The 72,089-nt window shown below is 32.9% G+C and overlaps 5 protein-coding genes across 5 annotated transcripts; 3 read left to right on the top strand and 2 right to left on the bottom strand.

The window, feature by feature from the left end:
* Nucleotides 1-6,980: 6,980 nt before the first annotated feature.
* LOC139866642 (uncharacterized) lies at nt 6,981-8,069 on the top strand. Its single transcript, XM_071854932.1, has 4 exons — nt 6,981-7,000; nt 7,085-7,374; nt 7,494-7,927; nt 8,019-8,069. Exons 1-4 carry the CDS (start codon nt 6,981-6,983, stop codon nt 8,067-8,069), a joined length of 795 nt encoding a protein of 264 aa, XP_071711033.1.
* Nucleotides 8,070-9,131: 1,062 nt separating this feature from the next.
* On the top strand, nt 9,132-10,710 carry LOC139866641 (uncharacterized). The gene is made up of 3 exons (XM_071854931.1): nt 9,132-9,345; nt 9,684-9,999; nt 10,101-10,710. The coding sequence occupies exons 1-3, from the start codon at nt 9,132-9,134 to the stop codon at nt 10,423-10,425; spliced, it is 855 nt and encodes a 284-aa protein (XP_071711032.1). The 3' UTR covers nt 10,426-10,710.
* An 8,629-nt stretch (nt 10,711-19,339) lies between these two features.
* Nucleotides 19,340-20,705, bottom strand: LOC139867545 (ubiquitin-like protein ATG12). The gene is made up of 5 exons (XM_071855911.1): nt 20,593-20,705; nt 20,372-20,430; nt 20,014-20,082; nt 19,872-19,934; nt 19,340-19,646 (listed from the first exon to the last, which is right to left on the bottom strand). The coding sequence occupies exons 1-5, from the start codon at nt 20,624-20,626 to the stop codon at nt 19,587-19,589; spliced, it is 285 nt and encodes a 94-aa protein (XP_071712012.1). The 5' UTR covers nt 20,627-20,705; the 3' UTR covers nt 19,340-19,586.
* A 1,382-nt stretch (nt 20,706-22,087) lies between these two features.
* On the bottom strand, nt 22,088-27,009 carry LOC139866073 (uncharacterized). Its single transcript, XM_071854203.1, has 8 exons — nt 26,924-27,009; nt 25,946-26,267; nt 25,132-25,329; nt 24,774-25,046; nt 24,593-24,695; nt 24,199-24,317; nt 23,937-24,113; nt 22,088-23,058 (listed from the first exon to the last, which is right to left on the bottom strand). The coding sequence occupies exons 2-8, from the start codon at nt 26,243-26,245 to the stop codon at nt 22,300-22,302; spliced, it is 1,929 nt and encodes a 642-aa protein (XP_071710304.1). The 5' UTR covers nt 26,246-26,267; nt 26,924-27,009; the 3' UTR covers nt 22,088-22,299.
* Nucleotides 27,010-35,301: 8,292 nt separating this feature from the next.
* On the top strand, nt 35,302-36,971 carry LOC139867437 (small ribosomal subunit protein uS14z/uS14y/uS14x). Its single transcript, XM_071855800.1, has 3 exons — nt 35,302-35,441; nt 36,413-36,512; nt 36,796-36,971. Exons 1-3 carry the CDS (start codon nt 35,380-35,382, stop codon nt 36,802-36,804), a joined length of 171 nt encoding a protein of 56 aa, XP_071711901.1. The 5' UTR covers nt 35,302-35,379; the 3' UTR covers nt 36,805-36,971.
* Nucleotides 36,972-72,089: the final 35,118 nt, after the last annotated feature.

Genomic DNA, 72,089 nt, shown 5'->3' with positions numbered 1-72,089 from the left:
TATGTATATATACATATTTATTTACAAATAATTATTCGTGAATCATCGGGATTAGTGAAAGGTCAAATGTATACATGAACACAGTTCAAAGGTTTTGAGACTTCAACATTATAGACTTTGCTTATCGTGTCGAAACCATATAAGATTCAAGTTTAAATTTGGTCAGAAATTCCCGGGTCATCACAGGCACACCATAACTGAATATCAAATTCCATGGTTTTTGACGTTTGATGATTTCTACATATAGACAATCACCGTAATTAATAGTTTACAATACTACATCCGTTGATAATGCAGTCAAACTAAGATACATAGTGATGATTTTGTGAATGCAACGTTTTCTCGAATAAAGCATGTATGACTCCATGCACATAGCTTGTATCACATATAAGCAAACAGCGGAAGATTTCTAGGAACCTGAGAATAAACATGCTTAAAAGTGTCAACACAATGGTTGGTGAGTTCATAGTTTTAATGTTGCGCATAATCCGTATATAAAGGTGGATCACAAATTTCAGTTGTTTCATCCAGAAACGTTTATCAAAATATTCTACAAGATTGAGCACCCTGGTAACTAAGCTTTAACGTTATAATAAATACCCCTGTTTTAACATACATGCAACCAACATGTACAATACACGCAATCCAACGTGTACTAACCTCAAATAGCATACGTCTCTTTTATAGTTCAGGCTAAGGTTTCTATACCTGGAACAGACGGGGATGTCAAGCCCTATGGATCTATAGACAACTACTCGTGCCCACCAGTTCTTATAACCAGCAGCTACTAGTTACCAAAGCTAAGGGATTTTTGGTTCAAACTCGATGTAGAATTTAGTATGTACTTGTATCCATTGCGTTTAAAATAAAGTGCATGTATTCTCAGCCCAAAAATATAGATTGCAAAAGCAATTAAAAAGGGAGCAAATGAAACTCACCTTAGCAGTACATAAATTCATTCATCGAAATGTGACCGAAACTCGGAATGCAAAGTAACCATAGATCTCAACCTAGAGAATATATGTTGGTCAATAGATGTTTATCAAGCTAGGTCAGGTCATAGTGTATCACAATCCTAATGCTCGAGACCGACATGCAGAAGTTAACAAAAGTCATCTCAAAAGTCAACCTGACCCAAAATGATCTTTAAATCTATACATGTTTATTAACATAGTATAAGTCTTGATAATTGAACGAATTTATAGTTTATCAAACTCAAAATATTATTTATTTCAGGAGCTATATTATATTTGAATTATCATGGCAATCGAACATGATTTTCATATAGTTTTCCAATACTTGAAAAATCAGATTATAGTGTTTATAAAGCTTTAAAACATGATAAGACAGTCAACTTTGACAATTGTTCAACAAGACGAGACGTGCCTTATATAGAAATTCATTTTCTCGATTAGTAATATTTGAAAATTCAATTTATCAATCTTATAAACAAGTTGTTTAAATATCAATTGCAGATTCAAAAGCAATTTCAATTAATGTTAATTATAATTTAGTTGACCATAACTTTTAATCCGTTCCTCGAAAACACACGATTTCTAAATGAAAAGTTATTAATTTTTTGACAGCTTTCCAACGACATGCATATTATATACCTTTTATCAGTAGCATACTGTCATGCCCGGAAATTTCGATCAAATTTAAACTATGATAATTCCGACAAGATAAGCAAATTGATGTGTTGCATTAAAATATTTTTTTCATACATTTAATTAACCATTGGACTTTACCCTACGATTCACGAACAACCTATAATTTAAAACTCGAACTCGTCATGATTTATATATGAAATGATAAAAATTTACTATTAAACGATGCTATTTCAAATTAAAAATTTTACACATTAAGTCGTTTTATTTTTATGATATAATTTTTATAATTTTTTTTAAGAAACGAAGTTAAATTAAAAATGTACAATTTGTAAAGCACAACGTACAACAACATGTAGCTTAAATAGTTGAATCGAAATTAATTCATTTACTATTCATATGAATAGTAAATGAAATGAAATTAATTAATTTACTATTCACATGAAAGTGACATAATAGAAATTATTAATTATAAGTTACATAATATACCCCTGAAGTATTTAATAAATATGACTTTTTAAGAGTTTACGATTCAAATTTGATTCTAAATTTATTATTATATTATTATATTTTATTTCAATATTATTATATTATTATATTTATTATATTATTATATTATTATATTAAAATTTATATTATATTATATATCTTTGTCCAGTCAAAAACTACAAAAACACATATTACGCTTATAAACTTTATAAATGAACCTTTTTACAACTAATTTCATATAGCTTAAGACCAAAACAGATATATATGTATTTCAAATATAAAAAGTGGAATTTTTACTCATACTTTTACCCGTCAATTATTAGCAACAAGAGTACGAAATACCGGTCTGTGAAAACTGTCGGCAGATATTATTGAATTCTAATTCACACGTTTGATTCCTTTTATTATTATATTATTTTAATATTATTATATTATTACTTTATTATAATATTATAATATTATTTTTTATTTCAATATTATTAAATTATTATATTTATACTATATATATGGAACGATTATGTTTCTGGTTCAATTGATTCACATAAATAGATATAGATATATTACTCCGTAGTACCAAATTCTTATTATTACTCTTAATATTATTATTAGTATTATTATTAAGTAGTATCATTAATATTAGTATTAGTAATATACATAAAATACTACGACGAGGTTATGTTCAGGTGATATCAAAATGGATTTTTCAAATGGGTTAAAGCTAAGGAATTCATGGGTATTAAAAAAGGAAGTTATGGGTATTGATCGGGGGTATTGTTCGTGAATTAAAGGTCAACCTTGCATTTATCATTTTCGATGTGTCTGCATACTTTTCCAGCAATATTGAACCACAATATTGATACGTGAGTTTTCATAGCTCCCTTTATATATATATTTTTAGGCTGAGAATACATGCGTATTTTATAACTGTTTTACGAAATGGACACAAGTACTAAAAACATATTCTACGTTGAGTTGTACCACTTTGCATATTTTTCCCTAATAGCTTGGTAACTAATATTTACATGTTGTAAGAGCATGTAAGCTCGAATCCTATTGATAGATCTATCGGGTTCGACAACCCCAACCGGGCTAGTCGCTCTAGTATCGTAAACGGTTGCATAGTACTTCATTTTTACTACACTTGGTACAGTGTAGGGAGATTTCATAATAAAGGGAATATGCCACATTAATTGTTAAGTATGGTTATCGAAGCGCTCAACAACTTATAGAATACTTTTATACACTTGCGAGTGTACGAATATTTATGGAAACTGAAATCTTGTGGTCTATTACTATTACGGAAATGATTGATTATGATAAACTATGAACTCACCAACCTTTTTGGTTGACACTTTTAAGCATGTTTATTCTCAGGTATATAGAAGCTTCCGCTGTTTAACTGCTATGTGCATGGAGTCTTACATGGCATATTTTTCAAGGAAACTTTGCATTCATACATTAATATGTATTATATTTTGACTGTTTAGTCAACTGATGTATTATTATGAACTATCATTTATTGAGATTGTCTATATGTAGAAATCACCATAGGTCGAAAACATTTATGTACATGCTTTAAAAATGTATAATGATTTAAAAACTTTCTTATATAGAAAGCGCGTCTTTTGAAATGAATGCAATGTTTGTAAAATGTATCATATAGAGGGCAAACCTCGCAATGGGACCGATGAATGATGTGCTGCGTCAATAGGAATTTTGGCGGGTCGTCACACATACATATCAAATTCGTGATTCATCATAAACTATCTAACGACAAAATTAAAGCATACAAGCATGCATAAACATATATACTCGAGCACTAGACATAGATACACTATTAATATATAAAAGATAAGATATGAATGCTCACGTATCAATATTGTGATTCAATATTGCAGGAAAGTACGTAGACACAACGGAGATGATAAACACTAGGTTTATCTTGCGAACAATACCCACGACCATTACTCATAACCTCCATAGCTATAACCCATAGTTTCCTTAGCTTAAACTCGTTTGAAAACTCGTTTTGAAATCGTTCGAGCATACTCCCGTCGTAATATTTTATGTATAATACTACTAATAATAATAAGATTAATAATATTAATAATAATAATAATAATAATAATAATAATAATAATAATAATAATAATAATAATAATATAAGTAATAAATATAATACAGTGTAATATATGTGTGTGTGTGAAGAACAGAATTCGATCGAGCTTTATAGAGTTTTCCTGATTCTGATGCCCATGCGATCGCACGGGCTTCCAGTGCAAATGCCATGCGATCGCATGGCCTGCCTGGACAGCTCACTTTCGTTTATTTTCTTGCTTGTCGACATATTATTATATATATATATATATATATATATATATTATATTAATTATATATATATATTATATTAAATTCATGTGCATAGTTGACTTGAAATTTTAAGCCCGATATCTTGTACGTTTACGTTCGACTTATGTCCCGGTTCCGGTTTTTCGAACGTTCTTTCGTATACTTAGAAAACTTGCACTTTACGTTTCGTGACTCATACCTTTGACAAAATATAAACTTAAATTATCAATAAACTATATTACTCGAAGTGTCACTTTAACGTTCGAGTGTTTTGGTCACTTGATTCTTAAAAACATCGTCTCGTTATCTATTAAAGTATATTAATAATATCAAAACGTTTTATATCTAAATTACTATTATATATTATCACATTGTAAAATAAAAATATAAATTTGTACACCTTAAATATAAACGAAATATTTATTTAAATATAAAGCCATAAACGAGTGTTATTATCAAACACAAAAATATTTTTTGAATCTACATATACACTATATATAAATCTATTTTAAATACACGTTGCAGGTTATTTTATATATCTAATTCCAAATATAATCAAAAGGGAAAGATTTTCTAAATCGAAGTGGACCTCACAACAGAGACCCGTAACAATCATATTAGGTGCTATTAAAATATCTTCTACTTCGATCATTTGATAATATCCTTTAATTCCGTCATATAAAACATATATTGAGACAAATACGTTTAATGTAAAGTATTATACATTTAATACTTTGTTAACGTTTTCCAATTAAAATAACTATATATATTATATACATATCTATACACATAAATGTTCGTGAATTGATTATATGAACACAGTTCGAAGTTTTTGAGATTTCAACATTACAGACTTTGCTTATCGTGTCGAAAACATATAAAGATTAGGTTTAAATTTGGTTGGAAATTTTCGGGTTGTCACAACTATGCACGTAAATATAATATAATATTTAAATAATTATAAAGATTATATATATATATATATATATATATATATATAATTAATTAATTAATTAATTTAATTATATGAGTGTCGGCAGAGTAAAATGAAAACTTGTGAGCTGGAATTGAGAGCCATGTGATCACATGGCCAATGGCCCTTCAATCCATGCGATCGCATGGGTGGTTGGTGGTTGGAACATCTATAAATCAAGCTCGATTTCATTCAATCAATTTGACTCCGTAAAAATTTTATTATATATATTATTATTATTTTTATTATTATTATTATTAGTATTATTATTAAGTATTTTACATAAAATATTACGACGGGGTTATGAGCGAGTTATTTTCAAAATTGGTTTTCGAGCGGGATAGAGCTAAGGAAATTATGAGTTATAGCTATGGAAGTTATGGGTATTGTTCGGGGGTATTGTTCGTGAATCAAAGGATAACCTTTCATTTGTCATCTCTGTTGCGTCTGCATACTTTTCCTACAATATTGAACCACAATATTGATACGTGAGTTTATAGATCCCTTTTTAAATGCTTTAAACATTTTTGGCTGAGAATACATACACTTTATTTTATACGCAATGGACACAAGTACATACTTAACTCTACACTGAGTTTAAACCAAAAATCTCTTAGCTTTGGTAGCTAGTAACTGCCGGTTATAAGAACTGGTGGGCGCGAGTAGTTGTATATGGATCCATAGGGCTTGCATCCCCGTCTGTTCCAGGTATAGAAACCCTAGTCTGTACTATAAAACAGACGTATGCTATTTGAGTTTAGTACACGTTGGTTTACATGTATTGTACATGTTGGTTGCATGTATGTTAAAACAGGGGTACTTATTATATATACGTTAAGTTTAGTTACCAGGGTGCTCAATTTCGTAGAATATTTTGATAAACGTTTTGGATGAAATAACTGAAATCTTGTGATCCACCTTTATATACAGAGTATGCGTAATATTAAAACTATGAACTCACCAACCTTTGTGCTGATACTTTTAAGCATGTTTATTCTCAGGTTCCTAGAAGTCTTCCGCTGTTTGCTTATACGTTATACAAGCTATGTGCATGGAGTCATACATGCTTTATTCGAGAAAACTTTGCATTCACAAAATCATCACCATGTATCTTATTTTGACTGCATTGTCAACGGATGTATTATTGTAAACTATTATTTACGGTGATTGTCTATATGTAGAAATCATCAGATGTCAAAAACCTTGGAATTAGATATTCATTTATGATGTTTCTTTTCAAAAGAATGCAATGTTTACAAAACGTATCATGTAGAGGTCAAAACCTCACTATGAAATCAATGAATAACGTACCGCGTCAATAGCGATTTTGGCGGGTCGTTACAGTTTCTATATAGGGTTTTCGTATTTTATATATATATATATATATATATATATATATATATATATATATATATATATATATATATATATATATATATATATATATATATATATATATATATATATATATATATCCATTAACATCTTCACAGTGGGAAAGCCTTCAGTAAAAATAATCGTACTGATAGAGAAGTCACATGTAGAACGCAAACTTCGTCAATATGACGAGATCTTATACAAAGTGAGTATCGATCATGATGTGTTTGGATCGTTGACATTGAACCTAAGATATAGATACTGACATTTTTACATTAGATAAGAGTAGGAGTTGTGTGTTTCATAAGATTGGTGATGGATTAAAAACTTCTGCTTGGCATGATAAGTGGAATGTTATTGGTCCTTTAAATGATATAGTTAGTGCAAGAGATCTTTATGATGCAAGGTTTTCAAAGGATTTAAAAGTGGCTGACTTGATTCAAGATAATAAGTGGGTGTGGCCTGATGATTGGTTGATAAGATTTCCTTGGTTGCAAATGCTACAAGTTCCAGTTTTTAATGCTAATATGAAAGATGAAGTGGTTTGGGTGACTAATGATGGGAGTAAAGTTAAATACAGTACTGCACAGGCATGGAGAGATTTGAAGGAAAATAATAATATTGTAAGGTGGCACCATGTGGTATGGTTTTCATGTAGTAACCCGAAAAGTCTTTTATCTTGTGGTTGGCAATTCTAGGCAAACTCATGACGCAAGATAGGATGCTGAAGTGGAATGCAACTGGTAACTATGCTTGTCCTCTTTGTGGTACATGCCCAGACTCTCACTCACATTTGTTCTTTGAATGTGTTTTTGCTAAAACGGTATGGATTAGTATGAAAAAGAAGAAGTTGTTTAGAGGGTTGAGTAATAATCTGGTAGATATTGTGCAAAATTTGGCAAATTATCATTTTAGAAAAGACATTTGGGGTGTTATTAATCGATTCACTGTTGCTGCTGTGGTGTACCATATTTGGCAAGAAAGAAATGGAAGAATTTTTAACAAGCCTCCAAGAAATGAAAATGATTTGGTGAAAATCATCAAAGACAATATTGAGATGCAGTTATTGACTCTAAAAGTCAAAGAGAATAATGCTGTGAAAGTTGCAGCTAAGGGGTGGGGTTTCATTTTGGTGAATGGAAAATTTCAGAAGAATTAAAGTGGGTTTGTCTTTTGCTGTTATGGCTGAGGCTATTTGTAGTTTGTTGCTTTTGATTTTGCAGTTTTCAATCTTTAGTGTTGCCTTTTTAGGTGTGCATGGGATATTTGTTTGATCCCTTGTATTTGTGTATGTTCTGTATCCTTGGTTTGATATAATATATATCTTTTTTGCCAAAAAAAAAAAAAAGAGTAGGAGTTGTGGGTTGGTGACATCTTTTTATTCCTCTGATACCATAAATGTTAAAAGAGATTAATACGTACATGTATAATTGTATAGACATTAAGGAGGACATGATATGCTTAGTCTCATTAAACCATAAGCTACGCTCTCACAACGAGAGCTTTTGTTGAACTACAACGACCACAACGATCCGTTGTACGGCCGTTGTAGTGGGCTACGTTGTCCAGTTGTGGCGGCAAACCACGAAGACTACAACGAATTATAGTGCCACGTGTCTTAATCTGATTGGTTGGTGCTATTTTCTTTTATTCCTTCATTCATTCATTACCAATTACGAAGTATATATTACCGTATCACCCACAACAATCCACAACACTAACTGCAATACAACAATTACTACAACACCCTCTCCATCCCACAACACTGTCACAACATTTACCATAACAAATTGTGTAAGGGCCCGTATATACATATATGTCCGCAAACAAAATTGAGGTCACCTAATACACTTTGAGTTGGTGTATGTTAGTTAAATATTAATACTACAGGGAATTACGTACCCAAAAAATTATATATAAAGATATAGATATAAATTAAATTTTATAACAAAAGTATTGTGTGTTGTACATGTGTTATACGGATTCATATAAAGGTGGCATAAATATGTAGTAAGCAAACAATGACATATCTGTTGTATTGTGTTGCTTGTCTAATGTACTGCACACCCCCTCAGCAACACAACAAATTTAGACAGTCCACTGCAGTGGACTCATTTGAGGTCTTACGTATGTATTATGTGTATGTATATAGTATGTATGTATGTAAAGAGAGATAGTGTTATATAGATAGAGAAACCCTTTCATAGGATTTATTCCCTAGCGCCTATAAACAAAGTTACTCCATAGGAACCCTATCTCCCCAACAACAAAAAAAGACTTGATTTTAAATGAGAGTGACTTAATTACTTTTTTTTAAAAAGACAGAGGAAAGTAAGATGATGATGGGTACAAGCAACAAAAGCAGCAGCAGCAGCAGCAGTAGTAATCTAAATCCTCCAAATGTATTCACAGCAACACAATGGGAAGAACTGGAACAACAAGCTTTAATTTATAAGTATATGATTTCAGGTGTTCCAGTCCCTTCTGATCTCATTTTATCTGTCAGAAGAAGTTTATACAATTCTACTTTTTCTTCTTCTTCTTCCTCCTCTTCTTCTTCACTGTCTCATCACCCCACCTGTAAGTCCTTTATTGTTTGTATTATTTATTAGATTAGAATTTTCTAGTTTATATACCCTAAGAGTAAACGTTAATTAAGAATCATTCAATGGCTTAATTTTCCATAAATAACATAGTAATTAATAATCGTATATTGGAAATTAATGAGTACTATATCAAATAATAAATTTTAAATTTTATGTTGAGATTAAACTATTAAATTTTTTTTTGTTAAGGTACTCTATATATTTTGGAAGAAAAAAAAAGGTACAGTAATTTTTTTTTTCTATGAAAGATTAAAGTGTTTATTATTATTATTGTTGTTGTAGTAGGAATGTGGGAAGGAAGTTTACAGTATAATCAGTTGTATGGATATGGAAGAAAAATAGATTTAGAACCAGGAAGGTGTAGAAGAACAGATGGTAAAAAATGGAGGTGTGCTAAAGAAGCTTATCCTGATTCTAAATACTGCGAAAAACACATGCACCGTGGTCGAAATCGTTCAAGAAAGCCTGTGGAATTTTCTTCATCATCTACTAGCATTACTACTGCAACAACTCTTAATGTTTCATCATCACCACCATCACTTACAATCTCCAATTCACTTGTTGATACCTCTAATCACACCAATATTATGGACTACAGGTTCTTAATTAATTTTTTCCTGTCTTTTTTTACTTATATTTTTATCTTTTTATTACTTTGTAATGTAAAATGTAAATATGTAATGTGGTGAATAAAAATAGGTACTTGCAAGGGATGAAGGATTTTGGGGATGATGGGAGATCAGCTGCAAACTACTTTCAACTAACTAATCATCAAATTAATTATTCTGATCAATTCAACTTTCAGAACCTCAATGAGCACCAAAACAAACAAGAGGAAGAACCCAAAAAATTAAATGAAACCAAACAACCATTTCACCACTTCCTTGCAACACCAAGAACCACACCTAACACTAACCATGAGCCTAATTGGGTTGATGTTGACCAACTCAATAACACACCAAAATTCTCTTTGTCCACCCAAGATCTTTTGGAATCCAAACCAACATCTTATTGGTACAAGTAGTAGTAGGATTAGTTATTAATGGAACTAGTGGTTTCGTAGGTCTTATTTTTCAAGAATGTGTGCTTATTGCATTGTTACAGAAGACTGCAAATGCAATTTAGTTTAGAGTTAGAATTAGAATTAGAATTTAGAATGGTGGGGGCAAGAAACAGAAGAAATAGATGTTGGGGGCCTGGGGGGTAAAATTGTTTGGAGTTCACTTGTCATTATCATAAAATTGTAACATGCCATGCCCCCCACAGATTTCACTTTTCAAATGTCTGAATGAATCTGAATCAATATAGTGTTACTACCACTGTGCATATCAATAGTGTATGGTATCCCACTGTGAATATCAATTTGAGTTCAAATTCAATTGAGGAATATGCCAATTCATTCAGTTTCAAAGTGGAATTTGTGTTATATTTGAACTGTGTTAAATAGTGCTGGCAGGCAGGTGGATATAGTTGAAAAGTACATTCAATGATATAGTGGGCACTCAGATATGAACTGTCTCCCTAATGCCTATTTCCCACAAAACTTTTTTTTATCTTCATGTATATCCATAATAATGTATAATGTATCCCTTTGATCCCCAAAAGGAAGTATATTACAAACTTATAAAAGGGCAATCATGAATAAAAAATTTAATATTGATTTATGTCAATACTTGTTGTAGGCCTCAAACTTAATGAGAAATAACAGTGATCACGTGACTAAGCAATTAGTACAAAAAAAGCATCATGTATGTTGGAGAAAGCTATCAAAGAACAAACAACATCCCATCCATTACAAGTCATGTGACCGATTCAAAACAAACAAACATGGAGTATAACAAATTTAAAGAGAAAAATTGACAAACAAAAATGACCCATTTACACCTTCCAAATGTGGAAACTAATAAAACAATGATATGATTTATGAAGTTGGTATCAACTGAAGAAATTAATTAACAAAATAAATACATACCCCAATAACATCTCTTTCCCAAGTAAGTAAACTGATTTAAGGGGAAAATCAAAAATTTTATTCCCAATTTTTTTGTTAATATCTATCATGTGCCTTGATCAATCTCCTCCTCTGAATTAACAAAAAAGTCAACACAAAAATTTGCAAGATCCCTGCCACACCGGTGAACATCAATCCAAGTTTCTTTCCGAAGTTGGATTTTTTTGGTGGTGGTGGTGGAGGTGGTGGGTGGCGTCTTTTATGATGTGATGTTAAGCCTGATGTGTTTCTTGAACCTGGAAAGTTATGTGTCTTTCTTGCCGGTGGTGGTGGTGGTGGTGATTGGATAGTTGCAGGTGGTGGTGGTTGAACTGGTGTTGGTGGTGGTGGAACTGGTGTTGGTGGTGGTGGTGGAAATGGTGTTGGTGTTGGTGGTGGTGGTGGTGGTGGAAATGGTGTTGGTGGTGGCTGGAAAGTTAGTTGTTGGGAATAAACTGAAAGCGCAAAAAATAAGAAAAAACCAAGAAAAGTCAACAAGGATTCCATGGTCTTCTACATAGGATATTTGATTAGATGTTTTTTTTTTTTTAAGAAATTGAGGAGGTTTTGGTAGCTGTGAAAGACTTGAATTACAATCAAAATGGGTCCAACTAAATGTTGACACCTTCATTTTTTCATTCAATGAGCATACAACCAGACAAACATGGCCAGTAAATCAATCACTTTTTAGTTTTAATATTTAATACGTGTTATAATTCAGTAGGCTTATAACTACTTTTAGTAGTTTAATTCTTGATGTTATAATTCAGTAGGCTTATAACTACCTTTAGTGATTTGATTCTTGATTTAGAATACTAATAATGAAATGTAAGAACAAAGATGATAATGGAGAGAAAGAAAGAAACACTTTGTAAGTGTGAGAAATGGTGCAAGTTTAATGCTTGCATTCATGGCTATTTATAGCAAAAATATCACAAGTTTAGGTAATACAATAATATTACTTTTGTGTATCAATAATTGACTATCCATTTATATATATATATTTATATATTATAACACTCCCCCTTGGATAGCAATTTTGTTTGTTGAAGATCAACTGTAAGTTACTGCCTCGTTAAAAACCTTACTAAAGAAAACCCAGTGGGAAAAACTTTAGCTAAGGGAAAAAGAGTGCAGCATGGAGTTGACTCCCCCTCAAGTAGACATCGCTTCAGTTGTTACATCTTTTGAACATGTCTCATGCCAATGTTATGAACGTGTGTTCTGAAAATAGCAGTTGGAAGTGCTTTCGTGAAAAGATCAGCAGAGTTTTTGCTGGATTGAACATATCTCATTTCAATCTCGTTGTCCTTAATGAGATTTTGAGTGTATGAGAAGAATCTAGGAGGTATGTGTTTGGTTCGGTCACTTTTGATATACCCTTCTTTCATCTGTGCTATGCAAGCTGCATTATCTTCATAGATAATTGTTGGACTTTTATCGCGTTCTAGTCCACAAGAATCAGTAATGATTTGTGTCATTTATCTCAACCAAAAACATTCCCGAGTAGCTTCATGTAATGCAATCACTTCGGCATGATTTGATGATGTAGCAACAAGTGTTTGTTTTTGAGAACGCCATGATATTGCAGTACCTCCATTTAGGAATACATATCCAGTTTGAGATTTAGCTTTATGTGGATCAGATAAATAACCTGCATCAGCATAACCAACCAAATCTTGTTTTGATTCGTTAGAATAAAATAATCCTAAATCAGTAGTTCCTCGAAGGTATCGAAATATGTGTTTGATCCCATTCCAGTGTCTTTTGGTAGGAGCAGAGATGAACCTTGCCAACAAATTAACTGCAAAAGAAATGTCAGGTCTTGTACAATTTGTAAGATACATAAGAGCTCCAATTGCACTAAGATATGGTACTTCTGGTCCAAGAATATCTTCATGATCTTCACATGGACGAAATGGATCAGTTTCAACATTGAGTGATCTAACAACCATAGGAGTACTTAATGGTTTTGCCTTGTCCATATTGAAACGTTTCAAAATCTTTTCAGTATATGTTGTTTGATGTACAAGTAAACCATTAGGCATATGCTCAATTTGTAAACCAAGGCAATACTTGGTTTTTCCGAGATCTTTCATTTCAAATTCTTTCTTTAGAAGTTGAATGGCTTCATAGATCTCTTTATTTGTACCTATGATGTTAAGATCATCAACATAAACAGCTATGATCACATATCCGGATGTTGTTTTCTTAATGAAAACACAAGGGCAAGTAAGGTTATTTGTATACCCTTTGCTTATCAAGTAATCACTTAATCGGTTATACCACATACGTCCCGATTGTTTTAACCCATATAAAGATCTTTGTAATTTAATCGAATACATTTCTTTGGGTTTTGCATTTGATGCTTCTGGTACCTTAAATCCTTCAGGTATCTTCATATATATATCACTATCAAGTGATCCATATAGGTAAGCAGTCACAACATCCATGAGATGCATTTCTAAATTTTTAGAAACTGCCAGACTGATTAAGTACCTAAAAGTAATTGCATCCATAACAGGGGAATAAGTTTCTTCATAATCAATTCCCGGTCTTTGAGAAAAACCTTGAGCTACAAGTCTAGCTTTATACCTTGTAACTTCATTTTTCTCATTTCTTTTTCGGACAAAAATCCATCTGTATCCTACAGGTTTCACATCTTTAGGAGTGAGAATGATGGATCCGAAAACTTTTTTTTTATTGAGTGATACTAATTCAGCTCGTATTGCTTCTTTCCATTGAGCCCAATCATGTCTATTTTGACATTCAACCATAGATGTTGGTTCTGGATCATCATCATTATTCATGATGTCATATGCAACATTAAATGAAAATTTCTCATCAAGATTTTTCATTTCATTTCGGTTCCATAATATTTTTGAATATGCATAATTGATTGCAATTTCTGTATTGACATCATCAATCTCCTCTGCAGTAGGAGTACTGATTTGTGGTTCTTCTTGAACACTTTCTTTTACTTCATTATCAGCTGATTTTCTTTTTCGAGGATTTTTATCCTTTGAACCAATTGGTCTTCCACGTTTCTGACGTGGCAAAGATTCATGAGTGACGTTATTGCCAGCTTTTGGAATTTCAATTCGAGCTGGAGTATTTACTGCTGGTATATATGATTTTGTCACCGTTTTTGTATCTGTAAATGCATCAGGCAATTGATTTGCAAGTTCTTGTATATGCATTATCTTTTGAACTTCTGTCTCGCATTCTTTTGTGCGAGGATCAAGATACTTTAATTGAGGTTCACACCATGAAACATCATTTTCTTTATTTTTCATTTCTCCCCCTAATCTAGGGAACAATGTTTCATTAAAATGACAATCAGCAAAACGTGCTGTAAAAACGTCACCTGTCATAGGTTCAATATACCTTAATATTGAAGATGTTTCATATCCAACATATATTCCCAACCTCCTTTGAGGACCCATTTTTGTACGTTGTGGTGTCGCAATTGGAACATACACTGCACAACCAAATGTTCTAAGATGGGAAATATTTGGCTCTTGACCAAAAGCAAGTTGTAGGGGGGAATATTTATGACTTGCACTTGGTCTGATGCGAATCAATGCAGCAGCATGTAAAATTGCATGACCCCATATAGATACAGGGAGTTTTGTTCTCATTATCAATGGTCTAGCGATTAACTGTAAACGTTTAATCAATGACTCGGCTAAACCATTTTGTGTATGCACATGAGCAACAGAATGTTCAACAACAATTCCTATAGACATGCAATAGTCATTAAATGCTTGAGATGTAAATTCACCAGCATTATCAAGTCTCACCCTTTTAATGGTGTAATCAGGAAAATGAGCTCTCAATTTAATAATTTGGGCAAGAAATTTTGCAAATGCCACATTACGGCTTGATAACAGACAAACATGAGACCATCTGCTAGATGCGTCTATTAGAACCATGAAATATCTAAATGGTCCACATGGTGGATGAATTGGTCCACATATATCACCTTGAATTCTTTCAAGAAACATTGGTGATTCTTTCTCAACCTTAAGTGGTGAGGGTCTAGTTATCAATTTTCCAAGAGAGCAAGATGTACATGGAACCATTGTATCATGATGGATTTTTCTATCCTTTAGTGGATGTCCATGAGTACATTCAATAATCCTTTTCATCATTGTTGATCCTGGATGGCCTAATCTGTTATGCCATAAACTGAATACACCAGGATCAATATATTTTTCGTTAACTACCATATGTATTTCTGGTACATTTATATGTGTATAATGTAATCCAGAACTAAGTCTTGGCAGTTTTTCAACCACATGACTCTTGTCAGTGATACTTAAATATTTCTCATTTTCTGTTGTCACTGACTGATAATCATACCCGTTAAGGTATATGTCGGAGAAACTCAATAAATTTCTGCTTGACTTGGGAGAAAATAAGGCATCATTTATTAAAAATTTTGTACCATTTGGTAGTATGAAATTTGCCTTTCCTATCCCTTTTATCAAGTTAGCAGGTCCTGATATTGTATGTATAGTTCCTTCCGTTGGTTTTAGATCAATAAAATATTTCTCGGATTTAAGTATAGTGTGTGTAGTTCCACTGTCTGCTATACAGAGATCTCCACCACTTGATTGATGTTGTATTCCAGCAAAATTCATATTGAACTTCATATATAAGAAATAAATAGTGAGTACATTAATATTACACAATATTTTAAACGCAAATAGATAGTACTGAAACATTTAGCAAACATAATGACAAAGACAGACGATATTAAATCGTTTATTTTTCGAAAGACACACAACTTAAACATTCAAGAAATCTTCATATAAATCAGATGGTTTCTCAGTGACTGTTGGATCGACGTTATCCACAAAGTTTACTTCCTTTTCTTTATCTTTCAGCGAATCCTGATACATCTTAACAAGATGTTTAGATGTTCGGCAAGTATTAGCCCAGTGGCCCATTCTACCACATCTGTAGCAAGATTCTTCAGAATTTTTAGAAGAATTTTCTTCAACATCTTGTTTAGTGGGCTTGTTTTGTGGTTGATATTTATATTTTCGTGGATTATTATTTCTTTGACCACCACGGCAACGACCACGACCACGTCCTCGCCCATTACCATTACCATAAGGATGGTTTCTACCATAGTTATGGCTTTTGGCATGATGATGGTGATGGTTATTATAACCACGACCTTGCCCGCGTCCTTGTCCCTGATTATAATTATTTGCAGTATTTGCTTCAGGGATTGCAAGTGTACCAGTAGGACGGGATTGCTGATTTTTCATTAATAGCTCATCATTTTGCTCTGCAACTAAGAGATATGAATTAAGTTCAGGATATGTTTTGAACTTTAGCATTCTCAAATTTCTTTGCACTGTGATGTTTGCAGCATTCATTGTGGAGAAAGTTTTCTCCATCATGTCTGCATCACTTATTTCATGTCCACAGAATTTAAGTTGTGAACATGTATTATACAGAGCTGAGCTATATTCATTTACTTTCTTAAAGTCTTGGAACCTTAATGTTCTCCATTGTTCCATAGCAGCTGGAAGTAAAATTTCTCTTTGATTATTGAATCTGCTTTTGAGACCTTCCCATAAAACATGGGGATCTTCTACAGTCACATAATTATTTTGTAAGCATTCATCAATATGTTGATGAATAAAGCAACATGCCGTTGCTTGTTCTTTTTCAGAACAAGTGTTGTTTTCATTTATGGATTCAAGAATACCCATTGATTTAAGATGCATTTTTACTTTTATAACCCATGGCATGTAGTTGTTTCCGGTTGATTCTAAAGGAGTAAATTTAAGCTTTTCCAGATTCGACATTTTCTATTAAAACAAACAACATGATAAATTATAGTCACTTTATATTCATAAGTATATAAAAATTAAACATAAATTTAATATAACATAAATGATAAGTAGGTGACAGTGTCGACCATATGTAAGCAATCATTAATAAATGTTATATAACATAAATATAAATATTAGTAAACATAAATGATAATTAGGCGACAGTGTCGGCCATATAAATGTTAGATAATAGAAATATAAATGTTAGTAACATAAATGATAATTAGGCGACAGTGTCGGCCATATAAATGTTAGATAATTGAAATATAAATGTTAGTAACATAAATGATAATTAGGCGACAGTGTCGGCCATATAAATGTTAGATAATTGAAATATAAATGTTAGTAACATAAATGATAATTAGACGACAGTGTCGACCATATATTATTCAGGTGGTATAACCGACCATATATCATTTAGGTGGCAGAGCCAACCATAATTAGTATTAAGATTATCGTGCTGATAACGTGTTATAATTCAGTAGGCTTATAACTACCTTTAGTGGTTTGATTCTTGATGTTATAATTCAGTAGGCTTATAACTACCTTTAGTGATTTGATTCTTGATTTAGAATACTAATAATGAAGTGTAAGAACAAAGATGATAATGGAGAGAAAGAAAGAAACACTTTGTAAGTGTGAGAAATGGTGCAAGTTTAATGCTTGCATTCATGGCTATTTATAGCAAAAATATCACAAGTTTAGGTAATACAATAATATTACTTTTGTGTATCAATAATTGACTATCCATTTATATATATATATTTATATATTATAACAATACGTAGTATTTAATAAGACAGAAAGATAGTGTTTTGGACAAGATTTACTTGATCCACTCAACCAGGAGGATACAGCTAATAAATTAGAATAAAAAAACGAATAAATTGAGAATAAAATGGTTTTGGAAGGTTTTTTGTTACAGCAACAAATTAAAAGATATACTAGGATTCCTTTACCCTTTTGTAATTCAAGTATATAAAATATAAAAGGGAAAACTTGTATACATTGCTTTTGTTGGTATAATATTAAAGTTAAATTGGAGCTACTTACTATTGACAAAGACATGTTTATTGCTGAAATTGTGTATGATTAGGTTGCAAGTCAAAATATGTCTCATCCATATGCTTTTCCTGCACCAACAATAATAAATAAGATGGGCTGGATTAATTGGTGGTGCTATGGTATCTATGATTTTAGGAAAATGATATCCCCCGAGGAAGTAGGTGATTCTCTATAATTCAAACTTTTATTTTTATTTTTTTATTTTTTTTTTAAATCGAGAACTTAGATAATAAATAGAGTTAAATGAAGAAGCTCAAACAAGACAAACGAAACCAAAGGCTAAATGAAATCAAACCACAGCCAAACCAAAAGGAAAAAGAACATGAGACGGCAACCTAAAGACTAACGTTAAACAACCGACACCCGAAACAACTATAGACCTAACAAACATAAACACGACAAGCAAAATCTAAACTAGCACCTGAAGCAAAGTCGGCTAACATCTACTTGCTCGGTGGAATATCAACAACTTTTATACAGTTCATAAAAGGACGAACCAGTACACTTCCAACAAAGCTTTCTTTTTATTTGACATCGGCTTTAGCAACTTCCCCTCTCCTTTCAAGAACTTAGTAGACTTAGGCGAGTTCAATCCATCCATCAAAGCTAAACCCACATTAGACGACGAAGAGGCTTTCTTTGAAATCACACATGAACTGTCCTCCAACACCCCCACTATCCTCAACGATGTTAACATGATCACTTAAAAAGTAATCGTGTATGCCTTAAGCCCTCTTCTTTAAAAAAGATTTCGAAACCAAAGGCTAGTAGCATGACAAGACTCGGGCAACCAAACTAAGAAAAATGAGGTGAGCTAACAATAATTCATCTGATTTGTAATTATTGAAAGATTGAATGAACTCGGACGATATTGACCAACTAAAAACAGAACCTACAGATCAAGCTCAACTTTCACATTGTTGAAAGATGGAATAACTTGCACAATCAGAACTCAACGAAATCTAGCTAGGGGTATGAGCACAAGTTTTGAAACAATAATATACAACATACAGGGACTAAAATTATATCATGAAATTTAATAGAACAATGCTTCAAGTATCAATTACAAAGTCACCAAACAAGTGAACAGACTCCAATAGGAAGAAATAGATATCTAAGTCAGAGTATCCACAGCTTTAGAACTGAAATAAGTCTACAGAATTCAACTTGTTACTACATCTTTTAATGCATGGAAAGAAGATTAGCCAAATTTACCAAATGCAATTCGGAATAATGAGTATTTGCAGCTGTACAAGGTTTGCTAAATGATCGATATTAGCCCCAAGCCATAGAACATGCATAGTTAACCACCAATTTGCCATCCACTCCAAAATTCTACAGCAACAAAGCAAGAACAGTAAAATAGATGAATATGAGCATTTATCAATACGTAATGCATGATTTTATGTTACTAAGATTTCAGAAATCGGCAGCTAGCCACTACAAAATCCATTTCTAGATGAAATTTATAGTCTATTATACACAAGAACATATCCTGGTATCAGTCAACCTATATATAAGAAGAAGAAGAAAAAGAATCTATAGATGCACAAAACTTACATTAAACAAGTCATTCACTAGTTGATCTGGACTTGGAGAGAAGGCGCTATTCAAATAAACGAACTGAAAAAAAGGATGCAAACGAAAACATTTAATCATGTTATCAAAATTTCACACTTGCCCAAACAATAAACCTGCTTACCAGAGTATCCCTGTGTAATTGGCGGCATAGAAATTCAATCACCTTAGAAAATTTATCAGTTCCGGCAATCTGAAAATTCATTCGATTAAATCATTCACCTAACTAGCTATAACATCATCAATTTTTTTTTATTAAAAAAAAAAAAAACACACACACACACACACACACGATCAATATGTAACCATAGGCAGCATAACAAGTTAACAACACAGGCACATTTTCATAATGCTGTATTGTTATTAAAACAAGTGAGAATTTGATCAAGTGACCTAATTCTTAACAAGCAAACGGACTTTTAATAATATTTATGACTAATTCATATACGCAATTAATTAGGTTAAGTTGAGTGACAGAGTACCTTGAACTTGGCTTGTTTGAGAATCGGAGCATCACCGGTAGCTCTAAGATGTACAACAACTGTAAAATCAAAGTCATTATTATGTATTAATATATGATTACAAAAACCTAATCAGGTCGTAATTTAATACCAGCATAATTAACTGAGATAAAAATTAAAAACGGAAAAGGATAAAAGTAGTTGTTGTGCGAGCTTAATCGTGTGATGAAAACGGAACTAACCTTTACGCGAAGTAATCGGAGAGTCGGAAGCCATTGATTGAAACGGTTTGTTGTTCGACAGACGAAGACGAAACGTGACAACTTGGATGTTGGATTGGAGAATTTGATTTGGGCTCGTTATATCAACATTATTCATATCTTTTGGGCCTCGGAGCATATATTTTGTCTCTTTCTTCGCAAGATTATTTATTTTATTTTCAAATTTAGGACAACAATGATTAATTTAAATTTTAGGTTACAAATTAATTTTGGTACAAACTCGTGAAACAATCATGATATTTTTGTATCCAATTATTCATCAACAAAAAATTTATTTCAAACAACTAAAAATAACTATTGACATTTGTAATTGACCGGTAATATAATAGTACTAAATTATTAACCTACGACCAGAGGTGTCTTCGAAACATGTGCAAAGTGTACAGCCGAACAGCGCCTCAAATTTTTGAGGGGCCAAAGAAAAACATATATAATAATTCAATTATTTATATACCGTGACAAAATATCGTATTTGCGGTCTACCATGTCACAAAAAAAGACCTAATAGATTGATGTTTATAGGTACTGAAAACAATAAATTGAAAGTATTGACTATAAAGAGTTTTGAAAAGAACACCAATGGCGAAAGCACTCTGATGAGCTGACACTGACACTGAGAACGAAAGTTAGGGGAGCGAATGGATTAGACTGATAACTTCGCTACAAAAAATTTAAGATGACAATTTTATATAAAGAACGGTTTAATTATAACGAGTTGAACTATTTGAGAATAAGACTTTGTTACGGATGTTCTGAGAAATTTTAATTTTATTGATTATAAGGGGCTCATTTTATGTTTCGAACAGGGTCTCCGAAATTAGCGAGACGACCCTGCCTACGACTGTGCCAAATAATTTACAAATTTTCTTGACAATTGAGTCATATATATAATGGCACCTAAATTTTTATCAAGTTATTTAGTCATTTTAATTTTAACGAACTAATAATAGAAATAACATATTTTTAAATTACTTAGTTTTTTATATGTAATTATACTCAATTATATTAGGATTATTAAAAGCAAAAAAGATTGAAAAAAATCTTAAAATTATCTATATAATCGGATTTGAATTTTTATTCATACATGGAGATTGATTCTTATATGTGTGATCATTTTGAACATGTATTTTGATATTTTTAACTAGTATTTTTTCTAAACAATAGTACGGGATTACTCGGGAACTTAACCACCAAAGCATTCATCTCCTGCAGTCGCATAACCCGCCCCAGCCACATTAGCTACAACACAAAGTTTGAGATTTTTAACTCTTGTTAGTCAATAATATTAACATTATGCAACATTTATATATAATTCATTGTCTTTACATACATATATAAAACCTTATAATTCTCAAAACTCTCGCAGTTCTGTATAACGCTATGTATATAGTAATAATATTATTATTATCTATCATTTATCATTTACAAGAGAGATCGTTCCATCTGAAAACTTCCCTCAACATAAATTAGACCTTTATTTGATGATAAGTCTTGTTTACATGATATCAAAGAAAAAAAGGAACAAATTTTTGTTCCTTGGTAAAGACAGTCACAATTCACAAGTAACAAGTGTTGTCACAAATCAGCAAATCTAAATCTACACAGGTTATGAGTTGGTGTCTCAACCTCTATGTACAACAAGACTCAATCTGTCAGACCATAGTTTTGCTACAATACTACTTCAATTTCATCAGACCTACTATGACCTTTTACTGATGGATCTTCTTTCTCGAGTTCTCGTATCAGTTTCTCAATCTGTCTTCTATAAACAGGCATGAAATGATCTGCTATCATACTGTGCGATAATCTTATTTTACTGTACAATGATCGCGAAGTCAAAAAAATCCCTACTTTATCTTCTACCACCTCATCATCATCGTTCTCTGCGTCACTTGATGACGTGTCATCGTCGGTTTCACTCTCCGCCACTACTTGTGGGATTGTGACTATATGCATAATCTTTCCTGCTGGAAAAAATCTATGTGCTTCTTTCGATTCCGGTTCGTTGCTTTCTAACGGACTTTTACGACCCTCTGCAATGGCGGCTTCCTCTTCTTCCCTCATTTCCTTTGCCACGTCAGCCTCCTCCTCGTCTTCACTTTGATCATAGAGCTCGTGTTCGAGTTTCTGCCACAATTCAAATTCAGTCATTCTATCTTCTTCATGAGTACTTGCCACGTCAGCATTGCCTTCTTCATCGTGAAGCTCATCAGAATGCCATGTAGTTGTTTCATCTGAAGATGTTACGGGACGTTCAAGAGCTGTCGAAATGCTTTGGATATCGGGGTTGGAAGAAGAAGATTCTGGAGAATTGGCACTTGAAACGGCGGCTCGACGGCGGGGACCCATGCACGACCATGATGATATATTGATAGATGGACGTGTCCATGCAGCCTGGGCCATGGTCTGGGCTCTTCTCATTACAACCTGCAATAAACATCATCATATGAAACTTTTCACATGTCGTTCATTACCGTAGAGGGGAACAATTTCGACCCAATTACTCGTGAACTGGTCGAAATGAGTTACTCCGTACATTATTATCTCAAACCGCCATTTTCAGATTAAGCAAAACGGGTCAGGGTCAATAAGTTGAAACTCTCCCAAAGTTATCCTTCCTAGAATCCTAGACAAGGCTTTAGATTATTGGTATTTTTACATAATTAACATGCTGATTACGTTTTGGAAAACTGGAAAGTGGTGAAAAGGTGTAGGTTTAACCCGAACGTATTTTGGCCAGTTAGTGGACCCACCCATCAGCCACCTGTAATCAAGCTTGAAAAAGACGCGAGAATGACGGACAGGACCTTAAGGTCGAGTCGGTAGAGACGGGGGGTCGAGACGAACGTTGACCGGCGTTGAATTTTAAATTTTTTTACTAAATATAAATATATTTCTAACATAAATTTTTTAAAAATAAATGATTCACAAATAAGATGATGCGGTGTTAGTTTAAATAATATATAGGTTTCTTTATAATGTTTTCTATAATTATAGTGTACTTACTGTATTTAGTGTATTTATTAATATATCATTAAGGGATACGATGTAAGTCGGTGTTTTTCCTAGTTATTTTTAAACGGGCTTGGGACTTTCGTTTACACTAGAACTAGGCCAGGCAAAAAGTCAACTTTTGACCGACGTTGAACGGCTTTTCCCGACATTGACATGACCTTTAACGTTGACCGACTAATTAGGCGTTTTTGGGCGAAAAAGGACGGGCTACACCAAACAGCCGCAAGGCTGGTGCAACAGCCGTTAGCAACATACCTATATAATCATTAAAAAGATAGCACGAGATTAACCTGTGTGCCACTTGAAACGGGGCGGAGAATTTGCCCGGCTCCAGCAACTTTAGCTTTAGCGGTTGCGATTGATGGAAGTCGAGAACCCAAGGCTGATGCAGACCGGTAGAAAGTCCTAAGAATCCTTGTATGCTCAATCTGGGTCCTAAGATCGTTTAACCAAGCTGATGCTGTGACCTATATAAACAAATTAGCTCTAACTGTAATGTCCCTAAAAACATAACAATGACTAGATTTTGTAGGTTAAAATAATTGACTTTACCTCGGCACGTAAATCGTCCACCGAAGCTGCTGAAAACGTTGGGACCAGATCAGCCCCATTTATAACAGATGTGATAAATTCATTACCCGAATCAGCCAACTCCCATGTCATACAAGCACCTATAAAAAAATAAGTAGCTATTATATTATTTTAATGGCCAACAAATGCGATGAAACAATACGAGAAGATTAAGTAACACCTTATAAGAGTGAAGATTAAAAAAATACCTTTTTTAACTTATAAAGATGATTTACAATGAAAACGCCTTTTTAGCAGAAAAACCTGTAGAAGATTAAGAATAGCCCAACCCGACCCATTCAAGAGTGAAGGGTCCAAAAATGACCACCCATAAGGATGATAAATCAGAACACACAAGACACGACAGATTACAAACCTGGAGCGAATGTAACACACGTAGTTGAAGAAAGTTCCTTTTGCTCTCGCAACACATAAGTTAATAACGCAGCAGTTCCACCACCTAAAGAATGTCCGACAATCTGTACTCGAAATAAACTTTTAGATACAGACAAAAGTTAAAAATTTGATAACGATAATGAACCTAGAATATGATAAACCTGAAGCTTATAATCAGGATGATCTTGCAACGCTTTAAGAAGAATCGGAGTTGCAAGCTTTGCAATCCATCGAGCAGCTGCAACCATACCACAATGAGCGTAACCTAATACCAAATCACTAACTCCGCCTTCGTGTACAACCGTATGATGAAACGGTACAACGGCTCCCGTTGCAGCAGTTAAAGTATCTTTTATACTGTGAGTTCCACGTATCAATAAAAGCAAAGTTTTTGTTTTGTGGTTGACTAATATTGTAAAAGCCGGTTTCAAAATCTGCAAGTATAAAAAGGTATGAACAACTATTATATCGTATCAGATATACTGCATTGTCATATTTCAGAAAACAGATACAACATACACCAGCTTTGGGTTCCTGAATAAGAACGTCTTCAGGTGAAAAGCCGGTCTGCTCCAAAAATACGGGAAAGGGCTTTTTTGAGAAATGCCAACAAAGAGTCAACAAGTCAAGGAGATATCTAAGCTCGGAAACTATTTCGGGTCCTGTAAGTTGTCGGCTCTCGCTACCTCCAAATACACTACTAACGTGCAAATGCCCCTGCATAGACCAAGAAAAACGTTAAACAAAAACTTGAGTAACAAAAAAATTGCATAAACTGCATCCGAATCAAAAACTAACCGCCAATATTTGTAACAAAAAACATTGATTTACTAAGGTGTTGTTTGTTTTTCAGTTTACGGATCTTAGTATTTCTTATGTCTACACGCCCGCAAACGTTTTTACAGCAGACTGTTTGTTTTTCTGAAGAAATAAGATAAAATAATTACTTTTTCTATCTGCAATCTGCAGACTTACATATATGATCCATAGTGTTACAGAATTAAGTTATTTTGCAAACATAACAACAAACGGTCTTCAACATTCAAAGACCTTTCGACCACATCTTCTCTACAGGCATCATAGTCCACAGATCTTCAGACAAAGACATCTTAAAAAACAAACAACACCTTATTACCTTATTTAGTGCTTCCACTACACTATAGTAGTTGCATCATTTTAACTGTCAAAATTTCAAACATATTTTGTACTAAAACACTTGAATACTGTTTTCAATACTTTAAGCATTAATTTTGAGTATAAGCAAAATATAAGAGGATGAAGTTTCAACCACTAGCAAGATATATTAGACGATAACCACCAAGACAATACTAACCTGTCTTTTTAACAAGTAACTGATCCCAAAAGCCAAATCTCCAATAGGCCATTTCCCCAAAGTCTCTGAATAAGTAAACCGGAGAGTCTCAGACAACGTTGAAATAGTTTCCAACCATGTTGCAGGAGCCTGGATTAGCCTATGAGAAACTCGGTCAACTCTTGAAGGACTTTGACTTTGCACAAGACTATCACTTTCGCCACCGTCTTCGTTTGCAGTCGGTGTTTGCAGCTTTTTATTTAAAGTATAATACAACAGAGCAGCAGCACCTGCTGCAGTTGCCATAGTTGCTGTTGCCATGGTTTTATCAACCCACTAGTTTCTGTTGCAGAAGAAAAAACAATATATACTTTATGAACTGATATTTCATTTTACATCTTTAAGCTTGAGTTACTTACCAAAACACTCATATAAATACAATATCTAACTTGAATTATAAGTATCAGTTACACAGAATAGCAGAGCAAGTATACAAGTATTAGTAGCATAACAAAAATGCGTTCCTCGTCATTAATATGTTTGCTCGCGGCAATTGTGGCCTCTCGGGATTTATAAGTCCAGCTATCAGCTAGTTTGCCAAACACACACCTTATATAAGATCCTAAAGTCTTTAAGAAGTATCTTTAAAGACAGTTGATCCCAAATTTGTAAATTAAATTTACATTAACCAAAATTGTAGCAAAGAAATAAATTACATTACCTACAAGTAACAATTTGGTATATTACGTCATAAAGAAACGATTTTTATAATGATGAAGACAGGGATGAAACCCTAACCAGACAATTAAAGAGATGAAACAGTAAATAATTACCGATGTGTGAAAGGAAATAAACGATGATATAATTAACAAGATGAATTTTAGAAATATTTACAAAAACCGAAGGCCTAAAACCCTAAAAACCCAAACTTTTGGGTACGGGTTTATACGAAATAATCAATCGGAACACAACTGAATAAAAAGGGGTCTGATTACGTACCTGACGAAAGAAAACCCAGATGTTAATTAAGATGTATGGAAGGCATGCGATGATTAACCGAGCGATTAAAGAAATGTTTTTTATTTGATATGCACTAAATTTTCGAGGAGTAGTTAGCAAAGAAATTAGATTAGATAGATTAGATGAGATGGGATTTGTGTGTTTGATGAAAAGTTGGCAGAAAAACGAGGTTTTGGGAAAAATTATAACCGACCTGCTTTTTGGTTTTGTTGACTTCTGTCCTACTGTACCCACTGAACCATACGAGTACTAAGGAGTATTCGATTGATGTTATATTTCGGTAGGCTTATAACTACCTTTAGTGGCCTGGTTCAATATATTCAAATTGAAAGAACCAATAAAAGAGAGATGTGTTGTAGAAGATATAGGAGAGAAAGAGGTTGAAGAGGTGTGATGTATTTAATGTATATGTGTATTTTTGTAACTTACATTATGCACATATATATAGTACAAATTTTACTATCCATATTTGACTAATTACCATCCATATTTGACTACTAAATTTACAACACTCCCCCTTGGATGGTAATTTTTTTAAAGAGCAATTAATACTGCCTCGTTAAAAACCTTGTTAAAGAAAACCCAGTGGGATAAAACTTTAGCTAAGGGAAAAAGAGTGCAGCATAGAGTTGACTCCCCCTCAAGTAGACAACGCTGAGTCGTCACATCTTTTGAACTTGTCCCATGCCAATATTGTGAACGTATGTTTTGAAAACAGCGATTGACAGTGCTTTGGTATAAAGATCAGCAGAGTTGTTGATTGAACGTATCTCATTTTAATCTGGTTGTCTTTTACGAGATCTTGAGTATATGAGAAGAATCTGAGGTTTTCATCTGAAACTGTATCATCTAAATCTTTTATGTACAAGTTTGACCCTTGTGATTTGTCTACAGTCTCCTTCATGGTTTGCTCAAACTGTTGTTTCAATTCCTATTCCCTTTCAGTCTTTTTCTGAGCCTTACCAATATACCATTCTTTTCCATCAAACTTATGACCGTTAAGACCGTTTATAGCTTTAGCGCCTCGTCAGCATTTATGTTTTGTTCTGTCATTTTTGATACTCTTCTTTCATTTGTACTATGTAAGCTGTATTATCTTCATAGATAGTTGTTGGGCTTTTATAGCGTTCTAGTCCACAAGAATCAATAATGATTTGTATCATTGATCTTAACTAAAATCATTCCCGAGTAGCTTCATGTAATGCAATCACTTCGGCATGATTTGATGATGTTGCAACAAGTGTTTGTTTTGAGAACGTCATGATATTGCGGTGCCTCCATTTAGGAATACATATCCAGTTTGAGATTTAACTTTATGTAGATCAGATAAATAATCTGCATCTGTATAACCAAACAAATCTTGTTTCGAGTTGTTAGAATAAAATAATTATAAATCAGTAGTTCCCCGAAGGTATCAAACTATTTGTTTGATCCCATTCCAATGTCTTTTGGTAGGGGCTGAGCTGAACCTTGTCAACAAATTAACTGCAAAAGAAATATCAGATCTTGTATAATTTGTAAGATACATAAGAGCCCCAATTGCACTAAAATATGAAACTTCTGAACCAAGAAGATCTTCATGATCTTCTAGAGGATGAAATGGATTAGTATCAATATTAAGATCTAACAACCATATGAGTACTTAATGGTTTTTGTCTTGTCTATATTAAAATATTTTAAAATCTTTTCGGTATAAGTTGTTTGATGTATAAGTAAGTCATTAGTTATATGCTCAATATGTAAATCAACGTAATACTTGATTTTTATTTTATTTTAAAATCTTTCTTTAGAAGTTGAATGGCTTCATAGATTTCTTTATTTAAGATAATTGATATAAACAGCTATGATCACATATCCGAACATTGTTTTTATAAAACACACGTGCAAATAAGTTTATATGTATACCCTTTTCTTATCAAGTAGTAATTTAATCGATTATACCACATACGTCCCGATTGTATAAAGCCATTTAGAAATCTTTGTGATTTAATGGAATATATTCCCTTGGGTTTTGCATTAGATGCTTATGATACCTTAACCCTTCAGGTATATTCATATATATATATATCACTATTAAGTGATCCATACAGATAAGTAGTAACAACATCCATGAGATGCATTTAAATAACTACCAGGTTGATTAAGTATCTAATAAGTAATTGTATTCATTATAGGAGGATAAGTTTTTCTCCTAATTCATTTCTGGTCTTTGTGGGAAATCTTGAGTTACAAGTCAAGTTTTGTCTTGTAACTTCATTTGCACATTTCTTTTCGGATAAAAATTCATTTGTATCCCATTGTTTCACATCTTTAAAAGTGATAACGATTTATCCAAAAACTTTTCTTTTATTGAGCGATTCTAATTCAGCTCGTATTGCTCCTTTTCGTTGAGTTCAATCACGTCTATTTTGATATTCAATGACAGATTTTGGTTCCAGATTATCATCTTTATTCATGATGTCATTGTAACATTATATGAAAATATCTCATCAAGATTTTTCATTTCATTTCAGTTTCATAATATTGCATAATTTATTGCAATTTATGTATTTACATTTATCAATATCCTCTGCAGAAGGAGTATTGATTTGTGGTTCTTCTTGAACACTTTCTTTTACCTCATTATCAGCTGATTTTCTTTTTCGAGCATTTTTATCTTTGGAACCAATTGGTCTCCCACGTTTCTGCCGTAGCAAAGACTTATAAGTGACATTATTGCCAGCTTTTGTAATTTCAATTCTAGCTGAAGCATTTACTGCTGGTATATATGATTTAGTCACTTATTTTTTGTATCTTTAAATGCATAAAGTAATTAATTTGCAAGTTCTTGCATATGCATTATATTTGAACTTTCTTTTCGCATTCTTTTGTGCGATGATCAATATTCCTTAATTGATGTTCACACCATGAAACATCATTTTATTTATATTTCATTTCTCCCCCTAATATAGGGAACAATGTTTCATTAAAGTGACAATCGACAAAACTTGCTGTAAAAACATCACCCGTCATGGGTTCAATATATCTTATGATTGAAGATGTTTCATATCTAACATATATTTCAATCCTTCTTTGAGGAACCATTTGTTGTGATAGTTCAATTAAAAATACACTGCACAACCAAATGTTCTAAGATGGAAAATATTCGATCTCCACCAAAATTAAGTTGGTAATGGAGAATATTTATAACTTGCACTTGATTTAATGCGAATTAATGTCACATCATGTAAATTTACATGTCCCCATATAAATATTGAGAGTTTTGTACTCATTTCTAATTGTCTAGTTATTAGCTGTAAGCGTTTATCTATTGATTCAGCTAAATCAATTTTGTGTATGCACATGAGCAACTGGATGTTCAACAACAATCCTTGTAGACATATAATAATCATTAAAAGCTTGAGATGTTAACTCACTAGCATTATCAAGTCTCATCCTTTTAATGGTGTAATCAGAATAATGTGTTCTTAATTTAATAATTTGTGCAAGAAACTTTGCAAATGCCATATTACGGCTTGATAACACACAAACATGAGACCATGCGTTAGATGCGTCTATTAGAAAAATGATCTACATTATGGATGAATTGGTCCATATATATACCCTTGAATTCTTTCAAGAAACATTGGTGATTATTTCTCAATGTGCTTTTCATTAATCGCCATATGTGCTTTTCATTAATCACCATATGTGTTTTTCGTTAATCACTATATGTGCTTTTCATTAATCACTATATGTGCTTTTCATTAATCACCATATGTGATTTTCATTAATCACCATATGTGCTTTTCATCATATATCATTTTCACCATATGCGCTTTTAATCATATGTGTTGCGCTTTTCGTCATATGCACTTTTCATTATATGCGCTTTTAATTATATGCGCTGAGCTTTTCATCATATGCGCTTTTCGGTGCTACATAGATATTTCTCATTTTCGATTATCATTGATTGATAATCATATCCATTATGATATATATCAGAGAAACTTAACAAATTTCTCTTTGATTTGGGAGAAAACAAGACATTGTTTACCAAAAAATTCGTACCATTTGATAATATGAAATTTTGCCTTTTTTGTTCCTTATATCAAGTTTGCAAGAGTTGATATAGTATTTATAATTCCTTCATTTGATTTAAATCAATGAAATATTTCTTAGATTTGATCATAGTGTGTATGTTACTACTATCTGCAATACATAGGTCTTTACCATTTAATTGATGTTGTATTTCAGCAGGATTCATACTAAAACTTCAAATAAGATAAGCAAATAATGAGTTATATTTCAGCAAGATAATCAAATTATATTACCTGCAAACAAGTTATAATCTGAAGTACATAAAAGATAACACTTAATAAAACATATGCGTTATGGTCTAAAACCATTTATTTATGAGTGATACATAAAAAAAACTAGACATCTTAGAAAATTCAAATCATTCAAGTCTCAAGGTAGCTCAGGGTTAATTTAATCAAGATTTGTCAACAGATCCACTCTCGTTTTCTTTTCTTTTGGGACTTATTTGTAGAGCTAAACAAGATGTTCATGTATTCAAGAAATACTAGACTGATGATCCACGTTACCAGATCATTAATAAGAATCTCCGGAATTCTTATAAGAGCGTATACTAATATCTTTAATTTTATTCTTTCATGGATCACCGTTATTATTATTATTATTTTTTTTTTTGATAATTAATATTGTATCTATCTTTGAGTATTTTCCATAATACACTTGGATTTTCGATCATATAATATGTAGATTCTAAGGACTCGTCAATATGTTTGCTAAGAAAAATACTTACTATTGCTTTCTCTTGTTCGGAATAATTGTTATTTTCATTCAGGGTTTCTAAAATACCGTTTGATTCGAGATGTTTTTCTACATTCATAACCCATGTTAAGTAGTTGTTCCCACTTGTTCTAAATGAGCAAATTTAAGCCTTTTCAAATTCGATATTTTCTATTATCAAAAAGATGAATAACATAAATCATAATCATAATCAACTTCTATTCATAGACAAATAATAAAATGAAATTAGAATCATTTTAAATTCATAAGTAGCAAACAACAGAATAATGGTATGATTACAAATAATAAAACCACAAGGGCAGGATAGAATATAGGTTCACCCGGTGGTATATTAGCAACAATGATGATAGTTAATATGACCAATACAATAGGAAAAATCATCCTTGTGTGAATCATTTTTACAAAAACTTTTTGAGAGTAGTAATCTAAAAAATGAAGATTGATTTGTGAAAATGTGAAAACGGAGATGTTTATTTTATATTTGAAAAATATAGTTGTTGTAACGTCGTCAGTTGACGTTAATAACCGTTATGTATATATGACCGTTGTAACGTCGTTAGTTGACGTTAACGAATAAAGTCACTATATCAAAACGCGTATGAGTAATATAAAGGACAAGATTTTTTTTTCTTATTTTAACTTTTAAGATTTACTTTTAATAAAAATACAAACTACTTTTTCTTATTTTAACTTTTAAGATTTACTTTTAATAAAAATACAAACTACTTTTTCTTATTTTAACTTTTAAGATTTACTTTTAATAAAAATACAAACTACTTTTTCTTATTTTAACTTTTAAGATTTACTTTTAATAAAAATACAAATTATTTTTTCTTATTTTAACTTTTAAGATTTACTTTTAAGAATAAATATTAGTATGCATGAAATAAATAATGATTAATTGCATAAGTAATCATAAATGTTAGATAACATATAAAGACCCCATCGTATTCGTATTGATCGGAATTAATCTCGACCCATGGTACCGTGTTGTCAAATGACGTGTTGCGTACATAAAGTACCGTGTTGTCAAATGACGTGTTGCGTACAATCATGAGGTCTTATTAACATAAATATAAATGTTAGTGAAGTTAATAAGAGTTAGATTACAGAAAATATAATTCAGGCGGTATAACCGACCATATATAACTTAAATAACATAAATATAAATGTTAGTGAAGTTAATAAAAGTTAGATTACAGAAATATAATTCAGGCGGTATAACCGACCATATATAACTTAAATAACATAAATATAAATGTTAGTGAAGTTAATAAAAGTTAGATAATTTTTTACCTTGATTAGTGACGTGTGCTTGCTTAGATAAACCTTGATTATACGGAGCACTTCGTGCTGATAACGTGTTATATTTCAGTAGGCTTATAACTACCTTTAGTGGCCTGGTTCAATATATTCAAATTGAAAGAACCAATAAAAGAGAGATGTGTTGTAGAAGATATAGGAGAGAAAGAGGTTGAAGAGGTGTGATGTATTTAATGTATATGTGTGTTTTTGTAACTTACATTATGCACATATATATAGTACAAATTTTACTATCCATATTTGACTAATTACCATCCATATTTAACTACTAAATTTACAACAATTGAATTATTAACTTGGTTTTTCCATAAAGAACTTGGTTTTTTTTTTTCCACAAACCATCACCACATAACTCACTAGTCATTAAAGTCCTGAATTTCTTATAAAAAGTTTTAGGTTCGAATCATATTTAGTATGAATATTTAATTTTGGCCATAAATGTGTTAGAAACAGCCAGAAAGTATGGTTGTTAGACTGCGTTCATTAGAGTATGTGAGATTACTTGCCTTTCCGAATAGCCCAAATAGAAAAAACCTATTACATTTAGCTTGGTTTATCCATAAATATTACTTTAGTACTCCATAGTAATTTTGAATTTTTCATCATTTATCATTTATAGTTTATTTATTTCAATCAGTCAATACAGTAATAAAATAAATATGAGTTGTAGCTCAATTAGTAGTAATCTGCCTCTCTTAACGAGAAGTCAGGAGTTCGACTCCGCTGGGCTGCAACATTGCACCCAATTTTATTCCTGACCTGAACTATCCACTCAAGTCGCCTTTTGCTTAGTGCGGGAGGCAGCGGGGAGGGGGTTTTCACCGGCCATGTCCTCGGATTTGTCCGGGTTTCCTCAAGAGCAGTAGTTGTGGACGGGTTATGCAAATACGGGAGATGAACGTGTAGAGTTTAGTCCCCCGGATGATACCAAACTGATGTTCAAAAAGACATACAATAATAAAATAAATCCGTAGAGTTAAGCATTGATTAAACTTCACGTCTTTTAGTTTACTTATTGAGTATTAAAAATTTATGTTATTAGAGCATTCTTAACAATAATGTTAATGTAATGTCATTGTATAGGCAATATAGTGTTAATTAATGTTATGCAACTGTTGGGAGCACTTTGTCAATGTCTAGTCAATATCATATTGTCTATCATATTGTGAATCTCTAGCATCTTCATTCACGAGATTATCGAGCTGAAGGGTATTTAATATTGATAAAAAATGAAAAACTATTTAGTTTTTACCAATAAAAATTTATTGCTATCTTCATCAATATATTGAAGTCGGGAACTCTCAAACTAGCGATTCTTTTTGAGTCTCCGTCTGTAAACAATACAACACACTTCTTGTTGAGTCTCCGCCCGTAAACAATACAACACACTAGTTAAAGAGCTACGATTTTAGAGTTTAGTATACACGATTTTAGAGTAACAATACCATGTTACTAGTAGTTCATATATTATTTTTCCAATGAATTAAAAAGGGAAAAAAATAAAAAGTATCCAACCCTTTAATTCACATTCGTTAAACAACAGTAAAATTGGGCAGAGTCGAGTATACACGATTATACTCGATGTTAAGCTAGAGTGAAAATTGACCGCACTTTTAATTTTAAGCTAAAGTAAAATGCGATCCCAAGGCATTACTTCAATATATCGTAATACTGTTTATAATTTTCGTGTTATTATGTATTTCCTTTCTGGTATCTAGATGTAGAAATATATATGTAAGTTGCATTCTGTGCAACTAGATATAGAGATGTATAACTCGTGTCCAGGGGTCTAGGCCTTGTGGAAGTTAGCATGGTGGCTTTCTGTATTGTACACTTGTGTGGTTAATTCAATATATTGCTTTTCAAGAAAAAAAATGCGATCCTATTTCGATTAAGACTGGCCAACAAAGTTAGAATTTAATCAAAACTAAAGTAAAATTGACCTCATCATTAAATTATATTCTTTAATCATTTACAACGACGACTTCTGAAATTATTTTACTCGACAAAAGAAGTGTTATCAAGAGCCCTAACTTTTTGAAAGATCAGCATACTTTTTAGTTTTAACGTACTACCATTTTTACCTTTTCGATTATATTGGGCTGGCTGATCTGTTAGGCCCAAACTGATGGTTAATGGGTTTATTTGACATCATATAATACTGGGCCTTGGTTTTTAAAACGAATATATAAAGAAAGAGGGTGTCTGTTCTCAATTCTAGGGTTTTGAAGTTAATCGCATCTCGTTCCAGAGCTTATCGCCTCCGTTGGTGAACACACAAGTAAGAAGCAACAAAAATGGGTCACTCCAACGTCTGGAACTCGCATCCTAAAACTTACGGACCTGGTTCTCGGACCTGGTTAGTCATCGATTTCATTATTTAGTTATTCTTTAATCGCTTCATTTTATTCATGTTTATATATTATATATAGCTGTTGTTTACTCAGATTCTTATCGTCTCAACGACTTAAAATCAATTAAAACTCGGATTTAGTCGTTTAAATTTGTAAAAGTCGGTCAGAACAGTCAAAATTGGTGTCTAACTGCTCTGAATTACTGCCGACTTGTTCAATTAGTACCAACAAGGTCCGACTAGTCTCCAACTAAACTGGATGACGTGTCAATTAGATAGTAGTTTAATTCTTTAGTTTTTTTTGTTAACTGGTCTAATTAGTGTATTTGTGTTAATTGAATCTACATTTGCTAGCTTCCTTGTTTATATTTAATCACTATTTGTAGTTATACAATGGTATAATCTATGTTAATGTATATTTACGTTGGGATGTTTTTGAAACCATACATTAAAGAGTTTATAGTCCAAGAAAAAATAATCATTTTTGGTGCTTTCAATTGTTTAAAACAGCATTTTTCTTGCTATGAAATAAGCTAAAAATATGTAATCCTAAAAAACCTTGTAATGGATTTTTGCCTTTCAGATTATGCTATAATCCTGTTCAAATATGCACTTATAAACACCCCAGACCTTACTTGAAACACATAGTAGTAATTACTAAGTTATTGACTAAAACCTGTAAGGTTACAATGGATGCAAATGGTTGTTCATTTGTTTTTCTGCCTTTTGGTTTATATGAATACAAATCGAACAATAGTTTACAAGATATTACTTGTTGACTCGAGTATTGCTAGTTTTTTTCACTTGGCTTTTGAGTTGATAATAGTTGTTTGTATTAGTGTATTCCGGAACGATTATCTTTTGTGGATAATAATGTTTATATGACATAACGATTCCTCTTTGTTATGTTTTCGGTTATTGATCACTAATGAGATTAATTAATGATTTGTTTTATTGTTTCTGTTATGTATTATCAGCCGTGTATGTGGTAACTCTCACGGGTTGATCCGAAAGTACGGGCTTATGTGCTGCAGGCAATGCTTCCACAGCAATGCAAAGGAGATTGGGTTCATCAAGGTTAGTTCACTTCCCTATATCAGTGATCATTGTTACACTACTATATATAGTAAAAAAAGATCTGTTTTATAATAATACGCTTATACTACTACTTATTTTAACTACTGTACACATACACAAACACACTTGGCATTCTGCTCTAGTTAATTTTAGCATATTTTACCTTTTAACTTGTTTGATGTTTTTTTGAAAATAAATATATCTCAGTGGTTCCTTCTATATATTTGTCAGTATGCATTTGTTTGATTATCTCATCTTCTTTTTCCGTGTGTATATTTTACAGTATCGTTGATTTGAACCAGAGCAGTTGAAGTTGCGAATCTTAAATGAAAGGATGATCTTAGCATTGTTGATGACAAACATTTTTCCATCATGTTTTTTGAACTAATGTTTATCATGCATTTATGACCCTTTTTAAAGTGCTACTCTTTTTTGTTTAAAATCAATCCATCTTTGACTTTTCGTGGTTCTAACTTTTCTTTTAGCTATTTTGTCTTCGCCAGAATGTTTCATGCCATTAAGCCTCTGATTAGGTCTTTCAACAATTTGTAGATTCTATCATCAATTTGTTTAACAGTTGATTGGCCCCAAGTACTTTGGGTTACCAGTTTCATTAGCCCGCTTTCTTAGAGAGTTATATCTGGCAAACGATGTTTAGGATCTTAGGTTATTCACTCCTATGTTATTAGATGCAAGGCAATAATAGTTTTAACTTATAATGATAGCAATATAACGAAGCTGTATCTGACATGATTCCTGCTTGTTTGCTTGACTAATTTGGCCATGTTAGTAGGCATGAGGGTTTGGCCTAGTGAAGTATTGAAGAGTCTTAGCACATTTTCATTAGGCATTTGCACGTTGGGTTTTAAATAAAAAGGTTGGAGCATTGGAACTTATTTCATTCAGTCAATCATGTATCATGTATGCCACCATTTTAGTAGGATAGTGGATAGTTAGGTATTTATTTAGTGTACGGCGTTAGTAGGTGGTATTTGAAATGCTCGTCCGATGTTAGTATCTTGCTAAGTGATGCAAGTTGAATGTGTGCACTATTTGGTTTTAAATATTCGATTCTTTAGGATTTATAGCCGTTTGTTTATGTTGAATTAGTAGTCCGTATTATTTGCCATGATCTGATACTTTTGGGAGAGTGGCATCTTTATTTTCCTTCTGTTATTTCGTTGTAGCTATTTATAGTAGTGATTTACCATTAATAAAACTCAAGCATTGTGGCTGACTATCACTATTTATAGTAGTGATTTCCTTTCTCTTTGCCTTCCTCGCTTCCTTCTCATCTCTTTCTGCATCCCGGAGTCACTTGAAAAAGAACTAACAAAACAAGTATTGTTAACATTAGAAGGTCTTTCCACGTACTCGTAGTCGACCCCCTTTCTCGGGAAGGGAATCGGTGGTCTTTAAGGCGGAACCACTCGCTTCTCATGCTTCACCTCGAGTGGTGGCTCATCTCTAACCTCCTTCACCCTAATAAACACCATCGCACTGTCCGAGTCTTCACCTAAAGTTGAAATAACCATGTTTAAATGATCGCTCCTCGGGATAACCTTCGTGTTGCTCGGCAACTCACCCTATTTCCTTTCGTTCAACATATTAGGAAGGTTACCCACTTGTGTCTCTAGATTCTGAATAGCTGCTTGTTGGTTACGAAAAAGTTGATCCTTTTTTTCGTCTCTTTGATTCTGAGTCGCTATGAGTTGAGTTTGGGATGTCACCAACGTCTCCATCATTGCTTCCAAACCCTATTTTTTTCTTCAACTTGGGGCTTTTGATAAAATCCCAGGGCACGTTGTTGAAAACCACTACTAGAACTCTCGAAATTAGCAATCTGACCTTGACTTTGCGGGTTATACGGATTGTTGAAGTTTCGATTGAATTTGGCTCTTCCTTGAAATTGGTTATTATTTTGTTGAGTAACATAAGCCACTTGCTCCTTTTAAGCCATAGTCAAACCAGCATCACAATCTTTACCCAAATGCGGACCCTCACAATACTCACATCCTACCTTAATAGCATGTATCTCCTTATTAATCTTTTCCATATTCCGTGAGAGACCATCCAACTTTGCACTAATCAATCCAAAATCGTCGAAAACACCGGCGCTTGCGACCGTAGAAGATGAACGAGTCAAATTGTTATCCTGATGCCATTCATGTGAGTACTCGGCCTGTTTCTCAATAATCTCATAGGCCTCTTGTTTAGTCTTATCCATCAAAGAAGCTCCTGCAGCTTGGTCAATACTAACACGGGTGGCAACATCACATCCCTCGTAGAAAATCTGAACCTTATGGAAGGTGTCAAGCCTGTGCTGTGGACACCCACTCGACATTCTACTAAATCTACACCACGCATCATATAAAGTTTCCATAGGCTTCCTATGAAACTGGGAGATATCATGTTGAAACCTAGTAGCTTTTGAAGCTGGAAAGTACTTACCCTAAAAATTTTCAACCAATACATCCCAAATGTCAATCGTTCCCTCGGGTAACCCATCTAACCATGCACTTGCCTCTCCCGTTAGCGTCCACGGGAAAAGCTTCAAATAAACTACCTCATCAAGCACATCCTTGATCCTAAACAAACCGTAGATTCTCTTAAAAACTCGAATATGCTCATTAGCATCCTCACTCGACTTACATCCAAATTGACACTTACTGTTATTCATTTGAAGGATCGGTCCCTTTATCTCAAATTCTGCTGTCACTGTCGGTTGAGTGATGGAATTGCCTTGGCCAACTCGGGCGGCCTTCATCTTGGCAGCCATACTTTGAGTTTGATCACTCATTCTAGGTACTTCAGGTGTTCGAGGAATAATTGTTTCAACTTCACTATCCAATGGGATAATTTGACTAGAAGAAGATGAAGAATCCACTGTATCCGCTTGTTCAATATTCACCTCCATCAAATTCTCTCCGGTTCAGGATAAGGTAAACGCAACGGAGAACCAGAAGAATGGGTACTTGGCATAGACCACCTGTAATCTGCGAAACACGGCTAACAAATAATTACGAGCACCGACACTAAACTAAATAAAAAAATAAAAGTAACCAAAAACGAATCACAAACTAAAAATAAAAGCACACAAGACTCAAATAATCACAAGCTAGTAAATAATCTTAAATTGACACAACTATCCCCGACAGTGGCACCAAAAACTTGATGTGTAAATCGCGTCTATTATTTATTAACAAGATTACCGTTAAAGATTACACACTCACGGGCAGTGTACCCGATCGTGTAGTAGTATATATGATGGTAAAATCACGTTGTCATTCCTATGACAGTTTAACACAATTTAAGATAATATAACTAAATGAAATCAACTAAACCAAACGAAATAAAGGAAAGTACGGATAATTGTTGTGGCTATTTAACGATTAGCCAAATTAGTAACAATTCAGTTTAAAAACATTATTTTTGGTTGTTTTATATTAATAAAAGGTTTTTAGATAGGTAGAATATCAGTTTAAAGAAGTATGTTCATCTAGACTTTTTACCCGCGATTATGGATGTTTAATAATTCAGAACAGTTTGAACATAAATGCACATGAATTACTAAATCGATTCACCAGGAATCTCTTTTGCGTTCTCCAAACAAGTAGAGCTTGGTTCCAAGATCTTTGACTCGGGTTTTTGCACAAAATAGTTTTTCGACATGAAAAAACGTTTTTGAGCAAAGATTAGAGCAACCGCTCTGATACCAATTGTAAGTAACTAGAGGGGGTGAATAGTTACTTAGTGGTTTCTTAAAACTTTTTCGAAATCTTTAACGATCAAAACATAAGTTTTAAGTGTGGAAGCGTTTGTGTTTGTTAATGCAAGTATGTAAAGAATGTAAGTGCACAAACACAAGGATTTATAGTGGTTCGGGTGGATGTTAACTAATCCACCTTAATCCACTCCTCAATTCTACGAATTGAGACTTTTCTTCACTATGATACCCCAAACCCGGTGGAGTGTCCGGATAAAACACTAGCTCCTCGATAAGCCGTTACTTATGAACCCTTGCGTCCCTTTGAAGAATTCACAAACACCAAATGCTCTTACTGAAATGTCCCGTTCTTATTGATTAAAAACGTTCCGTATTAATTGATTTCGTTGCGAGGTTTTGACCTCTATATGAGACGTTTTTCAAATACTGCATTCATTTTAAAACAAATCATAACCTTTATTTCATCAATAAAGGTTTAAAAAGCTTTACGTAGATTATCAAATAATGATAATCTAAAATATCCTGTTTACACGCGACCATTACATAATGGTTTACAATACAAATATGTTACAACGAAATAAGTTTCTTGAATGCAGTTTTTACACAATATCATACAAGCATGGACTCCAAATGTCGTCCTTATTTAAGTATGCGACAGCGGAAGCTCCAAATCACCTGAGAATAAACATGCTTAAAACGTCAACAAAAATGTTGGTGAGTTATAGGTTTAACCTATATATTATCAAATCATAATAATAGACCACAAGATTTCATATTTCAATACACATCCCATACATAGAGATAAAAATCATTCATATGGTGAACACCTGGTAACCGACATTAACAAGATGCATATTTAAGAATATCCCCATCATTCCGGGACACTCTTCGGATATGATATAAATTTCGAAGTACTAAAGCATCCGGTACTTTGGATGGGGTTTGTTGGGCCCAATAGATCTATCTTTAGGATTCGCGTCAGTTAGGGTGTCTGTTCCCTAATTCTTAGATTACCAGACTTAATAAAAAGGGGCATATTCGATTTCAATAATTCAACCATAGAATGTAGTTTCACGTACTTGTGTCTATTTTGTAAATCATTTATAAAACCTGCATGTATTCTCATCCCAAAAATATTAGATTTTAAAAGTGGGACTATAACTCACTTTCACAGATTTTTTACTTCGTCGGGAAGTAAGACTTGGCCACTGGTCGATTCACGAACCTATAACAAATATGTACATATATATCAAAGTATGTTCAAAATATATTTACAACACTTTTAATACATTTTGATGTTTTAAGTTTATTAAGTCAGCTGTCCTCGTTAGTAACCTACAACTAGTTGTCCACAGTTAGATGTACATAAATAAATCGATATATATATTATCTTGAATCAATCCACGACCCAGTGTATACATATCTCAGTATTGATCACAACTCAAACTATATATATTTTGGAATCAACCTCAACCCTGTATAGCTAACTCCAACATTCACATATAGAGTGTCTATGGTTGTTCCAAAATATATATAGATGTGTCGACATGATAGGTCGAAACATTGTATACGTGTCTATGGTATCTCAAGATTACATAATATACAATACAAGTTGATTAAGTTATGGTTGGAATAGATTTGTTACCAATTTTCACGTAGCTAAAATGAGTAGTTTTTACCAATTTTGTTTTGCTCGCCATTTCTTCGTTTCTAATCCGTTTTAAGTGATTTATGGTTTCGTATTGAACTTGAATTTATGAAACTAAACAGAAAAGGTATAGGTTTATAGTCGGAAATACAAGTTACAAGTCGTTTTTGAAAGAGGTAGTCATTTCCGTCGAAAGAACGACATCTTGATGACTGTTTTAAAAAACATACTTTCACTTTGAGTTTCACCATGATTTTTGGATATGGTTTCATGTTCATAAGAAAAATCATTTTTCCAGAAGTATAGCTTTTAAATCAAAGTTTTTCATAGTTTTTAATTATCCAAACCAAAACAGCCCCCGGTTGTAACTACGACGGCGTAAATCCAGTTTTATGGTGTTTATCGTGTTTTCGGGTTTTAAATCATTAAGTTAGCATATCATATAGATATAGATAATGTGTATAGTTGATTTTAAAAGTGTAGTTAGAAGGATTAACTTTATTTGCGAACAAGTTTAGAATTAACTAAACTATGTTCTAGTGATTACTAGTTTACCACTTCGAATATGATAGCTTTTTATGTATGAATCGAATGATGTTATGAACATCATTACTACCTTAAGTTCCTTGGATAAACCTACTGGAAAAGAGAAAAATGGATCTAGCTTCAACGGATCCTTGAATGGCTCGAAGTTCTTGAAGCAGAATCATGACACGAAAACAAGTTCAAGTAAGATCATCACTTGAAATAAGATTGTTATAGTTATAGAAATTGAACCAAAGTTTGAATATGATTATTACCTTGTATTAGAATGATAACCTACTGTAAGAAACAAAGATTTCTTGAGGTTGGATGATCACCTTACAAGATTGGAAGTGAGCTAGCAAACTTGAAAGTATTCTTGATTTTATGTAACTAGAACTTGTAGAATTTATGAAGAACACTTAGAACTTGAAGTTAGAACTTGAGAGAGATCAATTAGATGAAAAAAATTGAAGAATGAAAGTGTTTGTAGGTGTTTTTGGTCGTTGGTGTATGGATTAGATATAAAGGATATGTAATTTTGTTTTCATGTAAATAAGTCATGAATGATTACTCATATTTTTGTAATTTTATGAGGTATTTCATGCTAGTTGTCAAATGATGGTTCCCACATGTGTTAGGTGACTCACATGGGCTGCTAAGAGCTGATCATTGGAGTGTATATACTAATAGTACATACAACTAAAAGCTGTGTATTGTACGAGTACGAATACGGGTGCATACGAGTAGAATTGTTGATGAAACTGAACGAGGATGTAATTGTAAGCATTTTTGTTAAGTAGAAGTATTTTGATAAGTGTCTTGAAGTCTTTCAAAAGTGTATGAATACATATTAAAACACTACATGTATATACATTTTAACTGAGTCGTTAAGTCATCGTTAGTCGTTACATGTAAGTGTTGTTTTGAGACCTTTAGGTTAACGATCTTGTTAAATGTTGTTAACCCAAAGTTTATAATATCAAATGAGATTTTAAATTATTATATTATCATGATATTATGATATATTAATATATCTTAATATGATATATACATTTAAATGTCGTTACAACGATAATCGTTACATATATGTCTCGTTTCGAAATCCTTAAGTTAGTAGTCTTGTTTTTACTTATGTAGTTCATTGTTAATACACTTAATGATATATTTAATTATCATATTATCATGTTATATATAATATAACAATGTATTAATATGCTTCATATATATTTAGTAAGACGTGGTTATAACGATAATCGTTATATGTATCGTTTCGAGTTTCATACGTCAATAGTCTCCTTTTTAAGTATATAACTTATTGTTACTATTTTTAATGAGATACTTGATGATCATTATATCATGTTAAACATATATATTTATTTATTTATGTATCATCATGTCATATACAACTTATAGCGTTCGTGAATCATTGGTCAAACTGGGTAATCAGACGTTTACAAAATTTCCGTTTCAATTAACCAAGTCTTAACAAGTTTGATTGCTTAACATGTTGGAAACATTTAATCATGTAAGTATAGTTTTCATTAAACATATAATCATAGAAAGGTTCGGAAAAGTTCGGGTCACTACAGTACCTACCCGTTAAATAAATTTTGTCCCGAAATTTTAAGCGATTGTAGGTGTTGGCTCATCTTCTGGAAATAAGTGCGGGTACTTCTTCTTCATCTGATCTTCTCGTTCCCAGGTGAACTCGGGTCCTCTACGAGCATTCCATCGAACCTTAACAATCGGTATCTTGTTTTGTTTAAGTCTCTTAACCTCACGATCCATTATTTCAACGGGTTCTTCAATGAATTGAAGTTTTTCATTGATTTGGATTTCGTCCAACGGAATAGTGAGATCTTCTTTAGCAAAACATTTCTTCAAATTCGAGACGTGGAAAGTGTTATGTACAGCCGCGAGTTGTTGAGGTAACTCAAGTCGGTAAGCTACTGGTCCGACACGATCAATAATCTTGAATGGTCCAATATACCTTGGATTTAATTTACCTCGTTTACCAAATCGAACAACGCCTTTCCAAGGTGCAACCTTAAGCATGACCATCTCTCCAATTTCAAATTCTATATCTTTTCTTTTAATGTCGGCTTAGCTCTTTTGTCGACTTTGGGCGGTTTTCAACCGTTGTTGAATTTGGATGATCTTCTCGGTAGTTTCTTGTATTATCTCCGGACCCGTAATCTGTCTATTCCCCACTTCACTCCAGCAAATTGGAGACCTGCACTTTCTACCATAAAGTGCTTCAAATGGCGCCATCTCAATGCTTGAATGGTAGCTGTTGTTGTAGGAAAATTCTGCTAACGGTAGATGTCGATCCCAACTGTTTTCGAAATCAATAACACATGCTCGTAGCATGTCTTCAAGCGTTTGTATCTGATGTTATGCGAGGTGTATATGAAATAGCTTATATTTTACTAGGAAAAACTATTAAATACGTTACAATTTTATACAAGATATTTATTATTTATTTACAGATGGGATATACCTATACCTTGCTACAACACTATAGGCAGTGTACCTAATCGTAGAGTAGTATAGTTTTTAGTAAGTCCGGTTCGTTTCACAGGGAGCTGGCTTATTTCACACTATATTTTAATTAACTATATTTGTACAAAATATATATAATTATATATAATAATATATAAAAGGGAGGTTTACCGTTTAATGACCGGTTTGTCGATTTTAAAACTTTAGTCGCAGTTAAAACCTAATGTAAAATATTAAATAAAAGACTTAATTTAAAGTGTAAAATAAATAACGATAATGAAATTGCAATAAATAAAAATGCGATGAAATAAAATTGCGATAATTAAAAAGTGCGATAATTAAAAGTGCAATTAAATACAATGACAATAAATGAAAGTGCAATAATTAAAAGTGCAATTAAATATGAAAATAAAGGAATTATGCTTATTTAAGCTTCCGTAATCATGATGTTTGACGTGTTGATTTTAGTTTATTCCCATGGGCTAATTGTTTTTTGTCCTGGATTATTTAATATGTCCGTCTGGTTTTTGTCCATAACAGTCCATCAGTCATAAATAAAAAATGCGAGTGTCCTCGTCAAATTATCCTTATATCCGAAGTCAAATATTCCAACTAATTGGGGACTTAAACTGTAACAAGGTCTTAATACTTTGTTTAATAATTACACCAGGATATCGACTGCATGTAATCCAAGGTTTTAATACTTTGTTATCAATTATGCCAAGTGTCCTTGTACATAATTTCACCCCTGTTTTAATAATTCCATAGACTATTAATCCATTCCCGTGTCCGGTTAAATGAAAGATTATTCGTACATATAAATATCCCGCCCATCGTGTCCGATCGAGTGTATATGGTTATTTATAGGTATGTCCAATTTTAAATCATTATATTAAAATTAACAAACTATCATTTAGTTAAACAAATATAAAGCCCATTAATAGTCCATAGTCTAATTTTCACAAATGTCGTTCTTTTGTCCAAACCTCAATTATGGTAAAAAGCCCAATTACCCAATTTTAATTATTTTTAGTCCAACATCATGATTACTTCGTCTTAAATAAGCATAATAATAACTTAAGTACGAGACATCAATTTAAAAAGGAGAACATAGCTTACATTGATTATTTATCGCGTAGCGTTACACGGACAGAGCTTCGACTTTAAAACCCGTAAAATAACCTTTACATAACCCAAACTAATCTAATATAAAACTACCCTATACTATAATATATATACATATATTTATTATTATTAGAGGAGTATTATTATTATTATGTTTAAAACTCGCCGAATAAGCTGGCTATTTATAGAACCTGACCAACTTTTTCGGGCCATGCGATCGCATGGGATATGTGCCTTCTGGCCATGCGATCGCATGGTGTCTGGCACCAGCTCACATTCATTTGTTTTTTAGTCTGCCGACACTATTTTATATAATATAAAATATATAAATAATTTATATAATTATTTAAATAATATATTATATTCTTGTGCATAGTAGACTTGTAATTTTTGGTCCGTTGCGTCGGGCGTTGATAGTTGGCTCAGGTCCCGGTTTCGGATTTTTGAACGTCCTTTCGTATAATTTAATATCTTGTACTTTGCGTTCCGCAACTTGTACTTTTGTCATTTTTAGACGTTTCTCATCAATAAATTGAACCACTTGGATTGTATCTTGTACATTTGAGCTTTTTGGTCATTTGCGTCTTCAAATCGTCGTTTTCGCCTTTTGTCTTCGCACTTATTTAATATAAACGATTACAACTTAAAATAGGACAATTACAACTAAATAATTTACATATTGGGAGGATATTGCTACTAAATATATGTTCATTTGGAGCACTATCAAATATCCCCACACTTGAACGTTGCTTGTCCTCAAGCAATACATAACTTGAAATTAAATCACACGAATCACTTCTTTATTCTTCACACTTTATACATTAGTGATTTTGATACGGTGGTATAAACAATGATAGTAACGATGTGGTTTACAGTCCCACATGACTATAAAAATTTAGATCCTTAAGGAAATTGGATCTTTATGAAAACATTTGATCTTTTGAAAATTCATTCTAGCTTTTACCCTAGATAAGTTTTCCGGAATACCCCTTCACCGGTGTTTGCAAAATGTTTTTGTGGGTTTCAGATTTGAAAATTTTAGCTCAAAACTTATGGTTTTGTGTCACCCACTTGCTAACCTTGTATTGGAAAAGCAACACGTCCAGTATACTTGTCCCGTATATTACCTTTCGGCAAACTACCGTCCGGTTGTAAAGGAAAGCGATTAACAAGAAACTGTTAAGGCAATGTCCCCTGACATGCTTTTGTTCATGGTCTAAAACGTGTCGGATGCAATTACTATCCTTGGTAGGAGCAATAGTAAAGCTCACTCTATAGTTTTTCGGTCTGGCACAAGGTCCTGTCTTTGACCATGCTATGCAACCACCGTTCTTACGGTTGACACCCGATTTGGTTCAGGTGACCTAATGAATTCCAGGTGAATTCCTAGGATTTTACGTTCAATGGTAATGAACGCATTGAAAATAGGTTTTCAGAAAACAAATCGGTTTGAAATTTTGATCAAAATATTTTCTCGTTCAAGCTCGAGTTTAGATATCATTGAATTCCATGAGTTTGTAATTCTCAATCTTTAAGGTCAATCTCTAGGATTGAGTAATATCAGTCTTAAAAGCTGATTTTTAATCTTTAAGGAGATTATCCTTTCTGGGGATCTGATTCATTAGTCTTATCAAGCTAATTTGCACGGCGCCCTCCCCATTTTACGAGACGGATCCTCTCATGGTTAGGATAAGTCAGACCACTTGGCGACCCTGTTTGATGCCGAGGTCGGTGGATTTCCTGCTGATTTTAGAGATGACTTTTCTAGATTTTTCGTCAACCTACAGCTGGTCTGGACGACAATTTCTTGACTAAATCAAGAAGCGCGTGTCTTTTTCGGAAGACTTTACTTCCATTTAATGATAGAATTGATTCATCGTGTAGATCCATCTTTTCTTTTATCTTTATTATAATATTGTGGGTAAAACAGTCAATTTAGTCCAAAACAAAAGCACCTGCAATAACTTTACAGAAACATGTGATAGATAGTTTTTTTTAATTGAATAACTTGGTACATTCTCCCCACACTTAGTTTCTTTCTTTGCCTTTTTATTCTCCTTTATTCCATTTTAAATGAATTCAAGTGTTTTAGGGTGTTTCTCAATTTTATGTCCTTTCCGAAGTAATGATAATTTCGGTATTAACATGTCACGACCCGGAAAATTTTGACTAATTTTAAACCAAACTTTCAATACGATGTAATATTCTTGACACGATAAGAGAAATCTGTTAGGTTGAGTCTCAAAAAATTTGAACTGCTTCATATATGCAATTACCCTTCGACTATTTCCGACGATTCACGAACGACTACTTGTATTTAGATATAAATAAGCATATAAAAATAAATATAAATATATATATATATAAAAATATAAATATATATATAATATTGTGATATAAGATTTAATTAATAAAATTTAATATGTAAACGACTTATGATATAATAAAACGAGTTATATAAATTTTAGCTTTATTAAAAATATATTTAGAATATATTTGATTAATTTTAAAAATATTTAATTTTGAGTTGGGATCAAGCTCGAATGACAGCTCAATTTTTATGATCAATACTAAACAAGTTTAAACCCGAATTTGTGAGAAGTTGAAATTAAACGTTGGTACATAATTAAGTATTATCAATTCTAAGTTTGCTAAAAATATATTTAAATACCTCGAGCTAAGTTTTAATACTCCGTATATATTACTTGGAACTTAAAATGAATTTTAGACGGATCTTTTTGATCAGGTTTCAAACAGGTAATGAGTGAAATAAATAAATATATTTAATCTAAAAATTTGGGATTTTTAGGAACACTTTTATACGTTAGCTGTTTAGCAATTGACACGATATAGTCATTTGGGATATAAACTATCGGCACAATATACTGCTTAACTGTTTATTACTGTATATGTTGTGATAACCCGGGAATTTTCGATCAAATTTAAACTTTAATCTTTATATGTTTCCCGACACGATAAGCAAAATCTGTAATGTTGAGTTTCGAAAGTTTTAAAATCTATGTTCATATAATCAATTACCCTTTGAATATTCCCGACGATTCACGAACAATTATTTGTAAATAAATATGTACAGGTGTATATATAAATAAATACAAATAAATATAATAATTGGAAATAATAAAATTTAATCAGTTGAATTAAGAATTATCATTATTAAGTATTGTCATTAAGAATTATTATTAATATTATTAGTATATATATATCATATAATTAATAATATGTAATGTTAATGTTTGATATAATAAATTTAATTATAAATTAAACTATAATTGTTATAGTAATATTATTATTACTTTCAATATTAACATATACATTAGTATTATTAAAATTATTATGAAAATGGATATAAATATGAATTGTTATATTATTATTACTTATATTATTGTAATTAGTATTATTATTAGCATCCTTATTATAATTATTAATAAAGTTATAATATTAATATTATAAAAGTTCATAAAATATATATGTATGAGCAGATAAATATAACTACAATTATATAAATGCAACTATATAAAATTAGTATAGATATATAAATAAATATAAAAGCTGGATATATATATATATATATATATATATATATATATATTCAGATATATAAGTACGAATATAATTGAGATCCTGGTGTCGACTTACAGAACGCAGAATGATATATATATATATATATATATATATATATATATATATATATATATATATATATATATATATATATATATATATATATATATATAACATGATAAATACAGAAAAGATAAGAAGTAGAGTCCAAAATCTGTTTTGCATATTAATCAAACTGTAGTTGTTTTTATATTGTGTCTCTAATTCGTTTAACATCAGTATCAAACTGTATCTGATTGATAGTTACTGCTTCTAATTGATGAAGTTAAACCGAAACATTCCAAATTCTGTTTAACATCATTTTCAAATTCCAATTTTTCTGCTTTTGATTTAACGTTCTGTCAACCTTCAAACACCACAAGACTCATTAAAATCGAAGATGGAACAGTTGAATAAACACGTTCGATCTCTATAGCTATATCTCTCACTCTCTTTGAAACAACCACCATTAAGATCATCAAGAATATTACTATATGTTTGATTACTACTATTATTTCTGTTTTCGAACGGGATCACAAACAAACCGCTACCATCTCCCATGAGTTACTTCTACTGTACCACCCTGTCGCCATCTTCAGTCACCACTACCACTGCAATCACAAAACCAAGATGAAACCACCACTGTTGCAGCCTTTTTTTTTTGTTGATCGAGTACCTCATACTACCGCTGTGCGTACATTTTTCTGTTTATTTTTTTTCATTCGTGTGTACAGCAGATGATACACACCTTCACGTTAATAACCTACACTCTCTTCGTCTCTTTTACAATATCGATGGGTTTAGGAATTTTGTCAAGTGGTGGGGAGGTATTAAGTATTATAATACACTACTTTAATTAACCATGGTCCTAGTGGAACTAGTTGCAAGTAAAGGCGATCAGTATTGGAATTCAAGGGTGGATATTATTTTTTTTAAAGTAAGATCATGATGGCCTCGATTTTCTGTTTCTCCTTTTCCTTTCTTGGTTTGAACAAGTCATGAGGTAAACACTAATGATGGTGGTGGAACCGTTAAATATTTTTTATTTATAAAAAGCATTGTGAATCTATCGGTGATCTTTATGATTGATTAAGATAATGGAGAATGACCTTTGATGATGATAAGTTGTGCTGTAAAGGGATTTCAGATAGCGATTTTTATTTTCTTTTGTTCTTGTCACATATTCTAAACGTATTAAACCTGGGACATTTAAACCTGTTTCTCAATTAGGCCGAACCATCTGTTGGACTGATTTTGATTAACCTGGGCAGATACCTTCTAGTGGGCCGTAAAATTTGTTGAAATTTCAGTTGGGCCGAAATATTATTCAGTTTCCTATTGGGCCATGATTCAATTTGTTTATTGGGCTTGTGGTAGACTGACTTCTTGCTGTACATAGTTAAGAGAGAAATGAAGTCAAATAATGATAATAGAAGAATGATGATTAGATAAATGATTATCTTAGGATTTACGAAATTGATAAATGGATTCGATAATGATGTTATAAATAATAAGTTATAGTGAAGCGATGATAACAATATTATGATAAAAATGATATTGGCGAGTATGGTATTGATCATAGTTGAAGATTAGATGAAAAGTTTGTGGGTATGATCGATGTTATAGTGATGATGATGCTAGGATTAAAATGATGATGATTATGATTCATGTTGATGATATGATTATGATAATATACAATGATGAAGTTAAACGAATATGAAGATGCTAGACTATAGTGATAATGATGGGTTATATAAATATTCATCTGGGTTTAAGCAGAAATGAAATGGTGATGGAATGTTTAGGATGTTATCGGGTTAGCGGGACGTCGCGGGTTCAAACCCGGACTTGGGCATTTTTTTGGAACTACTTCTTTGAGGTTCGTGAATCCAAGGTCAACCCTATACTTGTTCAATGTCGTCCTATGTATTTTTACTACAAAATACAGTATGGTGAGTTTCATTTGCTCCCTTTTACTCATTACATTTTTGGGCTGAGAATACATGCAATGTTTTAATAACTGTTTTACAATATTTATATGTGTGAGTTTCATTTGAATCCCTTTTACTCTTTACATTTTTGGGACTGAGAATACATGCAAATGCTTTATTAAATGATTTACAATATTTACATGCGTGAGTTTTATTTGCTCCCTTTTACTCATTACATTTTTGGGCTGAGAATACATGCAATGTTTTAATAACTGTTTTACAATATTTATATGTGTGAGTTTCATTTGAATCCCTTTTACTCTTTACATTTTTGGAACTGAGAATACATGCAAATGCTTTATTAAATGATTTACAATATTTACATGCGTGAGTTTCATTTGCTCCCTTTTACTCATTACATTTTTGGGCTGAGAATACATGCAATGTTTTAATAACTGTTTTACAATATTTATATGTGTGAGTTTCATTTGAATCCCTTTTACTCTTTACATTTTTGGGACTGAGAATACATGCAAATGCTTTATTAAATGATTTACAATATTTACATGCGTGAGTTTCATTTGCTCTTTTTTTTTACTCATTACATTTTTGGGCTGAGAATACATGCAAATGCTTTATTAACTGTTTTACAATATTTATATGTGTGAGTTTCATTAATCACTTTTTAAATGCTTTCGCAATATATTTTTGGGACTGAGAATACATGCGTTTTTATATAAATGTTTTACGAAATAGACACAAGTAATCGAAACTACATTATATGGTTGAATGATCGAAATCGAATATGCCCCTTTTTATTAAGTATGGTAATCTAAGAATTAGGGAACAGACACCCTAATTGACGCGAACTCTAAAGATAGATCTATCGGGCCCAACAAGCCCCATCCAAAGTACCGGATGCTTTAGTACTTCGAAATTTATATCATGTCCGAAGGAGGATCCCGAAATGATGGGGATATTCTTATATGTATATTGTGAATGTCGGTTACCAGGTGTTCAATCCATATGAATGATATTTTTGTCTCTATGCATGGGACGTATGATTATGAGAAATGGAAGTATGAAATCTTGTGGTCTATTAAAATTATGAAATGATTCTTTATGATAAACTAATGAACTCACCAACCTTTTGGTTGACACTTTAAAGCATGTTTATTCTCAGGTACGAAAGAAATCTTCCGCTGTGCATTTGCTCATATTAGAGATATTACTTGGAGTCATTCATGACATATTTCAAAAGATGTTGCATTCGAGTCGTTGAGTTCATCATGATTATTATTAAGTCAATTATATTTGGATATATTATGAAATGCTTTACATGCCTGTCAACTGTCGATGTAACGAAAGTTTGTCTTTTAAAAACGAATGCAATGTTTGTAAAATTTATCATATAGAGGTCAATTACCTCGCGATGTAATCAACTGTTGTGAATCGTTTGTAATCGATATGGACTTCGTCCGGATGGATTAGGACGGGTCTCTACAGTTGGTATCAGAGCAGTGGTCTTAGCGAACCAGGTCTTGCATTAGCGTGCCTAACTGATAGTCGTTAGGATGCATTAGTGAGTCTGGACTTTGACCGTGTCTGCATGTCAAAAGTTTTGCTTATCAATTTTATCGGAAAACATCTGCTTATCATCCTTAGGAAATTACCTACTCATTATTCTTAGTCTAGACACATTTTACTGCATTGACTGCATGAATAGTGTATAGACAAAATTCATATCTTAGCGTATCTGACAATTCATATCTTAGTGTATCTGTTACTGTAGACTTTGCCTGATATCTCTCGTAAATTTCTCCTTAATTTAAGGGATTCTGGTACTATATATATCTATGCAAATTATGCATTGAGAATACCATCTAACTATCAATTGATGCCACTAAACTCTTCATACCAAAAATATTTCCTGAGATCGTTTAAGATGGCCTCTACGAATCGACCAAGTTCCTCTGACTCCGAAGACAGCGTGATAGGAGCACACCAACCAATCAACTACCGTGATTACTGGAGAAAATGGGGATGGGTTCGCGACATACTCACCCTATGGAGAAAGGAAGAAGGTACTCCATATCATGAATCAAATCTACCACCTAACCTTGGAGTACTTGACCCGCTCACCGGCGAACCCGTTCGCAATACCATTTATACCCTATTTGCAAGAATTTTTCGTCTTGAAACTACCATTAATGGAACTAGAGAAGATATCCGACCTCTACCTCACAATGATAAACAACTCGGGTTAGTAGAAGAAGTTAGAGAACTCCGAGCTCGAGTATTAACTTTAGAGAGCACGGTATACAATTTGCAATCATCAACAGTATCACCAACACCAGTAACATCACCAGCCTTAGCACCAATGGCACCAGTACCACCAACAACCCAAGTTTCAACAATCCATGCCTCAACATCTCATTCTGTACCTCGAGTATAATTATCGTTCCACAAATCATTCTACATCATTTATCTTCGTTCGACATGACGATTATGTAAACTCTAATGTTTTAGAGATTATGTATCATAGTTCTAATCGTAAATCTGATGAGTTTAATATCACATTGACTCATTAAATCCATAATTACATCTGAAGAAAATATATATGTAAATATATTTTCATAAAGATTGTGATTAAAAATTCTTTCGTACAAACTGTTAATGGTAAAAATATTTTAACGGGTAGGTAATACCCGAGAAATATTTAAGATTTCACATTAATAAGTTACATTGTACAGTCTTCGAATCTGATTCAACGGTCGATTACCATCCTACCTACATCTATCGATATACGAATCCGTTCACCACAGAATAACCATTTTCATTCAAATTCAATTTCATATTTGGATTTTTACTTACCAGAATCCAACAAGTGGCATAATGAAGAAATAATGGACCCAATAAAAATTGATTAGAAACAGACTAATTAACAATATGGAATTTTGTTAAGAAACCATGCTAACTGTTCCTAGCTAACTGATTACATTCTATTTATTGCATTTTATTTATTGCAATTTAATTATCGCAATTTACATTCCCGCAATTTTATTTATTGTCATCTAATTTCTGTTATTTACTTTACGCACTTTAGTTATCGTTATTTAATTCCTGTTATTTATTTTACGCACTTTAAATATCGGGACACGTATACATGGTTTTGACATATCATATCGATGCATCTATATATATTATTTGGAATCACCATAGACACTCTATATGCAGTAATGATCGAGTTCTCTATACAGGGTTGAGGTTGATTCTATAATAATATATATACTTTGAGTTGTGATCGAGTCTGAGACATGTACACGGGTCCCGATACGTATTAATTAATTCGGATATTATATATTAAGCTATATATGTATTATCAGACTGTTAATTATGGACTATCAAATATGGACTGTCGACATTGGATAATTAAAATGAATTAAAATATTGATTATAACATATGAAACTAAACATATCTTCAAGTTTGCCACTTGATCTCATCTTAAACCTCATCTGTATCTTGACGATTACAATCTGCGTTCAAACCTTTCATGATTCTTGAAAACACCCCAATCGATAGGATGAATCAACCGCACTTCATCTACGGAAGGAAAGATTTATGCATATAGTATTTCACCTGAGAAACTCTCGGCAACTGGGTAAAAGTTTAACACGTAGCCGCGTCAGATCCTTTGGCATTTATTAGCAAAAATAACTTTGCAATCCCTTTTCAAAGTAGCCAATTTTGTCACAGCTCCAGCAAGTCAACTTCGACTTTTCATTCAAAGTAGCCTTACTATAATCCTGATATATACAATTACCCTTTTGATACCGGAGAATTCTTTTATATTCCGCCATATTACCAGCAGACATACCATCAACCTCGTTGCTTCTTGGCTTAAATCTCTCTGATAAATCACTATATTTATTCATTGAAACTCTATCATATACTCATTCACATCTTATAACGAGAATTACAATTCTAATTATCGAGAATTTGTAATCAGTATTTTGAAATCTCGCAGCATGCCTACATCAACAGATATATGTATTCATATAACATTTATATCTTAGAATTATGATCTTTTATTCTGAAATTCTGAAAAGCACCCAGTCTACGAATCAATACTCCAAATTTTGAGGAAGCTGAATGAAGCAGCAGAAACTGTAGACAATCGTAAACGACTTTAATCGTCGGAAATTTGATGATAAAAAATAGTATGTTAGAAAAGCTCAGAAAAGTGGAACTGGAAAACGAATTGAGCTAACCAGGAAGGAAACCGTGGACAAATCACAAAGACTAAACTTGTACATTAAGAATCCTGATGATTCTGTTTCGGATGAAATCTTTAGCGAATACCTTACTTCTGACTTCAAACTCTTGCGGACAAATTTTCTTCACCATCCTTCGATAATAGAAATTCCAAGATATTATCGTATCTTTCATTATAAATATCCTCCATATTTCTGAAGATATTTTTATAACTATTCTTATATGAAATCATTAATCTCTTCGTGCTATCAGTGTTACATCATATAGAAACTGTTAGTTTCTATATTCTGTAAACTTTCGAGCTTAAAATATGAATGTTATTGAAGTAGTGTTGGAAATTGATGCATGAGTTAGTATAATATAATGACACTTGATCAACGTGATTATATTACAGTAATTCATGCTGAGTTTCTAAGGGAACGTGATGATTCACAGAACATACCGTCATCATGTGCCATTTACACGACTCTTGCATTCTACTCAATCTCTAAACATATTAAGAACGGATCTTCTTGATAGTTCTATCTTTTTGGATATTCTGGTAATTTACCAAATCAAGATCGTGCCATTACGATTCTCTTCTTAGAATATTAACTATGTTCATTTCAAAAATCCATACTTACGAATTCTGGACCAATACAAGCGATGCGTAATCACAAAAGAAGAAACGAAGAGGTGGATTTATAGTAAAATATTCGACAGATCAATTGAAACAGATTATTGCATTTAATCAAAGAAGATCCTGATTTCCTAGACCGCCGAAGAACCAAATCTTTTTACGAAGATTTTCTTTAAATCTCTTGAATTCCGGAAATCAATCATAACTACGTTAACGGTTAAAACGAATATACATTTACTCATTTCACTCTCATGCGATAGCTTCACTTATACTCTTCACGTAATCAAATTGTTTTATCTATATTAATCAATGATGATAAAACTCTAGTTATCAACTCATATTCGTCGTGAAAACATTTTTATAGTTAGCCATGACGACCTCGATCAAATTTTGGGACGAAATTTCTTTAACGGGTAGGTACTGTGATAACCCGGGAATTTTCGATCAAATTTAAACTTTAATCTTTATATGTTTCTCGACACGATAAGCAAAATCTGTAATGTTGAGTTTCGAAAGTTTTAAAATCTATGTTCATATAATCAATTACCCTTTGACTATTCCCGACGATTCACGAACAATTATTTGTAAATAAATATGTACAGGTGTATATATAAATAAATATAAATAAATATAATAATTGGAAATAATAAAATTTAATCAGTTGAATTAAGAATTATCATTATTAAGTATTGTCATTAAGAATTATTATTAATATTATTAGTGTATATATATCATATAATTAATAACATGTAATGTTAATGTTTGATATAATAAATTTAATTATAAATTAAACTATAATTGTTATAGTAATATTATTATTACTTTCAATTTCAATATTAACATATACATTAGTATTATTAAAATTATTATGAAAATGGATATAAATATGAATTGTTATATTATTATTACTAATATTATTGTAATTAATATTATTATTAGCATCCTTATTATAATTATTAATAAAGTTATAATATTAATATTATAAAAGTTCATAAAATATATATGTATGAGCAGATAAATATAACTACAATTATATAAATGCAACTATATAAAATTAGTATAGATATATGAATAAATATAAAAGCTGGATATATATATATATATATATTCAGATATATAAGTACGAATATAATTGAGATCCTGGTGTCGACTTACAGAACGCAGAATGATATATATATATATATATATATATATATATATATATATATATATATATATATATATATATATATATAAACATGATAAATACAGAAAAGATAAGAAGTAGAGTTCAAAATCTGTTTTGCATATTAATCAAACTGTAGTTGTTTTTATATTGTGTCTCCAATTCGTTTAACATCAGTATCAAACTGTATCTGATTGATAGTTACTGCTTCTAATTGATGAAGTTAAACCGAAACATTCCAAATTCTGTTTAACATCATTTTCAAATTCCAATTTTTCTGCTTTTGATTTAACGTTCTGTCAACCTTCAAACACCACAAGACTCATTAAAATCGAAAATGGAACAGTTGAATAAACACGTTCGATCTCTATAGCTATATCTCTCCCTCTCTTTGAAACAACCACCATTAAGATCATCAAGAATATTGCTATATGTTTAATTACTACTATTATTTCTGTTTTCGAACGGGATCACAAACAAACCGCTACCATCTCCCATGAGTTACTTCTACTGTACCACCCTGTCGCCATCTTCAGTCACCACTACCACTGCAATCACAAAACCAAGATGAAACCACCACTGTTGCAGCCTTTTTTTGTTGTTGTTGATCGAGTACCTCATACTACCGCTGTGCGTACATTTTTCTGTTTATTTTTTTTCATTCGTGTGTACAGCAGATGATACACACCTTCACGTTAATAACCTACACTCTCTTCGTCTCTTTTACAATATCGATGGGTTTAGGAATTTTGTCAAGTGGTGGGGAGGTATTAAGTATTATAATACACTACTTTAATTAACCATGGTCCTAGTGGAACTAGTTGCAAGTAAAGGCGATCAGTATTGGAATTCAAGGGTGGATATTATTTTTTTTAAAGTAAGATCATGATGGCCTCGATTTTCTGTTTCTCCTTTTCCTTTCTTGGTTTGAACAAGTCATGAGGTAAACACTAATGATGGTGGTGGAACCGTTAAATATTTTTTATTTATAAAAAGCATTGTGAATCTATCGGTGATCTTTATGATTGATTAAGATAATGGAGAATGACCTTTGATGATGATAAGTTGTGCTGTAAAGGGATTTCAGATAGCGATTTTTATTTTCTTTTGTTCTTGTCACATATTCTAAACGTATTAAACCTGGGACATTTAAACCTGTTTCTCAATTAGGCCGAACCATCTGTTGGACTGATTTTGATTAACCTGGGCAGATACCTTCTAGTGGGCCGTAAAATTTGTTGAAATTTCAGTTGGGCCGAAATATTATTCAGTTTCCTATTGGGCCATGATTCAATTTGTTTATTGGGCTTGTGGTAGACTGACTTCTTGCTGTACATAGTTAAGAGAGAAATGAAGTCAAATAATGATAATAGAAGAATGATGATTAGATAAATGATTATCTTAGGATTTACGAAATTGATAAATGGATTCGATAATGATGTTATAAATAATAAGTTATAGTGAAGCGATGATAACAATATTATGATAAAAATGATATTGGCGAGTATGGTATTGATCATAGTTGAAGATTAGATGAAAAGTTTGTGGGTATGATCGATGTTATAGTGATGATGATGCTAGGATTAAAATGATGATGATTATGATTCATGTTGATGATATGATTATGATAATATACAATGATGAAGTTAAACGAATATGAAGATGCTAGACTATAGTGATAATGATGGGTTATATAAATATTCATCTGGGTTTAAGCAGAAATGAAATGGTGATGGAATGTTTAGGATGTTATCGGGTTAGCGGGACGTCGCGGGTTCAAACCCGGACTTGGGCATTTTTTTGGAACTACTTCTTTGAGGTTCGTGAATCCAAGGTCAACCCTATACTTGTTCAATGTCGTCCTATGTATTTTTACTACAAAATACAGTATGGTGAGTTTCATTTGCTCCCTTTTACTCATTACATTTTTGGACTGAGAATACATGCAATGTTTTAATAACTGTTTTACAATATTTATATGTGTGAGTTTCATTTGAATCCCTTTTACTCTTTACATTTTTGGGACTGAGAATACATGCAAATGCTTTATTAAATGATTTACAATATTTACATGCGTGAGTTTCATTTGCTCCCTGTTACTCATTACATTTTTGGGCTGAGAATACATGCAATGTTTTAATAACTGTTTTACAATATTTATATGTGTGAGTTTCATTTGAATCCCTTTTACTCTTTACATTTTTGGGACTGAGAATACATGCAAATGCTTTATTAAATGATTTACAATATTTACATGCGTGAGTTTCATTTGCTCCCTTTTACTCATTACATTTTTGGGCTGAGAATACATGCAATGTTTTAATAACTGTTTTACAATATTTATATGTGTGAGTTTCATTTGAATCCCTTTTACTCTTTACATTTTTGGGACTGAGAATACATGCAAATGCTTTATTAAATGATTTACAATATTTACATGCGTGAGTTTCATTTGCTCTTTTTTTTTACTCATTACATTTTTGGGCTGAGAATACATGCAAATGCTTTATTAACTGTTTTACAATATTTATATGTGTGAGTTTCATTAATCACTTTTTAAATGCTTTCGCAATATATTTTTGGGACTGAGAATGCATGCGCTTTTATATAAATGTTTTACGAAATAGACACAAGTAAACGAAAGTACATTATATGGTTGAATGATCGAAATCGAATATGCCTCTTTTTATTAAGTCTGGTAATCTAAGAATTAGGGAACAGACACCCTAATTGACGCGAACTCTAAATATAGATCTATCGAGCCCAACAAGCCCCATCCAAAGTACCGGATGCTTTAGTACTTCGAAATTTATATCATGTTCGAAGGAGGATCCCGGAATGATGGGGATATTCTTATATGTATATTGTGAATGTCGGTTACCAGGTGTTCAATCCATATGAATGATATTTTTGTCTCTATGCATGGGACGTATGATTATGAGAAATGGAAGTATGAAATCTTGTGGTCTATTAAAATTATGAAATGATTCTTTATGATAAACTAATGAACTCACCAACCTTTTGGTTGACACTTTAAAGCATGTTTATTCTCAGGTACGAAAGAAATCTTCCGCTGTGCATTTGCTCATATTAGAGATATTACTTGGAGTCATTCATGACATATTTCAAAAGATGTTGCATTCGAGTCGTTGAGTTCATCATGATTATTATTAAGTCAATTATATTTGGATATATTATGAAATGCTTTACATGCCTGTCAACTGTCGATGTAACGAAAGTTTGTCTTTTAAAAACGAATGCAATGTTTGTAAAATTTATCATATAGAGGTCAATTACCTCGCGATGTAATCAACTGTTGTGAATCGTTTGTAATCGATATGGACTTCGTCCGGATGGATTAGGACGGGTCTCTACATATGTTACTGTTTGTCCTGTGATTCTTATCCATCATCTATCTTTTAAATATACATATACATGTCTTACATATACATATACATATACATAGTTAGGAACCCACACACACAATACTCTTGTGTTCTTCTTCCTCTTACAACCGAGGTCACCACCATCTCATCACCTCTTCCACCAATCTCACCTTGAACTTCCGGCGGCCTAGAAACCACCTCTTTCCATCAACAACCATCATCGTAAACCCACATAAAATCACACTCTCTCTCGTTTTTCTTCTTCGTAAACCCACAAACCACCAAGAACCCTACGACTACTACATGTTTCTGTTTTTGTTCGAAACCATCGCGAGCAACCACAGTTACTTTATGGTTTCGGTTTGTCTGCTTTCTAACCCCATAAACCGACCCCAAGATCATCGCAATGGGACCAAATGTTGATGACTTCGTCCAGGTGGATAAGGACGGGTCCTTTCAGTTGGTATCAGAGCGTTGGTCTTAGCGAACCAGGTCTTACATTAGTGTGTCTAACTGTTAGTTGATTAGATGCATTAGTGAGTCTGGACTTCGACCTAGTAGTGTCAAAAGTCTTTGCTTACTACCATTTGTCGAAAAATATCTACTTATCATTTTCAGTCTTGACACGTCTTATTGCAATTATTGCATAGACGATGTACAGAAAAATTCATATCCCATCACATTAAATCTTGTCTGACACGTTTCCTTAATTTCCTCCGTAATTCACGGGATCTTCTGTACTATATATATAGGTATTCTATGTAATTAGAATATCATCCGATATCCTAAAATTATTTCATATCAAAATTCTCTTAGTGATCGTGAAAGATGGATCCTACACCTGGCTTGGATTCTATTAGTTTCGAAAGCAATTATGAGATGCGTATTGAAGTAGACCCCGAAGTCAATGAACCCGAAGTGTCTCCACCGTTTAGCTATTTTTCTTTCTGGAGGAAATGGGGTTGGGTCCGAGACTTACTCACTCGATGGAGAAATGAAGAAGGCGAACCCTACCGTGACCCAAACTTACCACCCAAAATTGGAGAAAACGATGTACTCACCGGTGAACCCATGCGCAACACTGTTTTCACCCTTTTTGCCAAAATATTCCGCCTCGAAGGTCGTATTACTACAATCTCAGAAAATATTCAACCTCTACTTCCGAATAACAATCGAAGGGGGATAGTAGAAGAAGTTAGAGAACTTCGAATTGATAATCAAGATCTATCGAATCAGATGAGTGGGTGGATAGAAATGATAGAGGGTAGGATAGAAACCCTGACACGAATGGTGCGTGATTTACAAGATATACTTATTACACAAGAACCATCAACATCAGCCCCGTCACCATCAGCAGTACCGACAGCATCAGCAGCACCAGCAGCATAAACAGTACCATCATCCAGCAACAACAACATCCGCATCTCACATCTCAAATTCACAATCTGTCCCACGAACATCAACATCATGCGCACCATAGATACCAAAGAATACCAACAATAATAACCGATGAAGTATTGACCCATAACTTCATTAATATTCTGCGATGAATATGTGGTTCCTAATAGTCTTAGAGATTACTTATTCTAGCTCAAACCGAAAATCATATGAGTTTAACATCATAATAACTCATTAAATCTATGACTACATCTGAAGAAAATATATATGTATATATGTTTTCATAAAGATTGTAATTAAAATTCTCTTGTACAAACTGTTAATGATGAAAATATTTTAACGGGTAGGTAATACCCGTGGAATATTTAGATTTCACATTAACAAGTTACACTGTACGTTCTTTCAAATCTGATTCAACAGTCATTTACTATCCTATTTACAACCACCGATATACGTATCCGTTCACCACAGAATAATCATTTTCATTCAATTTCATATTTGGATTTTGATCTATCAGAATCCAACAAGTGGCATAATGAAGAAAACACTGCACAAAATAAAACTTGTTAGAAACAAACAAATTAACTACGAGAAAAATGTTGTTAAGAATTCACGCTAACTGTTCCTAGCTAATTGTTCCTAGCTAACTGATTACATTTTATTTATCGCAATTTATTTCTCGCAATTTACATTCTCGCAACTTTATTTATCGTCATTTAATTTCTGTTATTTATTTTTACGCACTTTAAATATCGGGACATGTATACAAGGTTTTGACATATCATATCGACGCATCTATATATATATATTATTTGGAATAACCATAAACACTCTATATGCAGTAATGCGGGAGTTAGCTATACAGGGTTGAGGTTGATTCTACAATAATATATATAGTTTGAGTTGTGATCGAGACTGAGACGTATACGGGTCACGAAACGTATTAATTAATTCGAATATTATAAACTATATATGAATTATTGAATTGCTAACTGTGGACTATCGACTGGGGAGTATCAAGTTTGGACAATTAAAATGAATTAAAATATCGATTATAACATATGAAACTTAACAATTCTTCAAGTTTGCCACTTGATTTCATCATTAAACCTCATTTGAATCTTGACGATTCCAATCCATGTTCAAACCTTTCATGATTCTTGAAAACATCTCAATCGAGAAAATGAACCAACCGCACTTCATCTACGGAAGAAAAGATCTATGCATATAGTTATGCATCTGAAAAACTCTTAGAACCTGAGTAAAGGATTAACACGTATATGCGCTAGCTCCTTTGGTGATGTTACTACCGAAAATCACTTTGCAATCCCTTTTCAAAATAGCCAATTTTGTCACAGCTCCGGCAAGTCAACTTCGACCTTTCATTCGAATAAGTCTTATTATAACTTTGATATATACGATTGGCTTTCCTCATCGTTACCGGAGAACCTTTTATATTCAACTTTGATATATACGATTGGCTTTCCTCATCGTTACCGGAGAACCTTTTATATTCCACTATATTGCCATCAGCGTTTAATCCTCTAAAAACACGATTCTCCTGAAATCACCTCGATTTGATAACCAATGATCTAGATCCGTTAACTTTGAAAATGCTGATGAAGCAGCATATAGTAAATGGTCTTAATGACCCAAAAGTGATGATAACAGAATGGAGTGTTGGGAATGCTCGATAGAAAATTTGGTACTGAAAAACGGATTGAGCTAACCATGAAGGAGACCAAGGAAAAATACAAGGACCAAATCCTATATTCAACGAATCCAGGTAATTCTGGATCCGATGAAATATTTAGAGAATATCTTGCTCCGTACTCATGTTAAAATCTTGCGGAAAATTTTTCTTTATCAACTATCGAACTTAGAAATTCCAAAATATCATCATAAATATCTTTGAAATTTCTGAAGATATTTTCATAGATATTCACGTCCGAAATTATATACCTCTTCGTGCTTTCTGTATTTCATTATATTGGAAATTTCTGTAAAATCTAAGTATAAATTATGAATGAATTATGGAAAAGTGTTGGGAACTGATGCATGAGTTAGTATAATATAATGCGCATGGCCAACGTGATTATATTACAGTAAGTCATGCTGAGTTTCTAATGGAACGTGATGATGGTTCACAGACCTTATCCACATCATGTGCCATGTTACACAACTCTTTCATTCTACTTAATCTCTAAACATATCACGGAAATATTTCCTTGATATTTATGTTCTTCCGTAATTGCAACAAACTGCTAATAAATCGTGCTATTACATTTCTTTCTGATTAGAAGATTTCCTTAAATCCCTTGAGTTCCGAAAATCCACCATGACTACGTCAAAAGTTAAGACGAAACTTTTCACTCTTTTGTGATAGCTTCATTCGTACGCTTCACATAATCGGATCGTTTTATCTATATTAATCAATAATGATAAAACTCTAGTTATCAACTCTTATTCGTCATGAAAACGTTTTTAGTGTTAGCCATGACGACCTCGATCAAATTTCGGGGACAAAATTTCTTTAACGGGTAGGTACTGTCACGACCCGAAAAATTTCGACTAATTTTAAACCAAATTTCGATACGATGTAATATTCTTGACACGATAAGAGAAATCTGTTAGGTTGAGTCTCAAAAATTTTGAACTGCTTCATATATGCAATTACCCTTCGACTATTTTCGACGATTCACGAACGACTACTTGTATTTAGATATAAATAAGCATATAAAAATAAATATAAATAAATAAATATATATATATATATATATATATATATATATATATATATATATATATATATATATATATATATATATATATATAATATTGTGATATAAGATTTAATTAATAAAATTTAATATGTAAACGACTTATGATATAATAAAACGAGTTATATAAATTTTAGCTTTATTAAAAATATATTTAGAATCTATTTGATTAATTTTAAAAATATTTAATTTTGAGTTGGGATCAAGCTCGAATGACAGCTCAATTTTTATGATCAATACTAAACAAGTTTAAACCCGAATTTGTGAGAAGTTGAAATTAAACATTGGTACATAATTAAGTATTATCAATTCTAAGTTTGCTAAAAATATATTTAAATACCTCGAGCTAAGTTTTAATACTCCGTATATATTACTTGGAACTTAAAATGAATTTTAGACGGATCTTTTTGATCAGGTTTCAAACAGGTAATGAGTGAAATAAATAAATATATTTAATCTAAAAATTTGGGATTTTTAGGAACACTTTTATACGTTAGCTGTTTAGCAATTGACACGATATAGTCATTTGGGATATAAACTGTCGGCACAATATAATGCTTAACTATTTATTACTGTATATGTTACTGTTTGTCCTGTGATTCTTATCCATCATCTATCTTTTAAATATACATATACATGTCTTACATATACATATACATATACATAGTTAGGAACCCACACACACAATACTCTTGTGTTCTTCTTCCTCTTACAACCGAGGTCACCACCATCTCATCACCTCTTCCACCACCGTCACCTTGAACTTCCGGCGGCCTAGAAACCACCTCTTTCCATCAACAACCATCATCGTAAACCCACATAAAATCACACTCTCTCTCGTCTTTCTTCTTCGTAAACCCACAAACCACCAAGAACCCTACGACTATTACATGTTTCTGTTTTTGTTCGAAACCATTGCGAGCCACCACAGTTACTTTATGGTTTCTGTTTGTCTGCTTTCTAACCCCATAAACCGACCCCAAGATCATCGCAATGGGACCAAATGTTGATGACTTCGTCCAGGTGGATAAGGACGGGTCCTTTCATAACACCTAGTTTTCATCATTCATAAATATGTATAAACATGATTTTGAATTCATTTAGTTGAAATTTTTTCAAATTTTCACAAAATTTGGCAATTAAACCAAGTGTAAACCTGAGAGAATTTATAACCCTTCCCCACACTTGAGATCATGTAATGCCCTCATTTGCATGAAATCAGACTCTAATTATAAATTCATGAGGGTGATTAGTGCAGAAAAGTAGTTAAAGATACCTAGTTTTGTAATTACAAAGCTCGTCGAATGATAGATGGTGCGCCTCATCGTTCATCCCTTCTTGTTTTATCACACATGTTTTTTTCTTCTTCAAAAACGGCTGATTTTCTGAGCTGTTTGTTAATATTTGAAAATGCGTCTTTTACCCTTACTTATTATGCATGTTTATTAACGAGTTATGCACTAACCCGAACCCCTAATTTAACGTTAAGTGGGGTTAGACTTCCCCATACTTAGCTGACGACATGTGAAGTCGGTAGAATAAGTTCCACGAATTAAAATAGTAAGCCAGTTATTTACATCTCGGGTGGTATAAAATATATCAATGGGTTTAAAGTTTAGACCCACCCGATCGTCACTACTTAATTCGTTTTTAAGTGTAGCTTTTAGTAAATGGATATATCTCTTTTCTGGTTCTTGGTCAAATGGATCGATATACATCGACATACATATTTCTATAGGGTGGATAATTCCTAACATTTTCTTCCGTTTATTCTCGGGATCAAAGTTTTCACCTCTATTACCTAATTGGGTGAAATTCGAGGTGTCAATATCTATTACAGCTTGTAGTTCATCTTTGGTAGATGACTCGTCTATTGAGAATATTGGGTTGGAAGGTTGTTGAATGGTGAATTTCGGGATCAAAGCAAATTCTTCTTCATTAATCGGTCCCACCATTTTGGTCTTGGGGGTAAAATTTTTAACGTTATCATTTTTCCAAGAGTACCAATTTGTCACCCTTACTTCTTCTTCTTCATCCATTGATGGATCGTTGATTTCGTCGGTAGAGGCTAATGTGTCGATATGTTGTGAAATTGGTAAAGCTGAATAAAAAGTATCATCGGGATAATTGGTGATTTCGGAGTTCTCGAATTCATCAAAATTTGATGATATGGGATTTTCTTGCACAATACTCCTCAGATTAATACGTGTGTAATCTGATAGAGTTTCAGCTTGCCTATTTGCAAACTCTCTCATTTGTTCATTTTGAGCGTCAAGTTTTTCGAGTTTGATTTTCATAGAATCTAAAAAATTTTCAGACACATAATTTTCCTCGTCCTCTGGTTGTTGAGTTTGGAAATATTCTTGGGAATAATCCCAATTTGAATTGTATTCCTCATAATCATTCCATTCAGGTTCCATGGGTGCGTAATTTTCCATAGGAACGTAATAATAACATTCTCATGTTGAGTGATAATCTCCACAGATTTCACAACCAGTTATTGTTTCGTCATTCGTGATCCAAGATTGACCGAACGAATTGTCATCAACATCCGTTTGAGAGTATTGATTAAATTGATTTCGGATGTCATAAAGAGTTTCCAAAATATTCTCGAGATTTTCCATAATGCGCTTATTACCAAATTTTAGCGACAATGTGGTGCATTTACTTAATTATCCTATTAGTTATAAAAATAAAAATTATATAAGTTATCAAATTAATAGACTTTTCTGCTTTTGCCCACGTTTCGAATAGCCAATAGATGCAGCAGGGAGCCAGAACCCTTTAAATCGGAAGCTCACAACTCAGCCACTTGTAACATCCCGCCATTTTCCGTCAACTTTTCCGTTTACCTATTTTAAACTCCGTTATATGTTTATAACATCTCCCGTTAATACGCGTTTTAAATTATCTTGTTTAGGTAATTTAACGCACCCGATTGGAAGTAGAGGGACTTGTTTTGCCAACATGCCAAAATGGTGACTAGCACTTGACTAGTCAACCATCTTCCACCTCTTTCCTCATTTTCTTTTTTTCTTTTCTTTCAACACTTTCATATTTTTCTCTAATTCATCAAAAAGCAATTCATCATCCATATTCAATCGATCAAGCTTCGGGCCAAACAAATTACATATTTGAACTCCTCGTGATCTCCTCTTCGATTCCATACCGGCTTCATCAAATTTGGGTAACTTTCTAAAATCACTAATTTTATGTGTTCTTGAGTTTTTGAGTTAAAAAGGTTGTTAATTAGTGTCTATGGCTCAAATCTAGTATGATTATGTGTTTTGTATACTTGTTCTTGCTATTTTGGTGTAACTAGCTCATATTGAAAGAATGCTTGTTTAATCTTGAGTTTTAGGTGTACATATGTTGGTTGATGATGAAAGTTCATGTTTTAATTGTGTTCCTAACATCACTAGCTTCAAATTGGTATGTAGGTTGACATGGATTAGTTTCATAAGCAAGATTGTTGATTTTATGATTTTGGGTTAGGGTTTGATAAAAGTAAATTGAATATTTGATGCATTAAATGCTTAGCAATGTTAATTGTTAGTGTCTAGTTGTGTTGTATGCTTGATTATCTTCAAAACGGCGTATTACACATGTGCATTAATTTACCGAATCATAATATGGCATTTATGAACTTGGAGTAATAAATGATGAGCATTAATGGTGATTTTGATATAAGTTGTTTGGTTTTGATTGAGTAAATGCGTTTAGTTATTCTCCTTGTCAAATTACCTTTCTCATGATATATGATATGCGTTTTAAGTGTTTTCGGTGCATGAAATATGTTAAAATGAGTTTTGGTTCGTTACTTAAGTTATTTTCTGCAATCAGCAATTCCCCAGGTTATGCGCGCCGCGCGTACACCTGCGCACCGCGCAAATCAGAAAAACCAAATAAATGGTTCCCTTGGTCGAGTTCTGACCTGGTATTGCACATGGGTGCGCGCCGCGCAACCCATTGCGCACCGCGCAAATGGCCCAGGCCAACTTTCTTGTCTTTAAACGCTCCCAAAATGTTTCCCGCTTAACCGTAACTCTGATTAACATGAAACTTGACTATTATGCTCGTATATGACTTCTCATCATGAGAAAATTGTCGGACACCCGACCCGACCCCGTTGACTTTGACTTTGACCAAGTTTGACTTTTAGTCAAACTTAACCAAACGATTATACAATCGTTCTAACATGCTTAACTACTTGTATCGTGCATGAAACTTGACAAATTGATTCGCATGATATATTAATCGAGTCGTAACGAGCCATAGGACTAATTGAACATCTTTGACCTTTCGTGACTATCGATATTGATACAACCTAATTGTTTAGGTCAAGACTAGCATTGTTCTTTGCACACGTTACTTGTCGAAGTACTTTTTGTTCGTGCATACAAGGTGAGATCATAGTCTCACTTTTACTCTTTTTGAACTTACTTTTGGGATGAGAAAACATAAACGTTCTTTTAAACTACGTGAACACAAGTACATGGAAAACAAACATTCTACATACGAGTTTGAACACAAATCCTCAATTCGATTATCATTAGTTACATCAGATGGTGTAAGCGAGAACTTATGTTATATGGCCATATGGGTTGACAAACCCTCACTTCGGACGGTTCGCTACCGTCTACGGGTGAAATATATTTTCGGGAAACGGTGTATGTTCTAACACTATTATTACGGGGTTCAACGGACGGAATGTTAAGCTTTGATAATTGAGTGCTCGTGAATATTAACTTTTAGAATGTACTATGACTTTATCGATGTTGCAAATCTTGTGGTTCAACTTACTTTTACTCACTTACTTATTTAAACCTGTGATTTCACCAACGTTTTCGTTGACAGATTCTCTATGTTTTTCTCAGGTCCTTGAACTTAGGTGATATATGCTTCCGCTCATACTTTTGATACTTGCATTGGATGTCGAGTATACTTGCATACGTGGAGCGTCTTTTTGACTACTTTTAATCGTGTCGCACGTGTTTCATACAAACTTTAAACATTGTTATGTACTTGTTATGGAAACTACTTTTGTAAACTTTGAAACACCCTTATTTATGAAATGAATGCGACATACTTTTCGGTCAAACTTTGTTATAAAGACTTATGACCATGTAATGGGACCATACGTAGATGACGCCGTCATTTGACGATTTGTCGGGGTCGCTACAAGTGGTATCAGAGCTTTGGTTGTAGGGATTTAGAGTTCATTGGTGTCAACCCCGAGTCTTAGGGTACATTGGTGAGTCTAGACTACAACCGGCATATAGACTTGACATAGGAATTACTTGACTATTTGTGCATTTATACTCGAACTCTCTTACTCATATCTACTCTTATTCTATCTTACTCTTGCGTTGTATAATTTAATTGACACGCCACCTTGACTATATGTGGTGATGTCGAATGCACATATGAATTAGGGTAATATAATTCCCGGAAATTATATTACGGTGACTCATATGAACATACCGACATTATGACATAAAGAATTTAAGGCGAGTCAAGGATAATTTCCTCTTTATCTTTATTCCATATCTCGGTTAGTATTATTTAGAATACTAACCAACGGTATTCATGTGTTTTGAAGGAATAATGGCTCGTCGACGCGCCCCTCCCGAAACTCCCGAACAAGCTTTGCAACGCATGATAGCCACCGCCGTGGATGCGGCCATGGCCGGTCACTCGTCCAACAACAACAATAATAACAACAACAACAACCAAGGAGCCGGTAACTCTAGCGAAGGGTGCTCCTACAAAGCTTTCATGGGGTGCAAACCTCACACCTATGATGGAACCGGGGGACCGGTTGTGCTTACTCGTTGGTTTGAACAAACCGAGGCCGTCTTTAGCATAAGCGGTTGTCGGGATCAAGACAAGGTCAAATACTCCACCCACACTTTCTCCGGAATTGCTCTAACATGGTGGAACACCTATGTTCAATCGGTGGGTACCGATGAAGCTCATGCCCTCTCTTGGGCCGATCTAAGGGAAAAGATGATTGTTGAATATTTTCCGCGCGAAGAAACCCGAAAGCTTGAGGAAGAACTAAGAGCTTTGAAAGCGGTCGGAAACGATCTTAAAGCTTATAATCAACGCTTCGCCGAACTATCCTTGATGTGTCCTAATCTTGTTAACCCCGAATCTCAAAGGATTGAGCTCTACATGCTCGGTCTTCCAAAAAGCATCAAACAAGGGGTGATGTCATCCAAACCCACTACTCATCAAGCCGCTATGAACATGGCTCGCCAACTAATTGAAACGGTTGACGAAATCGTAGTGCCGGCTCCTAAGGCCGAGGACAAGTCGGGTGGCAACAAAAGGAAATGGGAAGCCACTCCATCAACCAACTACTACAACACCTTCACCAAAAAGCCTTTCAACAACGACGGCAAGAAGGGTTATGTCGGAAACTTACCTTTTTGCAACAAATGCCACAAGCATCATCACGGCGAATGTAACAAGCTAGTTTGTCACCGTTGCCAAGGTGTTGGTCATAGGGCCAACAATTGCACAAGCGCCGCCCCCGTTGCTCGAAAGGGGCCCAATCCTCCAAAAACGGTCACTTGTTACGAATGTGGCCAAACGGGCCATTATAAGAACGAATGCCCGAAAAAGAAAGCCAACCCCAACAACCGAGGCCGAGCCTTTAACATCAACACCGAGGAAGCCCGAGATGACAATGAACTAGTCACGGGTACGTTTCTTCTCAACAACACTTATGTTACTTGCTTATTCGATTCGGGTGCCGATAAATGTTTTGTGTCTAAGACTTTGGCTCCTACTCTTTGCACTCCACCACACCCTTTAGATACTACTTATTCCATCGAAGTGGCCGACGGAAAACTTTTAAGTGCCGACA

The sequence above is a fragment of the Rutidosis leptorrhynchoides genome, chromosome 9 (assembly GCF_046630445.1).
Source record: "Rutidosis leptorrhynchoides isolate AG116_Rl617_1_P2 chromosome 9, CSIRO_AGI_Rlap_v1, whole genome shotgun sequence".
Classification (NCBI taxonomy): Eukaryota; Viridiplantae; Streptophyta; class Magnoliopsida; order Asterales; family Asteraceae; genus Rutidosis; species Rutidosis leptorrhynchoides.
The sequence above is the reverse complement of the archived record's forward strand: the minus strand, read 5'-3'. Positions and strand labels throughout refer to the sequence as shown.

Coding starts and splice junctions, on each gene's coding strand:
- LOC139867545 (XM_071855911.1), bottom strand. CDS start 20,626: ATGGCTTCCGACTCTCCGATTACTTCGCGTAAAG. Junction 20,431..20,592: donor TCCGATTACTTCGCGTAAAG/GTTAGTTCCGTT, acceptor TTGATTTTACAG/TTGTTGTACATCTTAGAGCT. Junction 19,935..20,013: donor AATTACACAGGGATACTCTG/GTAAGCAGGTTT, acceptor CCTTTTTTTCAG/TTCGTTTATTTGAATAGCGC.
- LOC139866641 (XM_071854931.1), top strand. CDS start 9,132: ATGATGATGGGTACAAGCAACAAAAGCAGCAGCAGCAGCAGCAGTAGT. Junction 9,346..9,683: donor TTCTTCTTCTTCTTCCTCCT/CTTCTTCTTCAC, acceptor TTGTTGTTGTAG/TAGGAATGTGGGAAGGAAGT. Junction 10,000..10,100: donor ACCAATATTATGGACTACAG/GTTCTTAATTAA, acceptor GAATAAAAATAG/GTACTTGCAAGGGATGAAGG.
- LOC139866642 (XM_071854932.1), top strand. CDS start 6,981: ATGACGAGATCTTATACAAA. Junction 7,001..7,084: donor ATGACGAGATCTTATACAAA/GTGAGTATCGAT, acceptor AGATAAGAGTAG/GAGTTGTGTGTTTCATAAGA. Junction 7,928..8,018: donor AGGGGTGGGGTTTCATTTTG/GTGAATGGAAAA, acceptor TTGATTTTGCAG/TTTTCAATCTTTAGTGTTGC.
- LOC139867437 (XM_071855800.1), top strand. CDS start 35,380: ATGGGTCACTCCAACGTCTGGAACTCGCATCCTAAAACTTACGGACCT. Junction 35,442..36,412: donor GGACCTGGTTCTCGGACCTG/GTTAGTCATCGA, acceptor ATGTATTATCAG/CCGTGTATGTGGTAACTCTC.
- LOC139866073 (XM_071854203.1), bottom strand. CDS start 26,245: ATGGCAACAGCAACTATGGCAACTGCAGCAGGTGCTGCTGCTCTGTTG. Junction 24,696..24,773: donor ATCCTGATTATAAGCTTCAG/GTTTATCATATT, acceptor TTTCGAGTACAG/ATTGTCGGACATTCTTTAGG. Junction 24,114..24,198: donor TGGACGATTTACGTGCCGAG/GTAAAGTCAATT, acceptor TTGTTTATATAG/GTCACAGCATCAGCTTGGTT.